The sequence below is a fragment of the Lampetra planeri genome, chromosome 20, assembly GCF_965212315.1.
Source record: "Lampetra planeri chromosome 20, kcLamPlan1.2.h2, whole genome shotgun sequence".
Taxonomy (NCBI): Eukaryota; Metazoa; Chordata; class Hyperoartia; order Petromyzontiformes; family Petromyzontidae; genus Lampetra; species Lampetra planeri.
In genome coordinates, this window is record NC_136126.1 from 520,788 (window position 1) to 591,078 (window position 70,291).

Consider the following 70,291-nt stretch of genomic DNA (forward strand, 5'->3'; position numbering starts at 1 on the left):
AAGCAACTCGTCCTGAGCGACACGCCGTGGGGGGGGGGGGGGGTCTTCATTGCCCCTCCAGCCGTGGAGTGGCAGAGCGCTGACAATGTGATCATTGTCACTGTCATGATCGTCAGCCATGGTCGATCCACTGCTGGATGAAGGCCTCCCTCTCCCGATCCTGCGGGGGAACGATCCGCCCAACAGCTGACGTCATCCTCGCTCCATCTCCTCTCTAACGCGTTCCACTTTTAAATAATGTTCTGTATGATTATGGGATATGGATTAGTTATTGTCGCTCTCTTGTCCTCCGAGTTAAATGTGAATCTCTCGAGAGTCAGATGCGTCAATGATAATAATGTATTTGTAATTATTAGAACTGCTTTTTGTGTTTAGTTTGTTGTCCTTCCCCCGCATCTCATCATACAAACGTACATCCTGGAGAGCCACACTGAGTCGGACTCTTTTTCAATGCACGATGAGTCGTGTTTATTATTCACGTGGGGAGTAAACCGGAGCACCCCGAGATCACCCACGGAAGTCTAAATAAAGATTCATATTGTGAACACCCAAGCCTTTCGCGAGGGGGCAACACCGTGTGTGTGCCCCCCCCCCCCCCCTGTGCAGAGATAATAAACAGATGGCGATTACTCCACTTGCCGTACCGCCTTCTCCTGGCGAGCCAGGGCACGACACCCCATCTGTGCGTGATCCACCAACCCTCGCTGCTGCCTCCACCGCGCTGGGTGATGCAGACCACGTGCAGCAGCGTGGCCACCATCACCGCGACCACCCCCCTAAATCAACCCCCACCCCTCCCCCACCAGCCTCGCCCCTGTGTGGCCACATTTGTGAGTCTGCGAATGTGGAACACAAAGGGAAGGGTCGCGGTGACGCGCGGAGGGGAGGAAGTGAATGGGGCAGGGGGTGGGGGTCTGTCGCTAGGAGTCAATGGCCCATATAGAATGTCGGGGCCAATGAGTTGCGGTGAGCCTGGACTTGGATTGGGGTTGAATAGGACTCGGGGGAGGGGTGGGGGGCTGGGGGGGCTGTGCACTGGCCCCACGGGGACGGAATGCACGCGGAACGGGGGCCAGAGACAAAGGCGGACTTGGATACGCTTCTCTCGCGACATCTTTACTGCCTGGGTGATGTCGGGAGGTGATAAAACGATTGTGAGGTGGGGAGCACGGGGTGGGTGGGGGTGCTAATGAGGCATGAACCCTCGCGGAAAGGGGCTGCGATAGGGGCCCCCAGTGAGCCCTTGGGAGCTCATTCACGCGGAGCAGCCCCGTCACGTCGCCAGGAGACGGAGACGCGTTCCTGCGCCCGGGCTGCTCGCCCCGCCACGGCGGCTCGCGAGCTCCAATGGAGAGCGCGCACGACCCCATCACCACCACCACCATCACCACCATCATCACCATCACCACCATCATCACCATCACCACCATCATCACCACCATCCCCACCACCATCATCACCATCACCACCATCATCACCATCACCACCCCCATCATCACCATCACCACCATCATCACCATCACCACCATCACCACCACCATCACCACCACCATCATCACCATCACCACCATCATCACCATCACCACCCCCATCATCACCATCACCACCATCATCATCATCATCACCACCGCCACCCCCACGGGGAGACAAAGGCGCGGAGCTCACCACCACCACCGCTCCCCGTGGTGGTGGTGAGCTCCGCGCCTTTGTCTCCCCGTCCCAGTGCTGATGTGTGTGCACAGTACACACAGTACCACACACACAGTACACACACAGTATACACATAGTACACACACAGTACATACACAGTGCACACACAGTGCACACACAGCACACACACACAGTACACACACAGCACACACAGTACACACACAGTGCACACACCGTGTACACACAGTACACACACAGTACACACAGTAAACACAGTGCACACACAGTACACACACGTCAGCGTGCCACGTGCTCGTTGAAGGCTGAGCCGATTTAAAGGAAGCTCATAAATGGTTTCTGCTATCGTCGCGCGCCACTGGTGTTTGCAGTGCGCTAACCACTGCGCCACCGCTCCCTGCAATGGATCACACGCATCCATGCATAGCTACATACATGCACACTCACACGTGTATGTAAGAAGACACATACTGTTCATGAATAGCAGCACGGCGCGCGAGTGAAGTGATTTAGCTGCTCATTGCAGAGGACCACGGTTCGACACCGGTAGGCCGCCCTGGTGAACTCCGCCTGTGGTGAACTCTGCCCGTGGCGTAAATCTGAGAACGTCCCACGGTGCCGACTGCTTGGCAGTTGGACGTCATTGGGCGCGTGTTGGCCATTGTGTGCCGCGGACTCGAGAGCGCCTTCAAAAGTCACCGCGTCGCCACCAACGAAGCTTCACGTGCGCGCCAACTTTGCATAATCCTAAAAAAAGACTCGAAAGTGATGAAAGTCCGGCGGCTCCAGTGACGTCACTGGAGTGGATCGTGTGTCTCGGCTTCGAGGGACGCGGTGTGGCTGTGATGATTTCTCCGTGTGGGCGCCACGGTGGCTAGGAGATGTTAACTACCTCGCCTGGCATGCACGAGGCCCTGGGTTTGATCCCGACCTTGGCGCCTGCTGCGACTGCTGTGTATTTGGAGATTGCGGTGTCCCTCTTCCCGCGGTCGCGTGGATTCTTCTCCGGGTCCTCCGGTTTTTGCTCCACATTTAGAATCAACGTCACCACGCGTTGAGTGTTTGGCAGCTGACACACATTTCTACGTGAAAAGCCACTTCGTTGAGCTATCTTCTGTGATAGCCAGGTCGCTTCTGAAAACGAGCCGTATAGCTCAGTTGGCTTCACCTGGTTAAGACAAACAGTTGATAGTTGTTGGAGCTTTCGTGTTCCTGACCCTGGGGGCACAGGGGCGGTGGGGCGAGTGAGAAGTTGAGAGAGGTGAGGGGAGGGGGGTTGTGTGAGCTGTGGGGTGAGAGGGGGTGTGGTGTGTGGGGGGAGGTGTGGGGGGAGGTATGGGGGGTGTGGGGGGAATGGGGGCGTGGGGGCGTCAGTGACAGCGGTCGGAAGCGGCGGCGTCACGCGCGCCCCACCCCACGGGTCAGGGTCACTCGCTCTGGGAGCGGCCACACCGGAAACGCGCACGCGCGTGTGTCCACCTGCGCGCAGGTGGACACACGCGCGCGCGTGGCTTGAGTGAATTGGGGGGCTTCCCCCATGTCCAATTTCCTACCCCCCCCCCCGTACCTGGGCCCACAAGGAGCTACCGATCGGTTTCACGTGAGCCCAAGGGCTGCTCTGTGGTCTGGGATCTGTATGCGTGTATAGCAGGGGTGGGGAACCTTTTTTCTGCCAAGGGCCATTTGGATATTTATAAGATCATTCGCGGGCCATACAAAATTATCAACTAAAAAATTAGCGTGTTATATTTGGTCAAACATTTAATTAACTCACCCCTAATGTGATGGCTGGAACTGCTTCTCTTTGGCGAGGCGTGTGGTGATGTTAGCTGGTATTGATGATGTTGCTACTCGCAGCTGCTTTTCCAGGTTTGCTCCTAGATTTATTGAATTTCGAGTCCCGCAGGCCCAGACCAAATGATTTCGCGGGCCTTATACGGCCCGCGGGCCGGACGTTTCCCACCCCTGGTCTATAGCCTCCCCTTCTACACGCCATGTATGAGAGTCTGTTGGTCTGTGTTTGCTGTGTAAGTCTCTACGTTACGTCTATAAGCCCTCTATGTGGGTCACTATGTTACATATGTGGTTTGAGTCTCTGTCAGTCTTTGGGTCTCTATATTACATCTATAAGCCGTCTACGTGGGTCTCTGTGCGAGTCTGGGTCTGTGTGAGTCTCTGCGTCTCTGTGAACGTCTCTGGGTCTCTGTGCGAGTCTCTGAGTCTCTGTGGGGGGATCTATGGGTCTATGTGCGAGTCTCTGAGGTCTCAATGACATCTCCCGTTTGCCAAAGGCCCCGGTCCAAGTTGACCCCCATTCGCATCCCGGCGTCTGGAGCCCTCTGGTCCGTTGGCACAGATGCAGTTGGGGGTGGGGGCAGAGAACCCCCCAAGAGGGAGAGGGGGGAGGCAGAAGCGAAATTTCCAGCTTTAGAACTCCCCCCTCCCCTTTATTCATACAAATATCTCTGGCAACGTCAATACGGGGTCTCACGGAAGGGGAGTGTGCGTTGGATCACTGAGTCAGATCCTTGAGTCAGTTCAGTCGGATCGTCGAGTCAGGCTCTCTCCGGTGCTGGAGTCCCCGGCACGGTTGAACCCAAGCATGGCAGGGGGGAGAAAGTGGGGGTCTCACGGGGGGGGGGAATCCAAGCGAGTGGGGGAGCAGCGCCTCCACGTGGCCACCACGTGGAAGCTCCCGGGATATTTGTTTCTGTCCACAACTTGTTGAGCAAAGGCCCCAAGAACGTCAAGCGACCAGCAATAGACGTTCCGCACGACAGCGCGACACGTTTCCTGAATTTGGCGAGGTTATAAACGGTACGAACGAAGTTAAGCATATGCACATGTACGTAGTCGACCTGGCGAATCGTAGGTGCGGCTAATCGGAGATGTAAGAGCTTGGGGAGAGAGAGACGGTGGTGAGGATTGGGAGAGGTAAATCCAGAGTTTAGCGGTGCGAGAGAAGTGAGGTGATCTGCAGTGTGGTGAGTGAGTGGGTGGGTGAGTGGGTGAGTGAGTGGGCGCGTGAGTGAGTGGGTGGGTGAGTGGGCGCGTGAGTGAGTGGGTGGGTGAGTGGGCGCCTGAGTGAGTGGGCGCGTGAGTGAGTGGGTGGGTGAGTGGGCGCGTGAGTGAGTGGGCGCGTGAGTGAGTGGGTGGGTGAGTGGGCGCGTGAGTGTGTTGTTGTGACCAGTGGGTGTTCACTTGGTGTGGTGGTTGTACTCAGCCACCTGGTGCTGCTGCTGAACACACGCAGTGTCCGTGTCTGCTGAACACACGCAGTGTCCGTGCCTGCTGAACACACGCAGTGTCCGTGCCTGCTGAACACACGCAGTGTCCGTGCCTGCTGAACACACGCAGTGTCCGTGCCTGCTGAACACACGCAGTGTCCGTGCCTGCTGAACACACACAGTGTCGGTGCCTGCTATCGGCCGAGTGCTCGACACGTGTGGAGGACGGAGAGAGCCATGCGGGTTCAGGGGCTACGCCGGCAACCTCGACAGTGCTGCTAGCGAGCAGCACCTATGAAGGTCGGTACGGCACACGAGGGGGTGGTGGGCCAGCAACATGCCCGGCCGCATTTGTCTCCCTCGTGGCGATATTTACACATCGGATCAGGTACTCATTTTAGACTCAGTCGACCTAGGGGAGGCCCAGGACCGGTTCAGATGATCGTCACTGGTGTTGGCCGTGAGCGGGAATCGAACTCGCACAGCGCCCGAACAACTGCACGACCGCTCCGCCAACCTCACATACACACACACACCCTCACACACACTCACATACACACACACTCACATACACACACACACCCATACACACACTCACCCTCACACACACACTCACATACACAGACACTCACACACACTCACATATACACACACTCACACACATTCACATACACACTCACAAACACACACTCACCCTCACATACACACACACACTCACCCTCACATACACTCACACACACTCACCCTCACATACACACACACCCTCCCCCCACGGCACTGCCCACCACAGCGTTGCCGTCCGGCACCACGAGGAGGTAGGGGGTTGTTTTCGCCGGACACTCACCCTCACATACACACACACTCACACACTCACCCTCACATACACACACTCACCCTCACACACACACTGACCCTCACAAACACACACACACATACTCACCCTCACATACACACACTCTTTTTCACACACACTCACCCGCACATACACATACACACACTCTCCCCCACACACACACTCACCCTCACATACACACACTCACCCGCACAGACACACACTCTCACCCACACATACACATACACACACTCTCCCCCCCACACACACTCACCCTCACACACACACACTCACCCGCACATACACACACTCACCCGCACATACACATACACACACTCTCCCCCACACACACACTCACCCTCACATACACACACTCACCCGCACAGACACACACTCTCACCCGCACATACACATACTCTCCCCCACACACACACTCACCCTCACACACACACACTCACCCGCACATACACACACTCACCCGCACATACACACACTCACCCGCACATACACACACTCACCCGCACACACACACTCACCCGCACATACACATACACACACTCACCTGCACATACACACACTCACCCGCACACACACACACTCTCACCCGCACACACACACTCTCACTCGCACACACACACTCTCACCCGCACATACACATACACATACACACACTCACCCGCACATACACACACTCACCCTCACATACACACACTCACCCGCACATACACACACTCACCCTCACATACACACTCTCACCCGCACATACACACACTCACCTGCACAGACACACACACTCACCCACACATACACATACACACTCTCACCCGCACATACACACACTCACCCGCACAGACACACACACTCACCCGCACATACACATACACACACTCTCCCCCACACACACACTCACCCGCACATACACACACTCACCCGCACAGACACACACTCTCACCCACACATACACATACACACACTCTCCCCCACACACACACTCACCCGCACATACACACACTCACCCGCACAGACACACACTCTCACCCGCACAGACACACACTCTCACCCGCACATACACTCACCCTCACAGACACACACTCTCACCCGCACAAACAACACACTCACCCTCACATACACACACTCACCCGCACAGACACACACTCTCACCCGCACATACACACACTCACCCGCACATACACACACTCTCACCCGCACATACACACACTCACCCGCACATACACACACTCTCACCCGCACATACACACACACTCACCCGCACATACACACACTCTCACCCTCACATACACACTCTCACCCGCATATACACACACACACTCTCACCCGCACATACACACACACACTCTCACCCGCACATACACATACACACACTCTCACCCGCACATACACACACTCTCACCCTCACACACACACACTCACCCGCACATACACATACACACACACTCACCCGCACATACACACACACTCACCCGCACATACACATGCACACACTCTCACCCGCACATACACACACACTCACCCTCACAAACACACACTTTCACCCTCACACACACACTCTCACCCGCACATACACACACACTCACCCGCACATACACATACACACACTCTCACCCGCACACACACACACTCACCCGCACATACACACACTCACCCGCACATACACACATACTCACCCGCACATACACACACACTCACCCGCACATACACATACACACACTCTCTCCCGCACATACACCCACTCACCCGCACATACACACACTCACCCGCACATACACACACTCTCACCCGCAAATACACACACTCTCACCCGCACATACACAGACACACACTCTCACCCGCACATACACACACTCTCACCCGCACATACACAGACACACACTCTCACCCACACATACACAGACACACACTCTCACCCGCACATACACACACTCTCACCCGCACATACACAGACACACACTCTCACCCGCACATACACACACTCTCACCCGCACATACACAGACACACACTCTCACCCGCACATACACAGACACACACTCTCACCCGCACATACACAGACACACACTCTCACCCGCACATACACAGACACACACTCTCACCCGCACATACACACACTCTCACCCGCACATACACAGACACACACTCTCACCCGCACATACACAGACACACACTCTCACCCGCACATACACACACTCTCACCCGCACATACACAGAACCACACTCTCACCCGCACATACACACACTCTCACCCGCACATACACAGACACACACTCTCACCCGCACATACACAGACACACACTCTCACTCACACATACACACACTCTCACCCGCAAATACACACACTCTCACCCGCACATACACAGACACACACTCTCACCCGCACATACACACACTCTCACCCGCACATACACACACTCTCACCCGCACATACACAGACACACACTCTCACCCGCACATACATACACACTCACCCGCACATACACATACACACACTCTCTCCCGCACATACACCCACTCACCCGCACATACACACATACACACACTCACCCGCACATACACACACTCTCACCCGCAAATACACACACTCTCACCCGCACATACACAGACACACACTCTCACCCGCACATACACAGACACACACTCTCACCCGCACATACACACACTCTCACCCGCACATACACAGACACACACTCTCACCCACACATACACAGACACACACTCTCACCCGCACATACACACACTCTCACCCGCACATACACAGACACACACTCTCACCCGCACATACACACACTCTCACCCGCACATACACAGACACACACTCTCACCCGCACATACACAGACACACACTCTCACCCGCACATACACACACTCTCACCCGCACATACACACACTCTCACCCGCACATACACAGACACACACTCTCACCCGCACATACACACACTCTCACCCGCACATACACAGACACACACTCTCACCCGCACATACACACACTCTCACCCGCACATACACAGACACACACTCTCACCCGCACATACACACACTCTCACCCGCACATACACAGACACACACTCTCACCCGCACATACACAGACATACACACTCAACCTCACACACACACACCCGCACATACACAGACATACACACTCACCCTCACACACACACACCCGCACATACGAGCAAACGCGCGCACACAGATTTCACATAATCCGGTTCCCCCCCCCACATCCCCTCCCCCCACCTCGCTTCCTCTTGCCCCGGTACTCGGTGGTGATGGTGCTGATGGGGTTGACGATGATGAAAGTGGTGGTGCTGGTGGCGATGGGAGTGGTGGTGGTAGTATTAGTGCTGCTGATGAAGATGATGATGGTGTTCGACTTCGTCCCCTCGTGCCGGACGGACGTGAACCCACGTAGAACCAACCACCTGCGCTGGAGCATCCGTGCCCCTTCTCGTGACCACGTGGATGATGAACATTGCGGTTGTGGTGGGTCTGTAGGATTTGGTCACCATGGCAACCCTATTATATCTCCCAACCCCCCACGAACAGCCCCTTTGTCCACTGTCCCCAGAGCCCCCACCTCAGGCTCGATCCGTGGGTGACGTGCGCGGTAATGCGCTCGCAATTGAGTCGCGATTAAGCTGATTAGCCTCGGGGTGGGGGGGCAGGAAGGATTAAAGCGCCTTGACAGGTTGCGCTCCCCCCTGCCCCCCACAACTCTCCTCTCCCCCCTCACCTCTCATCCAGCACCCCTCGCCCCGCACCCCTCTCCCGCCACTATTTGTGGCGAGGTTTGTGCCGTGGGGGCGCGCAAACGGCAGAGACACGCGGGGGGCACAAGCGAGACGCAGGGAAGAGGTGAGTGCGGTGAGGTGAGTGGAGCAAGGTGAGGGGTGAGTGAGGAGTTTGGTGAGGAGTGGTTAGCTTATTGGTGCGGATCACAACGATGTGTGAAGTGATATCTGATGTGTGCGTCGTGAGTGAGGGGTGATGTTTAGAGTGAGGTGTGTAGGTGGTGAGGTGAGTGGTGAGGTGTGGGGTGATGTTTCGAGTGAGGTGTGTAGGTGGTGAGGTGATTTGGTAATTGCCGCTCACTCAGAGGAGGAGTTGAAGGCGCTGCTGCTGAAAATAGAGCGTGCCACTAAGAGGTGGGGCCATACCATCAGCCCCACTAAAACGAAGCACCTGCCTGGGTATTTTGTACCATCAGGCACTCCACCCCCACAACTCCCAATCGGTGATGGGGCAGTTGTGGAGAGAGGAGAGTTTCCCATACCTGGGCAGTGTGCTCATGATCGGCTCCGGTTTGACAGCAGAGGTCTCACTCCGAATCAGTCGAGCGGCAATATATTTTCATCGGTTGTGTAACGCTGTGTGGAAGCTACCTGGTCTGTCGCTTCGCACGAAGCTTCAAGTCTTTTCGGCCACGGTCATTCCCTCCCTTCTCTACGCTTGCGAAACGTAGACCCCCCTAATGGAACATCTTCGCCGGTTAGAAACATTTAGGCTGGCCAGCTTACGATCCATCCTGGATTTAACCAGGCTGGATTGTGTGAGGAGCTCACAAACCTTTGAAAAATCTGGGCAAAGTCCCATCGGTGAGCTCCTCCGGCAGACAAGGCTGCGTTGGCTGGGTCATGTAGCCCGCATGCCCAGCCACCGCATGCCCAGCCACAGCTTTTGTTTGGCCGGTTCGAGGGGGCTAAACGGGCGCGGCACGGGCTAGAGAAGAGATGGAGTGATGTGGTACAGGAGGACGTGGATCTGAGTGGACTTGCCGATGACTGGTACCAGCGGTGTCAAAATCGGCCTCTGTGGAGGAGGCTCGTGAAGGACGCTACTGGGCAGTTGGAGGCAGTCGCCCTCCAACAACAACCGAGGGTGGAGGAGCGACGCTCACAGCAACGAGCGGAGCGCCGGGTGGCTAAAGCACAGCAAGTTGGCACAGTAGGGGGCACAGGTGGTGCATCAGCCACTCATCTCAGTCAGTCGACCCGTGGCACCTGGGTCTGCCCCGTGACCTCCTACCAGCGGGCGTTCGCCACTTAGTAGCGAATGGCGGTTGTTGTTGTGTGTGCGTGTGGGGTGAAGTGAGTGGTGAGGTGTGGGGTGATGTCTGGATACTGGATTTCATTTGGACTCTGGGGTGGCGCTGCTGCTGATTTTGTTGGTGTGTGTGGAGAGTGGTGCTGGCCACACCATCCCCTCCGTGCGCCGTGTCGGCCTTCACCGGTGTGCGTCGCGCTCTGCTGGGGCTCTCCGCAGAGGGGGGCGACGATGGCGAGCGACGCGGGCGAGAAGGCGAACTTCTACTGGAGCAGCGGGGAGGAGGACGAGGGGACCCCCGGGGCCGAGGGCCACGGGGTGGGGGACCCCGACGACCAAGGGGATCCTGACGCCCTCCAAGTGCCCGAGGAGGACATCAACCTGGAGGGGTCTGCGGTGCACACAGGTATGGGACGAGAGCCGATAGCACCTGCGTGTGACACCTGTGCTTTAGACCACGACACGTGACCCAGTGAGCGAAGACGTCGATCGTGGAGGTGACGCGGCCCGGCGGTGGAGAGTTTCCCCCTCGCTGCAGTAGTTCGCGGTTCGAACCCGGCAGGCCGCCCTGGTGAATGCCGCGGTGGGAAGTGTCCGCAGTATGCTCCGCGCCGTCTGCTTCACAGCCGACGTCAAATGAGTGAAGCCATTGCGTGGCGGCGTCGCGGTCCAAGTTTGCAAAACATTCGAAAAACGACCCCGCAAATGACCGCTCGGTTGGGATCACGCACGCGCAGCAACACCGGCCCCTTCTGCTACGGGCGCACTCGTTGCTCGCCGGCAGCTGGAGCCTCCGTGCGTCACACAGGGACGACCGCAGCTGCCACTTGGGGTGCCCTTTCACATGTGTTGAGATGCGACGAGGCAAGTCGCAGTGGTTGGCGCAATGTCCTACGAAGCTGGCCACCAGAGTTCGATTCACGCACATCAGCGACGAATATCTGAACCTGTCCTGGGCCTCCCTTGGGTCAACTCGGCCTTGAAAACGAGTACCTGGTTCGTTGTGTGTGAGACGGCCGGGCGTGGTACTGGCCACCCACCCCTTCGTGTGCCGTGTTGACCTTCATAGGTGCTGCTCGCTAACAATACTTGCCTCAAAAATCCGTTGTGGCTATCGGGGGGATATTTGTCATTGCCTTTATAACGGAGGACCCCCGCTCACCCCCGCAGGGCCCAAGGGGGTGATCACGGACTGGCGGCGCTACAAGGTGCTGGAGAGCGTGGAGAAGGAGGACGACCCCGCCGACGAGAAACGCAAACTCATGAAGCAGATGTCGGTGTCGTGCCGCCCTCTCACGGCCGAGGAGCGGAGACGCGCGGACATCCAGGAGCAGCTGCGACGCAAGGTGACGCCGCCACGAGAGGGGCCGGGGGGCTGGGGGCCCCTTTCTGGGGCGGGGTCGCTTTTTGAGGTTCGCTTTGATCGAAATGCCACTTGTTGGGGTCGCCACTTTTTGTCAGCTGTATCGATCAGGAGACGAACCGGATAAAGCAAACGGAGTAAAAGCTGAACGTGACGCAAAGAAGCAGTGAGAGAGATAGGGGGAGAGAATGGGAGAGATATAATCAGTGAGAGAGATAGGGGGAGAGCATGGGAGAGATATAATCAGTGAGAGAGATAGGGGGAGAGCATGGGAGAGATATAATCAGTGAGAGAGATAGGGGGAGAGCATGGGAGAGATATAATCAGTGAGAGAGATAGGGGGAGAGCATGGGAGAGAGAGAGAGAGGAAGTGGCGGTGGGAGAAGACGCGAGCCGTTCTGGAGCAGGAGCAAGAGCCGCGCGGCACGGTGCGGGTCCGACTTCCCACCGTCATGGACACACCGCACCAACACCACCCGCGCTCCGCGTTGGGGTGGTGGAGGTGGCCTCCACGTGGACGTGGTGGTGGCCGCTACCAAGGAGAGCCTCGCCGAGTCTCAAAACTCGTCCTCAGGGGGGTCCTGCCAAGTATTTGCAGTCGGGGAGCGCTGCTGCTGCTGCTGCTGCTATGGTCCTGATTGAGCGACTTGCAGGGACTGATCTCCAACTGCACCCCCACCCCTCTCCGCGCAGCTGAGCATCCGCGAGTCGGTGCTGGTGGCCGAGCAGGAGGACGAGGCCTTCCTGCGGCGCTACCGCCAGAAGCGCATGGAGGAGATGCGGCGTCGCCTGAGCTTCGGGCCCCGGTTCGGCTCCTGCCAGGGGCTGGAGAGCGGCGAGGAGTTCCTGGCGGCCATCGAGTGCGAGGCGCGCACCAACACGCTGGTGCTCGTGCACGTGTACGAGGACGAGGTGAGCGGCTGCGTGGCTCTCAACTCGTGCCTCGAGTGCCTGGCCATGATGTACCCGCTCGCCAAGTTCTGCCGCATCCGCGCCACGGACACGGGCGCCTCCGAGCGGTTCCCGGCCGAGGTGCTCCCCGCGATCCTCGTGTACCGCGCCGGGGAGCTCATCGCGAATTTCGTTCGCCTCTCGACCCTCCTGGGCACCCAGTGCCTGGCGCAGGAGGCCGAGGCGTTCCTCAACGCCTACAGCCTCCTGCCCGAGAAGGAGACGGCGGGGGCCGGGGACGACGAGGACGAGGAGGAGAGGGAGGGGATGAGCCGAGGGCACGTCCAGGGGGAGGAGGGGGAAGAGGGGGGGGAGGAGGAGGACCAGGGCCTGATGGGAGAAGAGCCGGACGATGAATGAGAGAGATGTGCGATGAAGTGATGGAGAGGCAGGAGGAGGGAGGAGATGAGGCGGGGCCAGGAGGAGGAGGAGATGGGACCAGAGTCAGACGATGATGAAGCGGTGAGGCGTAACGAGGTTATGGAGGGGGAGGGAGGAGGAGAACGGAAAAAGAGGGGAGCGTGGAGCGCCTGAGGTCCCGTAAGGTCCCAGCTCAGGGCAAAACAAAGAAGGGGGCACCTGAGGAGAGGGGGGTGTGAGGAGGGAGGAGCAGATTGAGGGAGGGCCGGGCGAGTGAAGGATGGAGACATTGAGATGGAAGGATGGAGAGGGGTTTAGGGATGCGAGCGTCGGGGTTGGAATGGATGGAGGGGGAGAGATGGGGAGTGCAGGGAGAGAGGAGTGGATGGAGGGAGGCGGAGGATTGGGTGGAGGCGTGGAGGGTCAGCTGGATGGAGGGAGCGTTTGGCGAGGGTGGGGGCTGTATTTTCCCGCACACACAGTGACACACACACACAGGTAGCACACACACACGCAGGTAGCACACACACACAGCACACACACAGCACACACACAGTGACACACACACACACAGGTAGCACACACACACGCAGGTAGCACACACACACACACACAGCACACACAGCACACACACAGTGACACACACACACAGGTAGCACACACACACACAGCACACACATACAGCACACACACACAGCACACACACACACAGGTAGCACACACACATACAGCACACACATACAGCACAAACACACAGCACACACACAGGTAGCACACACACACAGCACACACATACAGCACACACACAGCACATACACACACACAGGTAGCACACACACAGGTAGCACACACACACACACAGCACACACACACACACAGAACACACACACACACACAGCACACACACACAGCACACACACACAGCACACACACATACAGCACAGACACACAGCACACACACATACAGCACACACACGCAGGTATTTAACGTCGCCGCCACAGGTATAGCGGGCGCCACTCTGCAACGAGATCGGGATTTGTACCCCACGAACCCCTCCCTCTGCTGCTGCTGCTCCCTCTTCACTGCTGCTGCTGCTCCCTCTTCACTGCTGCTGCTCCCTCTTCACTGTTGCTGCTGCTCCCTCTTCACTGCTGCTGCTGCTCCCTCTTCACTGCTGCTGCTGCTCCCTCTTCACTGCTGCTGCTCCCTCTTCACTGCTGCTGCTCCCTCTTCACTGCTGCTGCTGCTCCCTCTTCACTGCTGCTGCTCCATCTTCACTGCTGCTGCTCCCTCTTCACTGCTGCTGCTCCCTCTTCACTGCTGCTGCTCCCTCTTCACTGCTGCTGCTGCTCCCTCTTCACTGCTGCTGCTCTCTCTTCACTGCTGCTGCTGCTCCCTCTTCACTGCTGCTGCTCCCTCTTCACTGCTGCTGCTCCCTCTTCACTGCTGCTGCTCCCTCTTCACTGCTGCTGCTCCCTCTTCACTGCTGCTGCTCCCTCTTCACTGCTGCTGCTCCCTCTTCACTGCTGCTGCTCCCTCTTCACTGTTGCTGCTGCTCTCTCTTCACTGCTGCTGCTGCTCCCTCTTCACTGCTGCTGCTGCTCCCTCTTCACTGCTGCTGCTCCCTCTTCACTGCTGCTGCTGCTCCCTCTTCACTGTTGCTGCTGCTCCCTCTTCACTGCTGCTGCTCCCTCTTCACTGCTGCTGCTGCTCCCTCTTCACTGCTGCTGCTGCTCCCTCTTCACTGCTGCTGCTCCCTCTTCACTGCTGCTGCTGCTCCCTCTTCACTGTTGCTGCTGCTCTCTCTTCACTGCTGCTGCTCCCTCTTCACTGCTGCTGCTCCCTCTTCACTGCTGCTGCTGCTCCCTCTTCACTGCTACTGCTCCCTCTTCACTGCTGCTGCTCCCTCTTCACTGCTGCTGCTGCTCCCTCTTCACTGCTGCTGCTCCCTCTTCACTGCTGCTGCTCCCTCTTCACTGCTGCTGCTCCCTCTTCACTGCTGCTGCTCTCTCTTCACTGCTGCTGCTCTCTCTTCACTGCTGCTGCTCCCTCTTCACTGCTGCTGCTCCCTCTTCACTGCTGCTGCTCTCTCTTCACTGCTGCTGCTCCCTCTTCATTGCTGCTGCTCCCTCTTCACTTCTGCTGCTCCCTCTTCACTGCTGCTGCTCCCTCTTCACTGCTGCTGCTCTCTCTTCACTGCTGCTGCTCCCTCTTCACTGCTGCTGCTCCCTCTTCACTGCTGCTGCTCCCTCTTCACTGCTGCTGCTCCCTCTTCACTGCTGCTGCTCTCTCTTCACTGCTGCTGCTCCCTCTTCACTGCTGCTGCTCCCTCTTCACTGTTGCTGCTCCCTCTTCACTGCTGCTGCTCTCTCTTCACTGCTGCTGCTCCCTCTTCACTGCTGCTGCTCCCTCTTCACTGCTGCTGCTCCCTCTTCACTGCTGCTGCTCCCTCTTCACTGCTGCTGCTCTCTCTTCACTGCTGCTGCTCCCTCTTCACTGCTGCTGCTGCTCCCTCTTCACTGCTGCTGCTCCCTCTTCACTGCTGCTGCTCTCTCTTCACTGCTGCTGCTCCCTCTTCACTGCTGCTGCTGCTCCCTCTTCACTGCTGCTGCTCTCTCTTCACTGCTGCTGCTCCCTCTTCACTGCTGCTGCTGCTCCCTCTTCACTGCTGCTGCTCCCTCTTCACTGCTGCTGCTCTCTCTTCACTGCTGCTGCTCCCTCTTCACTGCTGCTGCTGCTCCCTCTTCACTGCTGCTGCTCTCTCTTCACTGCTGCTGCTCCCTCTTCACTGCTGCTGCTCTCTCTTCACTGCTGCTGCTCCCTCTTCACTGCTGCTGCTCTCTCTTCACTGCTGCTGCTCCCTCTTCACTGCTGCTGCTCCCTCTTCACTGCTGCTGCTCCCTCTTCACTGCTGCTGCTCTCTCTTCACTGCTGCTGCTCCCTCTTCACTGCTGCTGCTCTCTCTTCACTGCTGCTGCTCCCTCTTCACTGCTGCTGCTGCTCCCTCTTCACTGCTGCTGCTCCCTCTTCACTGCTGCTGCTGCTCCCTCTTCACTGCTGCTGCTCCCTCTTCACTGCTGCTGCTGCTCCCTCTTCACTGCTGCTGCTCCCTCTTCACTGTTGCTGCTCCCTCTTCACTGCTGCTGCTCTCTCTTCACTGCTGCTGCTCTCTCTTCACTGCTGCTGCTGCTCCCTCTTCACTGCTGCTGCTCCCTCTTCACTGCTGCTGCTCCCTCTTCACTGCTGCTGCTCTCTCTTCACTGCTGCTGCTGCTCTCTCTTCACTGCTGCTGCTCCCTCTTCACTGCTGCTGCTCCCTCTTCACTGCTGCTGCTCTCTCTTCACTGTTGCTGCGTGCGATGCGTCAGGATGTTGTTGTAATTTTACTCTTCATTGACGCAGTGAACCACAATTGTTAAACCTCATTAATATTGACTTCACTCAGAGGCGAGACGCGTCCATCCTCTGGGCTACAGCTCGCCCTGCACGTGCGCTACGTGTGTTGGACTTCTTCTTCTTTCGCAACGTACGTAGCCAACCGTGCTGATGGCCTACAGCTCCCCCAGGGCCCACAGTGGGGGGCCCAAGGTGCCCCCCCCCCACGCCGTTGGTTTTCCCTCGCCCCGGAGAGCCTCGCTGAGTCTCTGGGGGGTTTGGCCTCGTGTCGGGGGAGACCCCCCCCCCTCCTCCTCGCGTACACACGAGGCGGGGTAACTCAAAGCTCTGCACAGATGGATTCATTAATTGGGTGAGTTCACGATGGCCGCTATTCGTGATGCGCGGGGTGGGGTCACCTGATGAGATCGACCCGGGGATTTGGGCTCCGTCTTAGGGGGTGGGGGTCGAGCGCTACCGCCTCCCGTCACGGGAATGAAGCAGCAGCAGGTGGGAGCCTGGCGGTGCGGCGAGTGGATGGATTTGATGGATGAGCAGGGAAGCAGGGGGGAGGCACTGCTGGTGTCCCGTAATGAATAACGTGGGGTGGGGGGGGGCAATCGCGCCCGAGCCCTCCAAGAGCCTCGTGGCGGGCCTGTCACTCTGACCTGTGATCCACCAACGCCGGCGTCCACACGCACTGGGCTCGTGTCGCCTCTGGGAAATCTTAAGACTCCGAGGGGGGACCACAGCACCCCTCCCCATGCCACCCCCCCCACCCCCTCCAGCCGTGCTCACCAGTGAGCGCTGCTCAATTCGCGGTAATTGGCTTGGACCCCGCACCCCGCCTCCACGTGGCCCCGAGGGATTGGGACGCGCGGTGTGGGGAGGGCCCTGGGGGCCGCGTGAGGACTGCCCTCGCTGCCCTTCAACTGGCCAGAGGGCGTCATCTGGCTTCCTGGGGGAGGGGTCTTTCCCATAAACGTCGAGGTTTCAAAACAGGGCTCACATGAACATGAATCATACTATGACAAACAAGCTATGCCTCGAGCATCCTGGCTGGCTGCTGGCTGGGCTCCTCTCGACGCCGACAATAACACGTGTAACGTGGTGTGTAGATACAATGTATACAGTTCGAAATGCAAATAAATGATATACGTCGAATTCTAGTTTTCCATTCTTTCTATGAGAGGCTCCCAGTTACCAAGACCACCCACTCACTCACGAAGACAGACCCCCAGCGTAGCTTAAACAGGCTCTTGGGGCAAGTGTTGCTAGCACGCACTGCTGAAGGCCGACACGGCACACGATGGGGTCGGCGGCCAACACCAAGCCCGGCCGTCTTTGTCTCCCCAGTGGCGATGTTTACTCCACACTGCACCAGGTACTCATCTGAGGCCGAGTCGACACAGGGTCGGTTCAGATCATCGTCACTGGTGGTGGTGGCCAAGCGGGAATCGAACTTTGGTCTCTGGGGTTCGTGCCTCTACACTACTGCTGCCCATCAAGACCACTCACCCGCCGACACCATCAGGATCTCACAAGCAGGGGGGGGGGGGACGATGCTTGTTGCGGTCATCCCAATTGTGGCCGTGCCAGTGGCACCGTCTTCTGCTGCGCCTGGCAGTGGAGGCCCAGAGGCCTTGGCTGCTGTGCTAGGGGAGGGGGGGGGGCTGCCTCACCTGCAGGCATCCCGGACTCGTCTCTTGCACCGGCTCGTGAGCGGAGAGAGCTCCCAAGATGCATTCTGGGGGCATTGCCGAGGCCACATTCAGGTGATCGAGCTGCTTTGGCGAGAGGTGCACCGACTCGTGTGGTTAACTTTGATGTGCTTCTCTCACCGCAATGGAGATCGTGTCAGGCTAGGTGCACAGAGACCACGAAGTGTTGAAGGCTCGATGGCAAGTCGAGGGACAGGCCCAGGTGATGGCCACGATGCACACACCCAACGTGCTACACTCACGGACGCACGAAGATGTTGGGTGTAGCCTCCAGGCTTTTGGGGCAAGTGCTGCGAGCGCCTATTGTGGCTGTCACGAGTGGGTAGTGGCCAGCACCACGCCTGGCCACCTTTGCCTCAGTGCCGTTAACACAGCAGGTACTAATTTATCGCCGAGTCTATCTGGGGGGAAGCCCAGCAGAGGCTCAAATAATGACCGTTGGAATAGAACTCCTATCGCCCGGTTCGTAGTGCACTACAGATGAACATGCACACATACGTCAACAATAACCGCCATTCGTCACCACGGTGCTTCTACCAGGCTAGGTGCACATGACCACGGAACCAGCACACACGCGTGTACACACACATGCGCGTACACACAGACAGCCACAACATTGGGAGCTGAAGGGTTTTGTTTATTTCCGCGAGTGAACGTGGTGGTGGTGGTGGCCAGGGACGGCTTATGCCGCCTTGGTGCCACGTGGCCGGCGCGCCTGCTTCTTCACCTCCTTCACCGGCTTTTGGCTCTTGAGGATGGCGCTAGCGCGGCGAAGGGCGGCCTGGACACGCGAGGGCATACGCACGCACATCATCTTTCATCGTGGGCCACAACAGTGCTGTCAATCTACAATAGCCAGGAGGTGGCTCCCAAGCTTCACTCCTCAGTGAGCAGTGGTTACCAGGCCATCGGCAGTTGTGGCACGTGTACAGGTACACACACCACTACCGCCACACAATCTATGTGCACAGCTGCGACACCGTCCCCTCTCTCACCCGCACCCGTTCACACAAACAATTCAGCTTCGCTCAATCCACGAATGGATGAGCCTCAAGCCATCGCCATCTCTCACGGCCTCGCGATGCAACAATCCATCTGGAACCTGTGCACGAGCCGAGTTCATCGCTCCATCTCCAAGATGGACGTGCTCTCGGGCAGGTTCCCTCCTTCGGCTGCCATTTCGACGTGAGCCTCTATCACCGGCCGTCATCCCTCCCGGGCACGAATCGGGCCCAAGCCCTCTCGTGTACCTCTACATCTTTAACCCGTGCCTTATCCAATCCACGCTTTTCTCGGTCGCAATACTTCCACGTGTGCACACCGCCACTCACCATGCGCAGGTCGGGGCGGTACTTGTTCTTGCGGATGACGTGGCGGATGCTGCTGAGCGTGGCGCGTGCGTCCTTGTTGATCACCGTGCGCACGTAGCTGTTGCCGGGCTTGCGCTGATCTGCAAGGGGCGACGGCGGCGCGGTTAACACCATTGCCGTTAAAAGATGATTTGCTCCTGTACAGGGTGCGCCAAAAATTACGAACCGTACGCATGTACGGTGACCACCCTGATTCACCGATTTTTAGGTGAGGCCACGTGATGATCCGACACGGTCATACAAATTAAGATACCACCTGCACCAGCGTTTAACACATCAATTGCTTTTTTAGCTCCCCGGTAAGTTGAACGATCTTTACATTCAAAATATCAATTAGATATGCGACGTTCCATGAGGACGAGTCAGCAAGTGAGAAAGTATTATTCTGCCTGCTGCATAGACCCATGCGTCAAGGGAACCAGCACTGCAGGTCACCACCTCACTTCTCTCTCGGCTTCTTCCCTCGCAATGGTCCACTCTGGAATTTCCTCCTTCCATCATCAGCGCATTCCCCAAGCTTTATCAATCATAACCTTGCTCAATTAAATGTGATCATTTTCCTTATGCAATTTTGACGGTGCCGTTGGTTGACAGTGCTGTTTGTTGCTGGCCGCATGGTGTTTTGCGCCTGCGCTCAGCAACTCTGCAAGTGTCTAACAGCGGATTCTGGACGAGCACACCAAATGCGTGTCCCCACGCTCGCACGGCTAGACACGTCCATATCTATCCCGGCAGGACCCGGCTCGTATTTTAAATAATCTACAGATGCATGCACGTTCTTCACATCGCTACAAATCATGACTCTTTGCCGTAGCCCAATACAGCGCTCTTCGTGCATCTCACGACGCTTTCAAATTTAAAACAAGACTCTAAGAACATTGGCCAATCAATCCAAATCAAAACAAATACCGTGTCACGTTTGGTAAAACAGATTTGGTCGTTGGGCATTTGGTCACGGAGGGCATTGGGAACGGCGGTGGCAAGCGATTGCCCGCGATGCTGCCGCCAACGCGGTAGGGGCGCCGGACGCCATTGTCGCGTCTCCAGGATTAGGTCGCGGCTGAAGGTTCGGGGCCTCCAGCGGTGTCCTCTACGCCCGCTGTGCGCCGCTGCCATATCGCCCGTCGAGGTTGCCGCGGGCTAAGCCCGGCACGCTAAGACCGCGGAGCTGCGTTTTAAGAGGCTTTGAGGATTTATTCTTCTCCAGAAGCTCTGCGTAAAAGTCACGCTCGCGAGCATCAACGCACGAGCCTGGCTTTTCTTGTGATTTTCAAGCGAACCCAGGGCGATTATTTTAAATTTCGCTGCGGTTGTTTACAGCCACCAGAAATAGCGGGCCCCATGTCTCTCTTAATTAAATCTGACGTGGTAGCCCTCGCACAAGACAGACCACCGGTAAATGTGTTATTGAGACACCCACCACTCAGATAGGGTAGTCAATGCTAGGCATGTAACCAGGCCTTAATTTCTCAATGAATAGTTTCCGGTTTATTGTTGATGGACTGGAGTAGGTGATACGTGCCTAGCAGGCAAGATGAGGTATACTGGATGCGGTTTGAGTGGCGTGTAAATAATGGCCAGACCCGGCTGAAATTAAGCCCTATGCGTAGCCATTTAGTCCTCACAATTGCGCGTCACAACGCTCATAAATAATTAATATTGCGCTCACTGTGCCATCGCACCAAGACTGTCCTGATCAATCCAACCATTAGTCTAACATCATTTTTTGGCACAAATCTAAAATCCGACAGCACCTCTTAACCCGTACCCAATCGCACGCCCGCCCCTCCCCCCACGTACTCGTGCGCCTCTTGGTGACGAGCACGACGCCCTTGCCGCTGGGGTTCGCCTCCACCCCCACCGTCTTCTTGTGGATGAGTCCATTGTAGCGGAACGAGTTGCGAGCCTTCAGGTTGTTGGGCTCCTGGGCACAAAAGCCGTGGTGGAGATGCAAGATGTATAAGGTTTAACGACGCAACACGGGAAAACAGCGCTCAACACAAAGGTACACACGGACTAAATTGCCTACACCACGCTGATCGTAGGTGTGTTAAATGTATCACGTGCACTACCCATTGACCGGTCTGAGACCATCAACTCAATATGCATTTGACAACTTGGGAGTTTAATCCACTGGCGGTGCTATCACCTCTGACGTACCCGGCAGCAAAATGATTGAGAAGCGTTCGCCGCTTCTGCGTACAAATCGGCCGAGTTTCTGCACACGCAGTTTCATCTACAGGCAAATCCCCCAACCAAGGGGAGGCTGCTCCCTTAACAGCCTGGCTCGCCAGCGGTATCCTTGGGGTTGTGACAGTGCCGGAGGAGAGGTGTGGAGGTGCCACTCACGGTGCTAAAGGTCTGCTTGTTTCGCTTGATGAGGAAGCTCGAGTTGTTGCGGATGATCATCCACTGCAGGTGTGCAGACATGGTGGCGCCGATCTGCACACGACCACGCGCAGGGCCGTGAGCACGCGCAGGCGCGACTCGCCGGCACCGCAGCCGAGCCGCACAGAACGCGGCGTCCCCCCCCCCCCCCAACTCTAGCCAACGAGCGAGTCTCCCTCAACGCGTCAGACCTCGGAAGCTCAGCATGCTCGAGCCTGGCTCGTGCCTTGATGGGGGACTACCTGGGAATGCCACGCGTTGTAAGCTTCGGCTGCAAGTTGGCCAGTGGCACTGGCACACAACTGCGCTTTTGTATCTTACTGCCCAGACAATATCAACGTGTTCTATTCGCCATATTTAATTATAAACGGTCCGAATATAAAATTGTACATTGAAATTGTTTATTAAACTTAAAGGGTGAATTAAAATCATAACGATTTGTCAGAGAATAAATTCACATTTTGTCCAACTGTCTGAATTAAATATTCAATGAACGTGGCCTAAATGTTACATATCTTGTTTTGGATGATTTCGTTTTGATCCTGTCACGATTGTGATTCGTCTCCGTTAATAAAAGTGCTCCCACGTGTTTTTTCGTAAACCAAGGGTGCCTGTCCGTATGAATAGACGAGCACACCGACTGGGGCATGGACACTGGCACACACCACGGCTCCACGGTCCAGGCCGGCAACACGTGTCCCCACACAGCAGCAAACTACAGCAACAAAGGCGCGCACACACACACACGTACCACTCCAGCACCTCTACACTGGCCCCGACAACACACCAACGGGAACTCATTGCCCCAACACAAACGATTCACGACACACTGCTGTACAGTGGACACTGATATGTCTTTACACGTTCTAATCACTCACAGAAACACAAACGCAAGCCAACATTAGGGACGTAAACTCATAAATGCCCTCACAAAGACCCCGTTTTATGTATAAATCCTTTATGAATGCCGCCAAGACGATAATGCTCACACCAACGCTCCCTAAACACACTCAATGCCCTCCTCCAATTCCCGCTTCAAACTGCCCCCTCCATATACAATCACCAATGCCCCATGTTCCCTATATATTCTGCCCACATTACGAACGCAACCCAATATCCACAGTAATGCCCCCTAGACACCAATGCCCTCCCATACACTTACCGATGACCCCCCCCCCCCCAACAAAACACAATTGTATTTTACACCTACGTGACTTTGCCGAAAGAACCAAAGAGTATGGATTCCTGCAGTCACGAAACGCACAACACCCCCTACTACACCACATCACTGCCCCCCATGCCCCCCACACGCACAGCACGGACACAGCAAGGCCTCCAAACCCCCCATACACAAACTCATGCCCCTCCCGCCCCCTACACACCGCAATGCCCCCTACATCATGCCCATGCCCCCTACACACCACAATGCCCCCTACACCATGCCCCCTACACCATGCCCATGCCCCCGCAACGCCCCCCACACTCTCGCGAATTCCCCATCCACCGCCACCGCCACGAGGTGCCGCCATCTCGGCCGGGCGGCCCGGGGCCTGCAGGCCTCGGGTCGCCCTGCCGCACCGCGAGCTCCCCCATCGCCAGGGACTGCCGAGGGGACCGCCACACAACCAAGGGGGGCCAAGAGGGACCAGGCGTAGCAGGGGTACAGCGGAGCGAGGGGGTTAAGGGGATAAATTTCGGGGTCCCGGGAACAGCCGCGACACGAACCTCACACCGCCTCGTCCTGGAGAGAGAAAGAAGCGCCGCGGAGGGATGCGCCTTAGCACCAGGGCAGGGATGCCAGCAAATACCGGATAACCAAGGAAAAGAGTGGTAAAGAGGTGAAAAGAGACGAGGAGAAGCGAAGGGAGGATACCTTGTGATCGTTTGAGATGCTTAGGAAAATGATTTGGTGGAAATGAAGGGGAACTATTTTATGTCGAAAAGATACGTGGATGTGGAGGAGGGGAGATGATTGCGCGTGACGTCATCAGCGCGCGCCGGCACGTGGGTGGGGACGGGAATGAATTTTAAATGTGGGCTCGTGGTGGGGGTAGGGAGAGAGGGGATAGAGGGGATAGGGAGAGAGGGGATAGAGAGAGAGTTGGGGGGTAGGGAGAGAGGGGATAGAGTGGATAGGGAGAGAGGGGATAGAGGTAGATAGGGAGAGAGTTGGGGGATAGGGAGAGAGGGGATAGAGGGGATAAAGGATAGAGGGGGATGGGGAGAGGGGATAGGGAGAGAGTTGGGGGATAGGGAGAGAGGGGATAGGGGATAGAGGGGATGGGGAGAGGGGATAGAGAGAGTTGGGATGGGGATAGAGGGGACAGGAAGAGAGTTAGGGGCTCGAGGGGATAGGGAAAGGGTTATCGAATCGAGGGGATAGGGAGAGAGGATATGGGAAGAGTTATGGGATAGGGGAAGAGCTTAGTGCAACGATTAGGGTTACAATTAGGGCTACATTCGAGGTAGGATTACAGGCCAAGGTTAGTCCCGGAGATGTTGGTGCAACCGTGGATCCAGGGACAGCACTGCTCGCCCATCGGTGCACAGTTGACGATTTAAACGCCCGTTAGTGGCCGTGTAGGGGGCCCGTGCCCCCCACAAATGGGCGGCATTGATCTAAGTTGTCATGGACGTTTTGATTTCCTTCTGTCTTTCACGCCAACCCCCACCAACCCCCAGTCAACCACCAAACATAAACATCCCTCTCGAACGATCACGAATATTCATTACCCCGCCTGTCCACCCAGGCAAGCCTGAGTCTCAAGACTTGATCAGGATGTCTCTGCCAAATGTTCCCAGTCTGGAGCTATGCCGCTGCAGTGTCATCTCATTTGAGTTATATGGAGATATTCTTCCAGCAAAGGGATGATTGACCAACACGAGTTCCATTGTGGGGTTGTTTAGTTATGGGAGGAAACCGGAGAATCCGGAGGAAACCTGCCGAACAAGGAGGGGATATTCAAACTCCACGTGGAGTTACGCCCCAGTCGAGAATCTAACCCACGAGTTCCTTGCTGTGTTACCACTGTGACCCGCATGGCGTTCATACGACAGGAGCCAGCTTCATATCGACACAATTACTGTTCACATTTACAGCAGAGCAATGTTATTGTGCTAATTGCAAGAGCTGGTCCATGGACCAGAGCAGCTATGAGGGTGCGTCTTTTAATCCGTTCGCTGCGTGTGACTTGATTTGTGCAACTTTGTGGTGGTGGTGATGGTGATCGTGGTGATGATGGTGACCGGTGGTGGTGGTGGCCTCCCACCCCCTCGTGTGCCGTGGAGGTCTCCATCGGGTGCTCGCTAACAGCACTTGCCCCAACAGTTTAAGGCTACACGGGGTGTCGTTGTTTTTGGCGATGTTTAGAATATTTGGCATCTGCCAATTCGTCTTTGTTCTGGACACTTGTTACAATCGACACTGGACGCCGTTACCAAACAAGATGTTCCGTCTCAAGGGACTATTTATCGGGGTGAAATTATTCAACAAAATAGACTCAAATCATTTCCCTCCCCCAGACAATTCTGGGCCACAGCGCCGCCTGGCGGCAGCGAGGGGCTACGGCCGGGACCCCGTGCGACGTGGCAGGCCGAGAGGGGAGGAGAGGGAGGCGGGCAGCAGCAGCAGCACCCCGGGGTCTCTGGTCGGTCCGCTTCTCTCGGACCCAGCTGAGTCTGCCATGGCCCACGAGGGCGCGGTCCGGGTGGCCGAGGACGCGGCAGACCAGGTGAGGGACCCCTGTGGGAGACGCCGGGGCACGGTGCGGGGCACGGGCCGAGCGAGACTTGTGGGGTTGGTGGGGGGAGGTGGGCCGGGATGGTGCCTGGCTGTGTCTCCTCTTGGATAACTCTCTCTCTCTCACGGTGTCTCCATGTGTCTCGCTGTCTCTCACGGTGTCTCCATGTGTCTCCCTGTATCTCGCTGTGTCTCACTGTGTCTCCTCTTGGCTAACTCTCTCTCCCTGTGTCTCCATGTGTCTCTCCGTGCCTCGCTGTGTCTCCCTGTGTCTCCTCTGGGCTATCTCTCTCCCTGTGTCTCTCTGTGTCTTCCTGTGTCTTCTCTGGGCAAACTCTCTCTCTCGCTGTATCGCTATGTGTCTCCCTGTCTCCCTGTCTCTCCCGGTGTTTCCCTGTCTCCCTGTTTCTCCGTGTCTCCCTGTGTCTCTGTCTGTCTCCCTGTGTCTCCCTGTGTCTCTGTCTCCCAGTGTCTCCCTGTGTCTCTGTCTGTCTCCCTGTGTCTTCCAGTGTCTCCCTGTGTCTCTCTGTGTCTCCCAGTGTCTCCCTGTGTCTCCCTGCGTCTCTGTGTCTCCCTGTGTCTCCCTGTGTCTCCCTGTGTCTCGCTGTCTCTCCCTGTGTCTCCCTGTGTCACCCTGTGTCTCTCAGTGTCCCCCTGTGTCTCCCTGTGTCTCACTGTCTCCCTGTGTCTCCCTGTGTCTCTGTCTGTCTCCCTGTGTCTGTCTGTCTCCCTGTGCCTCCCAGTGTATCCCTGTGTCTCCCTGTGTCACCATGTGTCTCTCAGTGTCTCTCTGTGTCTCCTTGTCTCCCTGTGTCCCCCTGTGTCTCCCAGTGTCTCTGTGTCTCCCTGTGTCTCCTGTGTCTTGCTGTCTCTCCCTGTGTCTCCCTGTGTCTCTCTGTGTCTCCCTGTGTCTCCCAGTGTCTCCCTGTATCTCGCTGTCTCTCCCTGTGTCTCCCTGTGTCTCTCTGTCTCCCAGTGTCTCCCTGTGTCTCCCTGTCTCCCTGTGTCTCCCTGTGTATCCCAGTATCTATGTGTCTCCCTGTGTCTCCCAGTGTCTCCCTGTGTCTCCCAGTCTCTCCCTGTGTCTCCCTGTGTCTCCCTGTCTCCCTGTGTCTCCCTGTCTCTCCGTGTTTCCCTGTGTCTCCCTGTGTCTCCCCCTGTCTCTCTGTGTGTCTCCTGTCCCACTGTACCGTGTCCTCTCAGCCACTGCACCCCGCCTGCATCTCCCTCGGCCCCTGCTCGGAGACCTTTTAGGGGGGTTGCAGTAGAACGGCGAGGGGATATCCGGACCCCCGTTGGCGTGACCCCCGTTGGCGTGACCCCCTCGTCAGGTCATCTAGTCTACACGTGCATGTCCAGCCCTGTTAATCCACTGCTGGATGAGGGGCGTGCAAGGGAGTTATTTGTCTATCTATGCTGAACGCTGCGTGTGGGAACTCGGTGTAGGGTGTATGTAAGTTGAACTTCTTTCGCACCGTACGTAGCCAACCGTACCAATTGGTGGTGTGGTGCATCGACTCGCAGTAAAACAACGCGTCTCGTCACACTGCCCTCTGCCTCCCACAACGAAGCCGATAGCACCCGCCAGTCGTGGCCAGGCTCAACGCCTGCTTGGCTTCTGAGACCGGCGCGTCCCGGGTTCGGCCCTGCGGGGTGGTCATTGACCTCCCCTGTGGGGTGCCCTGGTGAATGGCTCCGATCGGGGTCACGGCGGGGGGGGGGGCACTTGTGGGATGCGAGTTTGTGATCATAGGACCCAAGGAACCAGACGATATTACCAAAGATGATGCTGGGATGATGATCGTGATGATCGTGATGCTACTACGATGATAATAATGTAGATGGTCATATTCGTGATTCTAGGATGATAATGATGATGGTGATGATGCTTGGGTAATAATGATGATACTAATGATAATGACGATGATGCTGCTGATGATAATGATGAAATGTGGTCATGATGGTTATCATGTTGATGATTATGCTCATGTAATTTATGATAATGATGAGGATAATGACGATATTGATTATGATGATGTTGAGATGATGATGCTGATAATGATGATGACACGATGAATGCAATGATAATAATGGTGATCGTGAATAGAGTGTAAACATCGTGGTGATCACGTTGGAATGATGAGGGTAATGATGGTGGTGGTGAGAATGTTGCGATGACCATGATAGTGGTGATGATGACCGTTCATGTCCGAGGCCCCTGCCACTAATGAGCCTGTGCACAGGGGGGTGTCGTGGTGCCTCTGGCTGGCGAGAAATCGGCGCCATCAGCAGCAGCCGGCGTCTAGCGCCGCTGGGGCGATTCATGAGGTCACCGAGGACGACGAGAGCGACTTTGTAGAGCAGCGTTCAGTGATTGCAACTCGTCGACAATCCATTAACTTATACAACACCCCTTGCGTCTCTTAACACACCTGTGTCTGTAGAACACCTGTGTCTCTCTAACTCATCTGTGTCTCTAACTGTGTGTATCTGTCTCTAACACATCTCTCTGTCTCTCTCTAACTCAGCAATTCGTCTTCACGTCTCTCTGTAAGACATCTACGTCCGTGTGTCTCTAACACATCTGTGCGCCTCTGTGTCTCTCTGCAACACATCCGTATCTCTGTCTCTTTGTAACACATACGCCTATCTCTGCATCTCTCTCATTGTCGTTCAATTGGCTGAAATCGTGGTTGATTGCTGGAGACATCATGGATTGTGAACTAATGAGACGTAACAACCACGCGTGCTCCGAACCGAACGGGGCGTCACTCGGGTTGCTCAGAGGCCATCCTCCTCGAGGCGACAACTGTTTGCGTGCTCGCGACGATTGTCGCGATAACAACGCCACGTCACCTCGCCATTGGGAAGGCAGCAAAGCGAAAACGCGGACTCGGCCTGTTCCTCTCTGTACGGGATGGAGCGTTCACCCCCCTAGCGCGCGCGGGGTTGGCCGATAATACCGTCGTATATAGAGGATCGCAGAGCTTGGATAATTGTTGGCACCGGCTCCTCACCGCCTGGGCTGCCTTCCCGCTCGTGCTGTGGTGGCTCCTCCTGGCGCCTCCGAGTCGTTCTCTCATCACAGCCCAGCCACGGTGACGTCACCACTGCCTCAATCACCCTGGCAAGAGTTTGGCTAAGCGCCCATTTAACGGTTAATAGCGGATGCGTTACAAATTGACGTTGTGATTTTGTGAAATATATAAATATATTTACATCTTTTTTGGGGGGGGGGGTGGGGGGGAAACCCCCGCACTTCCTCCACACGTGCGTGCGGTCTACAGCGGGGGGGAGGGGGGGTGACGTCATCACGCACGAGCGCGGTCCGGCGTGGTGGCGTGTGGGTGACGTCACAGTGTGCCGAGTCCTCGTCACGGCGAGGGTGAATGCACGAGTGGAGTTTCAGGGCAACCGCGACCACGGTGGCAGGCGATAGAAGAGCGGCATGGGGGCGACTCTCGTGTCTGTGTGTGTGGGGTGGTTGGGGCTCTGTGTTGTTCGGGGCAGGTTTACGGGAATCGCGTGATGGTGTGTGAGGAGGCACAGCGTTAAACACGACAATCGGCGTCGGTGTGGACAATATAAATAACTAAATAACTAAACAGACTCGACTTCCCTTATCTGTCACTCTACATTCAGTACAAACGACTAGTACAGGATCCTTTTTACCGCCTTTTGGGAGTGCCCAATTTCAGCAGCATTGATTGGTTAAATACAAGCAACCTCTGGACCGGTTTTCCACATTCAAGTGTCTCAGCAGCAGGTTTCTTGCAACCAATGCTGCAGACGAACTGCTGGATGTGTAATGGCAGGGGCCCTGTCTCTGTTAGGCTTGGGTCCTGGTCGCTGCCTATTCCACAGACCTAAACCCGGACATCTTTCTCAGCCTGCAACCTTTGATACGGATCCTAGTCCGAGTTGGACATCAATCTCGAATCAACTTTGGGCCAACGTTGGGTGTGGTTGGAACCATCGGGCCAGCATCCTCCAGCTCTCGCCCAATGCACGGGGCTGTCGAGTTCTGTTCGGATCAATATTCTGTCCGGATCAATGTTCTGTTCGGATCAATCTTCCCTTCCGATTGCTCCGATCCGATCGGACCAATCGGCGTCTGCGGCTGAGCACGCGGAGCCGGCTGCGACCGGAGCACGTGGCTGGGCAGGGCGGACGGGCCACGTCCACACCGCGGGGGACGTCGTCACGGCTCAAACCAACTGGGCCCGAGTCGGGAGGGGGGGGAGGTTCACAGACGTGCGGAATCCCAGGGAGTTCTAAACTTACAATAGCACGTGGAGGCCCAGTGTGAGAGGCGCGTCTGTGTACGTGTTTGTGCGAGTGGCAGTGTAGACCTCCTGTCAGCGAGCCTTCGACATTTCACGTGGCCTCAAAGTGCACCAGGCCTGGCACGGGCGCCGTGGTGACGTCACCGCCACTTAGTGGCGAAAGGCGCGGGTATTGGTAGACAAAGGTAGGTCGACTCAGCCTCAAATGAGTACCTGGTGCGTTGTATAAACATCGGAACTGGGGAGAAAAAGGTGGTCAGGCGTGGTGTTACCCACTCACCCCGTCGTGTGCGGTATCGGCCTTCATAGGTGCGGGATAACAGCACTTGCCCTGTTGGTGTGTGCAGGCTACACAGGGGATCTTTGTCCTTGACGTGTGCGAGTGGCAGGCATAGCGCTTGAGAGTGTTTACTTTGGAGGCAGATGCCTGGGAGTTCACATCCTGCCACGTGCTTTCCCACAGAGCCAGACTGTCAAAGCCTTGCACCCCGGAGAAGGGTCGATCTCCTCTCTCAGAGGGACCTGTGCTTCTCCCAGCCGGGTTCTGCCTTTGCGGTGGGCGTGCAGGGGCGGCTGCCCACAGCGGGAACGGTGCAAAAATAATTGATTAAGAATGAGACGCAGAGACACAGAGACACAGAGACTGATTCAGTGAGAAACGAATTCCACCCCAACGAGGTTCCTTCTTGAGTAGACACCTTGGCCAGGCACCCTAGCCTGTATCAACGCCATCGATTATTCACGAGGCGGCGCGGGCAGGGAGTCATGGCGATGATTGTCTTGCGTTGGCGGTGATCAATCCACTTCTGGATTCAGGCCTCCTCGAGCAATGTTCATCCCTCGCGATGCTGCGACGTAACAATCCACCTTGCCCCGCGCTGCAGCTGATCACGACCGCGGTGGGGTCCTCGGTCTACGGTGGTGGAACCTCCACGAGGGGGCTCGGCGGGAGGGGAAGCGGTTCGCCTTTGGAAGGTCGCGAGTTCTAACTCCCGGTTGTCCTTTTGACTCGGCCCATCATCCCTCTGTCCACGGTCGATAACATTAAAATAAGTACCGCTTTGTGTGGAAGTCAACAGCGGTTGATGCGTTGACTCGCCCAGCCCTGCCATGGGAACGTTGAATTTCTACCAATGGCTCAGTCGGAGCTGTAAACGGGAGATGAGCATTGCCATGACAGTGATTTGAGCTGAAAATCACCCTGCCCCCCCGCAAAACATGGAACATTGGGCCAAGCTTGCGCACCTCTGATTAGCACAGTGGGCTACATACGGTGTGAAAGAAGTTTAACGTACATACAACCTCGAGCCAACGTCGACACAACAGCTGAACGTTGGGCCAACGTCGAGCAAACGTCGGGCCACCATCGGCCCAACGGTTCCAACCACGACGCCAACGTTACCACGTTCACGGGAACCCGCACGTCGTCTCCCCCCCCCCCCGCCCCCCGTAGTTCCTGCGCGTGACCAAGCACTACCTGCCGCACGCGGCGCGCCTCTGCCTGGTGAGCACCTTCCTGGAGGACGGCGTGCGCATGTGGTTCCAGTGGTCGGAGCAGCGCGACTACATCGAGGGCAGCTGGGGCGGCGGCGCTGCGCTCGCCACAATCTTCGTGCTTGTCAACCTGCTCGGCCAGATTGGTACGGGACCCCCCCCCCCCCACGTCCGGCATGCCCCCCCCCCCAACTGAGGTTTCACCGGGGGGCTGGGGGGGAGATAGAGGGGCTCAGGTTGTCCGGTGCTTGTCGGACGGCAATGGGCGCCGTTCAGGATAACAACCGGGGTGAGGGCTGTCAACCGGTCAACACAATTGGTTACCAGTTCTGAGAGTCAGGAACCGGATGCCAGTTCAAGTGGGGTGTGAGTAGCGGACGCGGCGATTGGTGCACGCGGACGTACAAACCGCACGGTGCAGACCTAAGTCACGGTGTGGTTCACGTGCCCCCCGTTCTCAGTTGACAGGTGAAGGTGCCACTTGCTGAGGGAGGGGCCTTCACTTGGTGCAGCTCCAGAGGGTATTTGGCCTCCTCTTCCACCATTTACCCTGCTGGGTGTGCAGAGGCAGTGGAGGGGGGCGGGGGATGGGGGGAGGTGGCAGCTCTGTGTTTTTCTCGATCACTTGGATAATTGGAGATCCCAGCTCTAGTCTGGGTCGTTGCTATGGTTATGGCTCTTATGTGGATCGTTGCTATGGTTATGGCTCTCATGTGGATCGTTGCTATGGTTAGGCTGAGGGTTAATGTTGGCGTCACTTTTAGAGGTCGGCTTAAGGGCTAGCGTTTAGGGATTAGGGGTGAGGGGTGAGGGGTTAGGGGTGAGGGGTTTGTCTCCGGCCTCACCATGTCCCTGCCGTGTCCCTGCAGGTGGCTGCCTCCTCATCCTGTGCCGCAAGTTTGTTCCCCACGCCTGCTGCGGCCTCTTCGTCATCATCGCTCTGCAGGTGAGCTCATCATCGTCGCCATCGTCGCTATCGTCGCCATCATCGTCATCGTCATCGTCGTCATCATCATCGTCACCAGAGCTTATTCTGTCCGTGATCAGCGCGGCGCATGAGCAGTGGACTGGACTCGTCGCAGGAGTGCACAAGAACAAACGTTGGGACGTACTCTCGAATGCCACGTGGAAGAGAGGGAGGGAGAGTGCCGCTCTCTGGCAGCCACTTTCTCATGGTCCACGTGTGTGCCCCCTCCCCCCCTCCATCACCTCCATCTCCTCGCAGACCGTGGCCTACAGCATCCTGTGGGACATCAAGTTCCTCATGAGGTGAGGGCGTGTGTGGGGGGCACGCGAACACCTGGGGCCAGGAAACACGCCGGCCAGCGTCGTCGCCAGCCACGTTCGGTCCACTGCTGGATGAAGGCCTGCTCCCCGGCACCGCGCGTCTCGCACGATGCTGAGAAGCGGCGACCCAGGAGGCGCCGACTCGGCCCTGAGCTGATGTCAACCGCTCCGTCTCCGCGAGGGCCATGCCCCAGGGGGGCGCATTCCGATTTTTCAATCGTCGGATCGACGCATCGTCGCTCGCCGAGATACCAGAAGCGCCCCCTCACACCGCCCCTCCCTTTCCCGCCGCCCCCCCCCCCCCCCACAGGAACCTGGCTCTGGGCGGGGGGCTGCTGCTACTGCTGGCCGAGTCGCGCTCCGAGGGGCGGTCGATGTTTGCGGGGGTCCCCAGCGCCGGCGGGACATCCCCCCGCCACCTCCTGCAGCTGGGCGGGAGGCTGCTGCTGGTGCTCATGTTCATGACGCTGCTGCACCTGGAGGCCAGCGCGCTCTCCGTGAGTAGGGGCCGGGGGTGGGGACTCGCGGGGTGCAGGGGGACTCTAGCGGAGGTGGGGGTTATGGAGGGATGGATCTATTTCATTAAACTATTTTTATTTTCCAGCTAAGGCTCACCGAGCTATATAGCTCTTTTTCATTTGAAAATGTATACCAGCCAAATTCTATGGGAGGCTTATGGAGAGAGGGGAATTTGGGGGGCTGATAGAGAGAGGGGATGATATGGGTGGGGTGGGGCCCTGGGGGGTGGGGCCCTAATGAAGTCACAGGGGGCTGGTTGGGGGGCTCAAGGGCAGAGGGGATCCCTAAGGTGGAGGTGGGGGTGACGGGGGCTTAATAGGTGCTCCTCGCTAACAGCACTTGCCCCGACCGTCCGAGGCTACATGGGGGATCTTTGCCTGCCGCCGTGCGTGTGGCCGCCAGGTGGTGCAGGACGTGGTGGGCACGGCCCTCATGCTGCTGGTGGCCGTGGGCTACAAGACGAAGCTGGCGGCGCTCACGCTGGTGCTGTGGCTCTCGGCGCTCAACGTCTACCTGAACGCGTTCTGGGCCGTGGCGGCCCACAAGCCCCTGCACGACTTCCTCAAGTACGACTTCTTCCAGACGCTGTCCGTCACCGGAGGCCTGCTGCTCGTCGTGGCGCTCGGCCCCGGGGGCGTCTCCGTCGACGAGAAGAAGAAGTGGTGACCGCCTCCGCCGTGCTGCACCGCCCGACCCCCGGCACGCCGACCTGCACCGGCCGCACCGACCGCTGCCCCTCCCCACCCCTCCCGACCACCCCCCGTGTGTGTGTCCGTGTGTCCGTGTGTCCGTGTGTCTGTGTGCGTGAGCGTTCATCTCGGGCCACGTGGCGACATGACCGCTCAATTCAACCTTGCGTGCAAAAATCAATCAATCAATTGTTCGTTCGTTAGCCACGTGAATCGCACGCGGGTCGACCGCCTGCGTTACGTTTCTGGTAATGGGGAGGGGGGTGGGACGGAAAAAACCGAATGAGCAAAACCCCCAAAAGAGAGAAACAATACAAACGGGATATCAAAACGGGCCGTGTCGTGACGCTTCAGCAAATAGAATTGGGGGGGGGGGGAAGGGGGGTTTGTAGTGAACCGTGAGAGGCTGAGCAGCTACCAGTCACCAGTCACGTGTCCATGCAGTCACTGTCACGGAGCGCACGCGGTGAAGGTAGCGCCTTCGCCCACCCCCCCCCCCCCCCCCCATTTGCGGAGTCCGTACCCCCTGCGGAGTCTGTACCGCCCGTGAGGTGCGTACTCCGCGCACCCCCCACGCGCCCCCCACGCGCCCCCCACGCGCCCCCCACGCGCCCCCCACGGAGTCCGTCATCCGCATGCCGCTCCGCTGCTGCTGCCCGGGGATCGTGGCTGGCTGGGGGTGAGGCGGAGGTGGCGAGGGTCAGAGTTCACGGTGCAGTGACCCTGCGGTCCCACGCTCCCCGTCCCGGGCCCCGTCCACTTCCCTTCCCTCGCCTCCTGCCGCTCCTCTCGTGGGCACCTCGCTCTGAGCCCCCCACTCCGTCTGGGTCCCCCTCCCCCCCATGCTCTGAGAGCGACGGTTCCGTGTGATCCACCCTCAGGGGCAGACGGCCTCCCAGCAACCAAAACGGTGCCCTACTTGGGCCCCCGGGGTGCCCAGTCCGTCCGTTTTGTGGCCTCAGCATTCACGATTTGGTGCGCGGGTGGGGGCCCTGGACCCCTGGTCTTCTGGGGGGGCGAGGTTGAGGGCGCGCGCCGGGATGGGACGGCAGGAGGAGGGAGAGAGACGACGTCAGGCGGTGGTGAACGCTGCTTGCTCGGTGTGTGGTGTGGTGGGTTACAGTGTGGGTAGAGAGTGACGTGTTTGTGTCCTGTCCAGTGTAGTATGTACATCGCATTGTTGTGTGTGTGTGTGGTGTGTGTGATGTGTATCTGTGTGTGTGTGGTGTGTGTGATGTGTATCTGTGGGTGTGTGTGGTGTGTGATGTGTATCTGTGTGTGTGTGTGGTGTGTGTGATGTGTATCTGTGTGTGTGTGTGGTGTGTGATGTGTATCTGTGTGTGTGTGTGGTGTGTGATGTGTATCTGTGTGTGTGTGTGGTGTGTGATGTGTATCTGTGTGTGTGTGGTGTGTGTGATGTGTATCTGTGTGTGTGTGTGGTGTGTGATGTGTATCTGTGGGTGTGTTGTGGTGTGTATCTGTGTGTAATCGAGTGTGTGTGACGGAGTGTGTGAGTATTTGCACCCGTGTGTGTATGTGTAGTGTGTGTGGTATGGGTCCGGCTTTATTTGTATTAGTGGTATGTGTATAAGAGTATGCGGCATGTGTATGTATGAGGGTGCCTGTATGTGTGGTATGTGTGTGGTATGTGTGTAATTGGAAGTGCGTGGTGTGCGTGTGTTAGTGAGTGCGTGCGGCCTGTGTCTGCGCGTTACGGGGAGCTGTGGCACAATCGTTTGCACGCCCGGTGACCCAAGTTTGATTCCCGCTCATGGCCAACACCGGTGACGAATATCTGAACCGGTCCTAGGCACCCCCTAGGTGGACTCAGCCTGAAGTGAGTACCTGGTACGGTGTGTAAAATCAGCACTGGGGAGAGAAAGGCGGCCGGGCGTGGTGCTGGCTACACCACCCCCTTTTGTGCCGTGCCGCCCTTAATAGGTGCTCGCTAACATAACTTGCCCCAACAGCCTGTTAAAGGCTACACGGGGGATCTTTGTCTGTTACCACAACCGCTCACCGCCGCACGAGCGAGGGATGGAATTGAGGGATCGGTAAGGGGGGAGGGGGGGTCATCGCAAACATTCCGAGTGGGGTCCGAGGATTTCTCGCTGGGCGGTTTCATTTTTATCAGCATCATCAGCATCGTTTACGACTGTCGCCGTTGTCGTTTTAAAGTGTATCGGTCAATAAACCCTCACGTTCACATCTCAACTCGGTGCGTGGGTGGATGCGTGAGTGCGTGGGTAAATGTGTGAGTGTATGGATGAGTGCATGAGTGGGTGAGCGGGTGGGTGGGTGAGTGCATGAGTGAGTGAGCGGGTGGGTGAGTGGATGAGTGGGAGAGCGAGTGGGTGGGTGGATGAGCGGATGAGTGGGTGGGTGAGCGGATGAGTGCATGAGTGGGTGAGCGGGTGGATGAGTGCATGAGTGGGTGAGTGGGTGAGCGGGTGGGTGAGTGCATGAGTGGGTGAGTGGGTGAGCGGGTGGGTGAGTGCATGAGTGAGTGAGCGGGTGGGTGGGTGAGCGGGCGGGGTGCTGCTATCTCCGCCACCTGCTGTTTATCCTTTCGCCGCCGTCACCGCTCGTGGCTGCGTGACCGACAGCTGCTGCCGGGGCCCGAGACACGCGGAGGGGATTTACTGGGGTCCTGGGCGCGTGCCGGCAGGGACCTCCCTACCTCCTACGGTCCGCGTCCCCAAAACAGCCTTTGAGGAAGTTGAGAATTCTGGCGGTCCAAATGATCTCGTCTCAAGATGAACACGGATCGCAGGGTTAGTAATGAGCGTGTCAGATTAATAATGGCTGTGTCGGAGGCATTAAACCAGCGTCGCTGAGATGCTCGGCCCAAGCCCCCGGAGCTGCTGGGGAAGCAGAGGGAGGATTCGGGGGGAGCAGTGGGGAGAAGGGCTTTGTGGGGCAGCGTGGTCAGGAGAGGGCAGCAGAGAGGGGGGAGGAGGAGCAGGCAGAGTGGGACGCTGGAGGGAGGTCAGGCGAGGACGGGAGAGAGGGTGGACGGAATGAGGAGAGAAAGAATGGGGACACGGGGAAGAGAGCCGTCGTGTGGCGAGATAGCGAAGAGGGGAGACCAGGATGGGGGATAGGAGGTGCGAGCGCATCATGGAGAGAAAGTGGAGAGAGGGGTGGGGGGAGTAAGCGATTTGATGGGACAGGGCCTCAGAAAGGCCCGGGTCAAAACACCAGATGAGGTCACCACTGAGGTCCCCTCTGTAGCCCGGACGGGGAGAGCATGGGGGGAGAAGAGGGATGAGAGGGGGGAGGAGAGGGATGAGAGGGTGAGGGAGAGAGTGCAGGAAGGGAAGCTACACGAGGTGAGGTGAGAGATGTGGAGAGCGCGAAGAGGATGGGGGACAGCAGGCAGAAGAGGAGACGGAACATGGGAGACAGTGAGAGCTGCAGACAAACGAGGGAGTGAACAAGAGAAGACGCACGAGAGCAGGAGGTGAGAATGGAGAGATGCGGGCGGAGGGTGACGGGGGAGCCCGGGGAATGCGGGAGAGCGGAGGAGAGGTGATATGAGGTCAAGAATAGAGGAGGCGGTGGAGGAGATGCCATGAGATGAGAAGAGATGGCTCTCGCACGAGCGAGGCACACCGCATTCTCCGCATTATAAGACGCTCCTGAAAGTAAGACGCTCCCCAAACTCGTGCACAGTGTCAGTAAAGTCATGCGCGCCTAGGAGCTCGCACACACACGAGACAAATACGAAGATCCCCGGACATTAAGCGCTGTCAGCGAGTAGCACCTATGAAGGCTGGCACGGCACACAAGGAGGTGGGTGCTTAACACCACGCCCGGCCGCCTTTGTCTCCCCAGTCCTGATGTTTTACACACCGCACCAGGTACTCATTTGAGACTGAATCGACCGGGATATTCGTCACTGGTGTTGGTGCTGTCCGTGAGTGGGGATCGAACCGAGGCGCTTGTTGTTGTGAGTCGCGAGTGTGATCACCACTGCGCCACCGCCCTGCCGCCCCAAGACGACGACGAGGAGGATGAGCGAGGAGCAGGAGGAGGAGCTGAGAGAGAGAACACGAGAGGAGAGTTCCCGAGTCCAGGACTCGTGGGGAAGGCGCGGGCTATATTTAGCCAGCCAGCCCGAGCAGCAGCTGCTCCAGCCGCACCTGCCGGGCTGTCGGGGCCCCCCAGAGCCTCCCCCGCCTCCCCTCGTCACAAGCCCGTGCCGAGCCCCTCTCAACAATGCCCCGCTGTGTCTCCTGGCCTCAACACAGCCGCCGCCTCCACAGCTGTCTCTCGTGTGGGGGGGGGGGAGGCGGGTGCAGGGGGGCATTTAAACTTTACGCTGCCCGCTGCCGGGACATTTAACCGGAGTCTCTGAGAGCGTCAGCACCGGTCGAGGGGGTGCTATCGCAGCGGACAGGGACCTTCGCTGGGTTCCCGCCAACGAGAGGACGCAGCGGAGCTCTGGAAGTTGGAGTCGTAGCGGGGAGCGATACCCTACTGAGCGCTGGTGGCACGGTTCGAATCCAGATAGGGTCTACAAAATATTCCCCCCCCCCCAACTTCCATCACCTCGTCGCGGATTAGAGGAGTCGCGGATTAGAGGAGTCGTTCCGCGCGCTGTCGCCGTCGCAGGAGCCGACTGGGCAGTGCCGCGCTCGCCCCCACTGCTCTGGGGGTCTCTCTGAGGCCACCTGGAGACATTTTGGGGGTGCGAGGACCTCGCTCACCTCCCGCAGTGGCTGCGCTCCCCGCCTCTGACCCCGACTCCATGAGCTCGGGGTCAGAGGCCTAAGGAGGGGGCGAGGGGGTGGGGGCATGGAGGAGGCCGTGGCTCGGCTGGCCGTGCCCAGCGCCAGCTGCCTGCTGCTGCTGGGCCCCGCGGCTCTCGCCGTGCGTCGCCGCTTCTACTGCGAGGGCCTCGTCTTCGCCTTCTCCTCCTTCTTTCTCGCGGTCAGTGGGGGGCCGGAAAGATTGAGGGACCCCCGAGGGATTGGGAGAGGTGTCGGGGGATATTAAGAATAAAACAATAATAATCGGGGCTTCATTTTCCACTCGGTATATTCCGGAACCCTGCTGCTAGGGTGGCTTGGGAGTTATGATTATCGGCGAAAGGCACTACAACTAGAGTATAAGGTTCGCGTATTTGTCATAATAATCCTACATGTGTCGGTGGTATCAGTACAATCTCATCAAGAGGTTTACAACCAGACATTATTAGGCTGAGGTAGCGACGCCCAAGTGGTTCCCGGGAGCGCGTTCGTGACTCGAGTTGAGCGCCGATGCGAGGCGCCGGCGACCTCACCCCAGGCGGGGGTGGAGTCGGCCAGGAGGGCCCGCTGGTATCGCCGCCTGGTTGCTGCTCGCCAGGTTCGTTATGTGCAGAAGATCTGACAAATCTGCCCGGCACACGATGGCGTCTGTCTCATTTTCGAATAGCGTCTCGGGAACTTTGACGTTCGCCATGAAGAAAACGGCGTGCAGTCGCGTGTTTTATGGTTAACCCACCCGCAGTATTTACCAAGGCCGCCGCTGGCATTGAACCTCTGCAACAAGCGGCGAACGCGCTACCGCTGGGCCGCGTCGTGCTGCCAAAGTGATTCCCGTGGTGGCGTTTGCCGCCTGGTGGCCGCGTGTCTCGTGTGTTGGTGGTTGCCGCGTGGTGGTTGACGCGTGGTGGTTGACGCGTGGTGGTTGACGCGTGGTGGTTGACGCGTGGTGGTTGACGCGTGGTGGTTGACGCGTGGTGGTTGACGCGTGGTGGTCGTGGTGGTGCAGGGCTGGCACGCGTGCGACGGGCCCGACTCCCTCGCGTGGTGCGCGCTGCGCCCCGAGCTGCTGCTGTACTTCAGCGTCTACAGCGAGGCGCTCTCCCTGTGGCTCTCCATTCTGGGTACGGGGGCCACGGGGTGGGGGGCACGGGGGGAGGGGGGGAGGGGGGCACGGGGGGAGGGGGGCACGGGGGGAGGGGGGGAGGGGGGCACGGGGGGGGGCTGGGGAGAACCGCATACCTTTTGGAACAAGCGGCCAACGCGATACCCCTGGTCAATGCCGGATTATCCGAGTAGCAAAAGTAGCTACTACGTGTAGCAGCTACACGTGTAGCAGCTACACGTGTAGCAGCTACACGTGTAGCTGCTACACGTGTAGCAGCTACACGTGTAGCAGCTACACGTGTAGCAGCTACACGTGTAGTAGCTACGGGCCCCGCACTTTCAAGGGCCCCGCGCTAAATGCTTTCAAGCTATCAATTCCGGTTCAGTGATTGTGCTCTTGCTCTATCACTATAGTACTCTACTGCCTTCAACTTTTATGAACGACTGGATGTTTAAGGTTAGCGATTTGTCGTATTATCTGGCGGTATAGAAAATAAAAAAAAATACAATTACTTTACTGTGCAAGTTAAAAATTTGTGTTTTAATATTTGTGTTTTTTATTTAAGGCCCCTTTATAACAACATGCGACAGGCCCCGCACTAGCTTCATCTGGCACTGCCCCTAGTGCGTATCCTGCAAATACTACTCGGCATCACCACCTCATCCCCCCCCCCACCCCTAGCCGTGGGGGAGCTGGGGGAGCCGCGACGCTCGACGGCCGCGATGCTGGGGGCCCTCACCACGGCGATCCGCGTGGCGCAGGACCCCTACGGATACGGGGTCTACTCGGGGCCCATCGGAGGGGCCGTGCTCATCGTGGCCACCAAGTTTGTGAGCATTATCATCACCAGCAGCAGCAACAGCACCAGCAGCAACCTCGCACCTTCGATTAGCATGCTTGGCTACCTACGGTGCGAAACACGTTCAGCATACAAAGACATACAGCAGAGCGTCATAACGCAATCATAATGACGAAGATGAGGTCACGTGTAACGCTGCACCACCACCGCACGGGAGTCACTCGCTCTTGCAGAGAGAGGGGACGACTCATGGTGGTTGAGATGATCGTGGTGGTTGAGATGATCGTGGTGGTTGAGATGATCGTGGTGGTTGAGATGGTGGTGGAGGTTGAGATGATGGTGGTGGTGGAAATAATGGTGGTGGTGGAGATGATGGTGGTGGTGGTGATGATGGTGGTGGTTGAGATGATGGTGGTGATGGAGATGATGGTGGTGATGGTGGTGGTGGAGATGGTGGTGGCGGTTGAGATGATGGTGGTTGAGATGATGGTGGTGGAGATGATGGTGGCGGTTGAGATGATGGTGGTGATGGAGATGATGGTGGTGATGGTGGTGGTTGAGATGGTGGTGGAGGTTGAGATGATGGTGGTGGTGGAAATAATGGTGGTGGTGGAGATGATGGTGGTGGTGGTGATGATGGTGGTGGTTGAGATGATGGTGGTGATGGAGATGATGGTGGTGATGGTGGTGGTGGAGATGGTGGTGGCAGTTGAGATGGTGGTGGTTGAGATGATGGTGGTGGAGATGATGGTGGCGGTTGAGATGATGGTGGTGGTTGAGATGATGGTGGTGGAGATAATGGTGGTGGTTGAGATGATGATGGTGGTGGTGATGATGGTGGTGGTTGAGATGATGGTGGTGGAGATGATGGTGGTGGTTGAGATGATGGTGGCGGTTGAGATGATGGTGGTGGAGATGATGGTGGTGGTTGAGATTATGGTGGTGGAGATGATGGTGGCGGTTGAGATTGTGGTGGTGGTGGTTGAGATGCTGGTGGTGGTTGAGATGATGGTGGTGGTGGAGATGATGGTGGTGGTGATGATGGTGGTGATGATGGTGGTGGTTGAGATGATGGTGGAGGTTGAGATGATGGTGGTTGTTGAGATGATGATGGTGGTTGAGATGATGGTGGTGGAGATGATGGTGGTCGTTGAGATGATGGTGGTGGAGATGATGGTGGCGGTTGAGATTATGGTGGTGGTTGAGATGCTGGTGGTGGTTGAGATTGATGGTGGTGGTGATGATGGTGGTGGTTGAGATGATGGTGGAGGTTGAGATGATGGTGGTGGTTGAGATGATGGTGGTGGTTGAGATGATGATGGTGGTAGAGATTATGGTGGTGGTTGAGATGATGATGGTGGTGGTGGAGATGATGGTGGTGGTGATGATGGTGGTGGTGGAGATGATGGTGGTGGTTGAGATGATGATGGTGGTGGTTGAGATGATGGTGGTTGAGATGATGGTGGTGGTTGAGATGATGGTGGTTGAGATGGTGGTGGTGGTGGAGATGATGGTCGTGGAGATGATGGTGGAGGAGATGATGGTGGTGGTGGAGATGATGGTGGTGGTTGAGATGATGATGGTGGTGGAGATGATGGTGGTGGTTGAGATGATGGTGGAGGTTGAGATTATGGTGGTGGTTGAGATGATGGTGGTTGAGATGATGGTTGTGGTTGAAATGATGGTGGTGGAGATGATGGTGGTGGTGGAGATGATGGTGGAGGTTGAGATGATGGTGGAGGTTGAGATGATGGTGGTTGAGATGATGGTGGAGGTTGAGATGATGGTGGTGGAGATGATGGTGGTGGTTGAGATGATGGTGGTGGAGATGATGGTGGAGGTTGAGATAATGGTGGTGGTTGAGATGATGGTGGTTGGGATGATGGTGGTGGTTGAAATGTTGGTGGTGGAGATGATGGTGGTGGTGGTTGAGATGGTGGTTGAGATGATGGTGGTGGTTGAAATGATGGTGGAGGTTGAGATGATGGTGGTTGAGATGATGGTGGTGGAGATGATGGTGGTATGATGGTGGTGGAGATGATGGTGGTGGTGGAGATGATGGTGGTAGTTGAGATGATGGTGGTTGAGATGATGGTGGTGGTTGAAATGATGGTGGAGGTTGAGATTATGGTGGTTGAGATGATGGTGGTGGAGATGATGGTGGTGGAGATGATGGTGGTGGTTGAAATGATGGTGGTGGAGATGATGGTGGTGGTTGAGAGGGGGTCCTGCGATCCCCGTAACACCCCCACTTGCACCCCCACCCCCCCGGCACCACCCCGCCCTCCCTGTCTCAGCTCCGCAAGATGCGGCAGGTGAAAGGGCTGTACCCGGAGAGGCGTAGCTACCTCCACCACATCGGGCCGGGCTGCTGCGCGGCAGGGCTCGCCTTCACGCTCAGGTTCTTCGTGCAGGTGCGGGTACAGGCGGAGAACGTGGTGGGAGACGTGGTGGGAGACGTGGTGGGGGACATGGTGGGGTGCAGGTGGGGGACGTGGTGGGGGACATGGTGGGGGTACAGGTGGTGGGCAAGGATGAGTGGGGGTGGTGGATGTGGTGGTGGCGGCGGTGGACAACGGTGAGTGGTGGACGTGGTGGTGGTGGGGATGAAGGTGATAGACAAGGATGAGTGGGGGTGGAGGTGGTGGACAAGGGTGAGTGGTGGACGTGGTGGTGGGGATGAAGGTGATAGACAAGGGTGAGTGGGGGTGGTGAACTTGGTGGTTGTAGGGGTGGATGTGGCGGTAGTGATGGTGTAGGACAAGGGTGGTAAGACTCAGAGATTTACTTTCACCAGGCAAGGACCTGAGCTTGCATGGAACTTTTGACATGTTCCACTAGATCACGGTGACCATACTAATAATATGGAGAGATGATGATGGTGGTGATGGTACTGATTGTGATGATAGTGGAGGTTGTTATGGGTCGTGGTGGAAGTGGTGGCGAGTCTATAGCACTGGCAGTGGTGGTGGAAGTTGGTACGAGAGTTGGTGGTGTATATATGTTGAACTTCTTTCGCACCGTACGTAGCCAAACTTGTTAATCGGAGGTGTGGAGGAAGGTGGTGGCACGAGTGATGGCACGGGTGGTTACAGATGATTACAGAATCGTATCTAACCCTGTCCCCTCTCGTGACCTCGTCACCCACTGATCCCATGCCCCCCCCCCCCTCCATGCCCCCCTGCAGGACATAGAGTACACGTACGTGCACAGCGCCTACCACGTTCTCCTGGCGCTCGCCTTCTCTTTCCTGCTGCCCTCTTCCAACCCGTATGGCCTGCCCCTTCACAACTGCTGCTGCCCGGTGGCCTGTGGGTCAGGCCCGGCCGCCTTGCCGCCATTGCCCGCGTTGCCCCGCGGCCTGGTTGCTCGCCTCCGCTCACTGGACCCTGACCCTGACCCCGGCCCCGACCCGGACCGGGACCCGAACCCTTCCCCGTGCCGACACGCGGGGTTCCCTGCTGCCGCGAGGAGTGGACTCCCAGAAGCGCCGCGGCGGGTGCTGCCCCCTTTCCCGGCGACGCTGCCCCGGGGCTTGCGCCCCGTCTCGCTGCCCCGGGGCTTGCGCCCCGTCTCGCTGCCCCAGGGGGAGGGCAGTGGCGAGGAGACGTAGCCCGGACCTGGGATCGAACCTACGCTCCCCGGGAGTCAGGTGTCGTGAGGTCTTGGAACACGTGGTCACCTGCTGCCCGCGCGCCCCCCCCTGCGCCCAGGCACTGCGGCGAGTGACACGACTCCCCGTTTCTGTGTTCATCGCAAAGTCTCTGTTGTGTTTTTATTGTAAGATCGGTCGTGATTGTAAATGTACAGTGATTAGAATTCAGTCGGACGAGTCTGGAACGCTGCTCCAGGAATGATTTTGGCCACGTCGCATCCATCTCCCCTTATTTTGTCCTAAACCTGCTTATAGGGTTACGATAAACTCAGCTCTGATCATGGAGTATCGGGCACAATGATACAAGATTATTGTGCCTTGGTATTCCGTGTACTCTAGATCCCAATGGAGCAATAGAGCATTGGGATATACGGATGAAATGCGCCTTACAAATGTAAAGTATCATTATTATGACTCTAGTGGTAGTGCCTAACGCCAGTAATCCATATTCCAAGCCAGCTCTGACGTTATGGCCGTGCGGCTACTCGCGAGCTGCCGAGTCCGTCGTGCTTTCAGGTCGCGCCGCTACGCGTTGTTGTTCGGAACGATGTCCGATGTTCCGCTCCACGTGCTGGGGGCTTCTTAAGGAGCTGAACTCAGGGGATCACATTCTCCCTCGATGACAGAGCACTACCGGCATCAGGTCAAGAGATGAAGCGTTCGTGAAGAACTCGTGAGAATGGCGCTAGAAGCTGGTGGGGAACGGGAGGTGGCCCGCCACTGGGATGATCACGAGCACCGGGACACGCGGAGACAGGAAGCTGCTGTGTCGAGAAAGGTCTCACGCACACTGGAAACCTGGAACTCAGAACTTAAGACCTGGAACTTGTAATTGAAACTTGGGACCTCGAACCTGTGACCTCCGACTGAGCCTTTGAAGTATGGGCTCTGGAACCCGGGCCCTGGAAGAGGCACGAGAAGACCTGGGACCGAGAGGCGAGTTGTGGTCGGCAGAGGGCGCCATGGCGTCGCGTGTGAGGTCCACGACCGGTCTCTGTGGTGGCGGCATTGACGGCGGTGCTGAGCTGGTTTTGGTGGTGGGTGCCCCCAGTGGTGGTGGTGGTATTGTTGATCGGCGGTTGTTTTATTCATTGATGAGGATTGATAATGACGATAATGATCTGGACACGTGGTGGTCCATCGGTAGTCATTCCGGATTTCTCTGGAATCCTCACAGAGCATCCAATCAGAAGGGGACACGAATCAGCATTGAATATTCATGCTGCTCCAGCCATGCAGCAAGAATCTCGAGGTGCCACCTCAATGTCTTGATCAAGGACATCTTCAGACATCCTGAGCCTTGGAACCTGTAACAGAGAGAGAGACATTGGCGCCTGGCATTAAGGGGGTATGATTGGAACTTACTCTTGAGACCTGTTACCTCAGACTGAGACTTTAAAGCTGGGATTGTGAGCCGGGGTTATAGAACTGGCGCGAGGAGATCTGGGAGTGAGAGTTCGGAAGTACCTCGGCAGACCTGGGAGCTGGAACCCAAATATTGGGCCTTGGAACCTGCGACTGAGACATGGAGCCCCTGATGAGGATCTGCGAGTCGGACTGGAACCTTTAGACTGCTAATTCTGCATCTGGAACCTTGACACTTGTAAATGGGACTCGGCACCTGGTAACCTCGAACCTGGGAGCTGGGACCGAGATGGCGAGCGGCGGCTGCTGGAGCTGATGCGACGAGGCCCCCCGGGAGGGAGCGCCCCGGCTCGGACGCCAGAGGGCGCGGGGCTGGGGGCGCCTGAGGTTGATGACAGCGGCGGTGTTGGCGATCTTCAGAGTCCGTGGCAGTAGTTGGTGGCACTGGTTGATGGTTGAGTTTTCGTTCCCTTATTAAATCGAGTGTCGTTAATAAAACAAGCACATGCCGAGGCTTCAGTCATTGCATGGAGTCTTCTCTCATTGCATGGAGTCTTCTCTGCCTGGCTCTGCGTGACCCCGATTCATATTCTCACGTATGTTGAACTTCTTTCGCACCGTACATAACCAACCGTGCTAATCCGAGGTGCGGGGGAAAGACGACAAACCTGAACCCTCACGCTGACCCTTGACCTCAACTCGGATCGCCACCTGTCCGGGTCTGAGCAGGACTAGTCCGGTAACCAGCATCGCGATTGTGATTCAGTGGCATCAGGAGTTGGTTTGTCGTGAGCTCTTGCTGTATTGGTCTGCTGTATTGATGTATTGACGTACTGCTGCTCCTGCTGTACTGCTGTACTGTTGCAGGAGGCTGAGGCACAGCTGTGATGAGAGACCGCGCGCTGCCTGGGGAACGTGCACGCGTGAGGGTTTGGTCTCTCCAGTGGACAAGGTGGGCGAGCCGAACCTCCTCAACCTGACCCGAACCTTTACCCTCGCCCTATCCCTGACCCTGATAATAACCCTACCCTGATACATGATCATAACCTTGATCCTAAAACTAAAGTCGACCCTATTCCCAACCCCCTACCCTGATCCTAACCATAAACTTCACCTGATTTATGCTCCTACCCAACCCCAACCCTATCTCCGACTGACCCCTAATCCATTTGCTGCTGCTGCTGCTGCCGAGACAACACGAGGAAGTGGGAGGAGGAGGAGGAGAGAAGGGAGCCATGGAGGCGAGTCCCGTGACCCCAGGCCAGCTGGCTCGGCCCTCGGCGGACACGGAACTTCGCTGTTGCCGGTGTAATGCCGCCGCGCGCGTGCGTGAGGATGTTGACATAAAAAATGAGTATCTGGTACGGTGCAGAAAACATCAGCATCGGGGAGATAAATGCGGCCGGGCGTGCTGCTGGCCACCCACCCCCTCCGTGTGCCGTGTCGAACTTCGTAGGTGATCGCTAACAGCACTTGCCCCAACAGTCTGTTAAGACTACACGGTGGCTCTTTGTCTTTGTGCGAGTCACGCTGTGTGAATGCTGCCTGGCCTGTCACTCCACATGCCCCCTTCATTCTCTGTGCTTGCAAACGTGGAGCCCTTTAAATGAACATGCGCTGCGGTTTGAAGCATTCAAGCTGGCCTGCCTACGATTCATCGTGGATTTAACCAGTCTGCATTATGAACTCGCAGATTCATAAATGATCTGGACACAGTTCCTTCAGCGAGCTCCACCGGCTGGCAGCCACCGCATGCCCAAACAGCATCTATTTGACCGGATAGAGGGCTCGAGAAGAGATGGGTTGATATAGAACAGGAGGACCTGGAGCTGAGTGGACTTGTCAGCGGTGTCGAGATCGGCCTCTGTGGAGGAGGCTCGTGAAGGACGCTGCTGAACAGTTGAGGGCAGTCGCCCTCCAACAACAACGGAGGGCAGAGAAACGATGCTCACAACTACGAGCGGAGCGCCGGGCGACTAAAACGCAGAAAGTTTGCACGGCGAGGAGCACAGGTGATGTCTCTGCCGGTCATCTCAGTCAATCTATAGCACCTGGGTCTGTCCCGGTATCTTCTGCACCTAGCCTGGCACAGCAGTCGACATATGGCCCTTGGACCTCTCCCGTGACTTTCCAGCAGCGAGCCTTGGATACTTCACGTGGCCTCAACGTGCACCGAGCTTGGCTCAAGCGTCACTTAGTGGTAAATGGGAGCCGTTGTTGACGTGTTCAGCAATATTCAGGCAAGTAGAGATTGTAACGCTGCATAATTGAACGGAGGTTAATGCTAACTTGGTAAACAGGGAGAGCCTTGCCCCGGTGGGTTCCGATAAGAACGCCGTAGTGTAGTGGGAATCATCAGCCACCTACTCACGCAAAGCGAGTGGACGGGTCGCGAGATGAAGGGGCGATGGGCGATGGTGCCAGGAATGGAACGAGATCAGAGAGATGCGACGATGATGAAATCGGCTGGGTGGATCCCAACTTCGCAGGATCCGTGAGAGATGGTGACGGCTTGTAGAGGCCTTCATTCAGCAGTGGATTGATCATGGCTGATGGCACTGTTGATGGCAGCGGCGGCGAGGCTGCGACGGGCAACCTTCCTGCTCGCCCCGGTGGTCCGCGAGAGACATTGACATCACTTTGGTAACCATCTACGACAATACTATGTCATGTTGGTGATACTCTATATTGAAATGGGTCGCATCGTTACCATCAGTCATCCTTTTGACATACTAAAGGATGTTGTCGGCTGTTGACACACTGAAGGAAGCCTCGTGTTTTATCGGCATCGTCTTGTGGATACAGCGCGATGAGAGATGGTTTTATTGCAATACCGCTAGCAAAATGGACTTCGCCAGTGCTGCAGTACAAGCAATGGCCCTACATCAACAACAAAAACCCCCCTCTTCAAAACGAAAGTTTGTTATTTTTAGGAGGATGCGACCTGGCCCAGAGAGCGGACAGCACCGCGAGATGTTCGTGTCGTCTTGCTGCTCCTCTTGCTTCTCAGGAGCGCAGTCTTCTCGCTCGAGACCCCCTATTGACAGGCGGCAGCTGCATGGCGGAATATTTCAGAAGCTGTACTAGAATCGTCGTACTGCTTGTTGCGTGCTTTTATCACAATCACTGTCGTGATGGAGTGTGGAACGCTTGCTTCTTACATCAGCTCGTGACATGTCAATTCCCATCGTCACGTGCATCGTCATACTATTATGGGTGCCGAGAAAGATGTTTATCATCACCATATCAACGTGGATGTATTGGATAGCTTTTCATCATCATAACAATACCACTCTGGTGGGTAGAGGAGCCGTGGTGGTGGCGGCTCTGGACGTGGCCTGTAATCCAGCACTGGAGGCGAGGGTTGATGGATCACCGCACAAAAATGGAGACTCCATCTGTTCCATCTGTACGGGATAGCATTTCCCCCTGGCAGGCGTGGCTTCTCTGGGTGCTCTGGTTTCCTTCCACGTGTAAACACTCATTATGTGGCCGGTAGGACCTTGAGTTTAGTTGAATAAATGTTTGGGCCAGCTGGCCAGGATTGGGTAAAACGTTGCCCACATTTCACCCAGGCAACTGGAGTGGACAGACGAAGTGTTACTGATCTACATGTGTCTAGACAGTGCACAGACGAAGTGTCACTGACCTACATGAGTCTAGACAGTGCACAGACAAAGTGTCACTGACCTACACGTGTCTAGACAGTGCACAGACGAAGTGTCACTGACCTACATGAGTCTAGACAGTGCACAGACGAAGTGTCACTGACCTACATGAGTCTAGACAGTGCACAGACAAAGTGTCACTGACCTACACGTGTCTAGACAGTGCACAGACGAAGTGTCACTGACCTACATGAGTCTAGACAGTGCACAGACGAAGTGTCACTGACCTACATGAGTCTAGACAGTGCACAGACGAAGCGTCACTGACCTATAAGTGTCTAGACAGTGCACAGACGAAGTGTCACTGACCTACAAGTGTCTAGACAGTGCACAGACGAAGTGTCACTGACCTACAAGTGTCTAGACAGTGCACAGACAAAGTGTCACTGACCTACACGTGTCTAGACAGTGCACAGACGAAGTGTCACTGACCTACATGAGTCTAGACAGTGCACAGACGAAGTGTCACTGACCTACATGAGTCTAGACAGTGCACAGACGAAGCGTCACTGACCTATAAGTGTCTAGACAGAGCACAGACGAAGTGTCACTGACCTACAAGTGTCTAGACAGAGCAAAGACGACGTGTCACTGACCTACAAGTGTCTAGACAGAGCACAGACGAAGTGTCACTGACCTACATGAGTCTAGACAGTGCACAGACGAAGCGTCACTGACCTACAAGTGTCTAGACAGTGCACAGACGAAGTGTCACTGACCTACAAGTGTCTAGACAGTGCACAGACGAAGTGTCACTGACCTACAAGTGTCTAGACAGTGCACAGACGAAGTGTCACTGACCTACAAGTGTCTAGACAGAGCACAGACGAAGTGTCACTGACCTACAAGTGTCTAGACAGTGCACAGACGAAGTGTCACTGACCTACACGTATCTAGACAGAGGACCGCAGAGATTTGGCAATTGTTGGAGCCGGCTCACCGAGTGTCTGCTGCTGCCTTCCCGCTCGTCTGTGGTTCCTACTGTTCACTGTATGTATAATTACCATCGTGTTACAGTTAATTTATTTAAAGATGTTTGTCCTTTCCACTTTTAACTTGGAAAGCAAATGCCACGATGCCCCCCTGTGAAACGCGGCTGTGGTGGCAAAGGCACCACCAGATCTAAATTTGCATTTTAAAGAAGTTTCCGTTTCACAAAGTCTGACCGCTGATGAGACCCGTAAAGTCAAATTCGGCGCATAATTTGCTTGCTGAAGCAATTGCTAACCTATAACCGAATTCTGCAAACGCCAGGGATTATAATGGACTTAATTTGACGTTCATGTCGAGAGACTGTCACGCATACATACCAGGGACGTGCGGTCAGGGGAGGCAGGGGAGGTAGAGCCTTACCTGTCATATTCTAATGAAAATAGCTGTGACGAAAAGTAAAAAAAAAGAATCAAATAAATATTAAGATTTTTCCACTGATCTGTGTTATAGATGTAATTTCTGTACGATTCCAATCATTTTATAGTCAAAATCGCCAAATTTGCGGAGCTCCGCTGCAAATACAGGAAGAGACGAGAGGTGAGGCAGCGACGAGCTCAGCCTCCCCTCTGATTGCGCAACCCCTCATTAACTGGATGGAGCACGGGCAATAAGCGCGTGCCTGTTACTATCTCAGTGTGTCACCAATGTAATGTTTTGTAGACCCCTTTACGTCATGTCCTCGCCTTCCATACTCCAGGTAACTTATTTCACGTATGTGTATAAAGATATTTAGGCTCGCTGGTCTCGTCATGAAACTGCAATGAAAAAGCACCAGGGGAGGCAGCTATCACATCTGCCTCACTGAGGGGGACGTGTCTAACACGCCCCCCTCAGTGAGGCCACGCCTCCTCAGTGTGTGAATCTGGCTGACACGAGCCAGTGCCCCCCCAGCCATTGACCTCACCGCACGTCACTGATACCTGTCAACCCCTTATCAGTGCCGACCTGATTACAGACCAATTCACACCGTATAGGTCACCCCGTGCCCTTATAAATATCAACGTTCATCCTACAAAGTCCCATCACAAGGGAGAAACAAGGAAATAGACAATTTTTGTTGCCCGTATTGAAACGGCTGTGCGCCGTGTGGACGTGAAATATCAATGTCCCTGTACAAGAAGAATACGTGGCAAACCGCGTGGGGTGACAGCTATGCACGTCACGAGTCAACGCCGATCACGCGGCGTTCTGACACCACCGAACTCGAGTCGGTGCCGAGCAGGGCTCCAAGGTGGGGATGGAGCGACTCCTCCCAACAACAAACACCTCGCAAGCCCCAAGGAGTTGTTGTTTTTGTTGTTACAACCGGTCCGACTGTGCCCTTGAGACCAGGAATGTCAACGCCGATCGCAACACATCTACAGTACAGTAACACCACGGGTTTACGGAAAGATGCCTTCCCGAAAAGTGCGACGACGACTATCGGAAATGATGTAAACATCGAAGCGAGATTCAGGGGTGGGAGGTGTAGGCGAAGGCTGAGAGAGGCGACGAACGCGTGGGGTTGATGCGACGCACATCCGGCAGTGTGGTGTTGATACAGTGACGACGTATCTGCGAAACGACGTGAAAGGAGGAGACGTGACGCGATGGGTACACCTTGACTCGAGGCGCTCTCTACATCAGGGTCGATCTAAAGGAAGTCTTCACACTGCCCATAGGCCCTGCTACACCAGCGCACGTGTCTGCAGCACGGTATTAGAGAATGAACAGTTACAGCTGTTTACACACCGCTGGTATATGTGTATGCAGATGAGCTGTATGCGAAACTTATTTCGTACCGTACGTAGCCAACCGTGGGGGGGGGGGGGAAGTACAACAAACTCAACGCACACAGCGGTTCTAGAGACATGAACATAGTGACACCGACCATTTCTAATGTAACACGACTGACACGAGTTGGCTCTAACCACGCACACGTGGGCCTCGCGAGGAGGCGTGTTGGGGGGTGAGGGCGATGGCTGTCGTGCTCGGGGGATGTCGCTGCTGTTATGATGACGAGGCTGCAGATAATGATGCCGCTTCTGATTGTTATGATGATGGTGTTTGTGCTGCTGAGAACGTGATATTATACTGCTGCTACCGATGGTGGTTGCTGTTTGTTTGATGACGTTCGTGCCGCTGTTGGTGTGATGTGGCTGGGACTGCTGCTGCTTGTTAATGATGACGATGTTTTGCGTTGCTACTGGTACGCTCTTGTCGATGTTGCTAATGACATTTGTGGTGATGGTAATTTTATGAACATCATTATTGGCACTTCTGCTCAATCCGCAGCTGTTGATCCTAATGGCTTTTACTGCTTCTTCTGGTGACGACGATGCCCCTTGCTGGTGCTAATCACGATGATGGCGACGATCACGTCCGCCGCGAATGAAACCATGAAACCCGCATTCCGATCTCTGCTACAATTGCATTTGCCGCCACCGGCCAGAACCCGGGCTGGAGGTGGGCCCCGTGAGGACGATGGGGCCCCTCGGCCAGGAGCCGTGGGGGGGGGGGGGCTTCCTCCCCCCGTGGGGGGGGGGGGGCTCCTCCCCCCGTGGCGGGACTCTTATTGTGAAGTGGCGGTCCGCGCGGCAGCGGCCATTACGCGCCGCCGCGCCGCGGCCATAACGAGCGGTGGGCAGCGTGGTGGGCCCGGTGTCTGGAGTCCAGCCGAGGGGCTCATCCCAGGGCAGGAGTTGCCTTCGCTCCCACACCAACTTGCCGCCACCTTGCAGTGAGCTCCAGGGACTGGCGCCACCAGACAGTGGCCACGTCGGGCTGCTGCAGTTGAATAAACAAGAGAGAGAGACTCATTGTTGACTGCGCCCTCTACTTGTGGTGGAGCTGGGCTGAAGCAATGTTGAAGCGTAGAACCCTCGTGTTGATCCACGGCAGTCTCAATCAACCACAGCAACAAAGACGAATACAAATATAAACATTTGCAACCATTCTAGTCCAGCAACGTCCCACATACATCACCGATGGGCCGGTGTTAATAGTGGCACCGGGTAATGTTGTTTACCCAATGAAAGCCTCCGCGGTTGCCAAGACACGTTCGGCAGGAGAGTCCTGCTCTCACTGGGATGTCTGGCCAAGCGAAGAAACAGCAATGAGTGTCTGGCCCCACGTGAGAGGGAACCCACAAACCCGGACAACAAAAATACCCCACGCATACAACGAGCAAGGGGTGCAACGCGCAGAGCTCTGCACAGATGGATTCAATAATACACTTATGTGCTGCCATGACCCTGGCCACACAGCCCAATCTCTAAATAGGTCTGGGTGTTCCCAGACATAAGTGTTCCATGCAAGCACGAAGCAGCCTCCAGCCTGCTTCAGTACGTGCAGTAGTGGTACAGTACACAACGATAACGTCGTCGATGGGCGCAGGCAGCCATCTGCAGCGTGTCCGCCTGGCAGGGGCGGCGTCTTCTCGTTGTGACACCTGTCGACTTGTGCCATCATCCACACATCAATCCAGCTCCGAACACATCCATCAAGGGGACGGAAGACACCACGGTGGCTGAGGCTGCGACGACATCCAGGGCAAACAGCCTTACTGACTGTATATCGGCAGCACTCCGCGTGATCACGGAGATCCCCGTGAGGGGTTCACCAAGGGGGTTCACCAAGGGGGTTCATGATGAGCGTGGAGGGGATTCATCCCTTTCCGTAGCAGCAGCAGCACCGCTGCAGCAGTAGCAGCAGCAGCCGGCAGCGGCGTGCTCGGCATGCAGCAGGGGCTGGGGTCGCAACGCGGCCACGTGGCAGGGCTGATTCAGCAGCTTGGGCAATTGCTGCTGCTGCTTCTTTGTGGATGGATTTGGTAAAGGATGGTCACGGTCTGGTAAGAGATGTCTCCGTTTCTTTTGCAGGGAGGATGGTGACGGTGGTGACGATGACGGCGATGCCGGCTGTGATTGTCGGCCTGGTCGGATCTGTACGTCCCACAGGCAAGGTTTTACAGCAGATGGAGGAGGAGAGAGCGATGGTGATGTTTTATTGTTGACGGGAAGCCGGAATTCTCGAGAGAGAGAGAGAGATATCACTCGGGATGAGACTCCAGAGGAGTGAGGGATGGTACCCGGACACTGAGGCCCACGGCCCAACTCGTGGTCCGCAAGGCCCCTGGGAAGTGTCCCACGCCATCGTCGCAGGATACTCCGATGTTAGAGTTTGTTTTAATGTTAAGCGATGTGATTGGTGCACGGTGGTCCGCTCACATTTGTGTGAGGATTGACGGTGAGGATTATCACTGGTCCCGGGGGGGGGGGAGCCAGAATAATGGGAGCTCTGTAGTGTGGAGTCTGTGTGGGAGATGGAGCGAGGTAACGAGGTGGGAGTGTGGCATCGGACATCCGTGAGAGCTGGAGGAGGCTTGGGGAGGGAGGACCTCGGGCAGCAGTGAATTGATTGATCTTCACCTGGAGTTGCAAACGGATCACCCGACACATTACTCAATTACACACGGCAGCATTGCCCCCTGCTACGAGAACTTGGCAGGATTAAAGCGTCTTGAGACTCGGAGATGCTTTCCTGTGTGAACATGGGTGGTAGAAACACATGGACTGCGGATTCTACTCAAACGCGGTCACCTGTAGAGCCACAACACGACAATGTCCGGATAACTCGTCTTAGACCGCTTCACCGATGTCAACGAAGGAGGGCAATCATTCGAAGGCGTGTGAGATGATGTAGTTCATGAGGACGACGTTGAAATGACGTGACTATTTTATCTTGGATCGGACATTGATGGTCATCGTGCCCGGCGCTGCTTATTCGCTCTGCTATTTACAATGGACCGGCGCTTATAAATCATACAACCGATAGAGATGTCCCGATGGAGAGCGGTTCAATCTGAAGAATCAAGCGCCCAGTCACGAAACCTTCAAATCATGATTTAATCTGAAGATGTTACCAACTACACATCATCATCCATTATGTATTATTATTATATTGCTCTAAGGGGGATTTGGATCGTCGCCTTGAAGCCGCCAACCCTTAACCCCTATGACCCAGACCCACTGCTAGCCCATGTCAGGTCTCAATAATCGTTACCTGTCAGGTCTCAATAATCGTTACCTGTCAGCTCTCAGTGATCGTTACCTGTCGGCTCTCTATGATCGTTACCTGTCAGCTCTCAGTGATCGTTACCTGTCAGCTCTCTATGATCGTTACGTGTCAGCTCTCAGTGATCGTTACCTGTCAGGTCTCAATGATCGTTACCTGTCAGGTCTCTATGATGGTTACCTGTCAGGTCTCTATGATCGTTACCTGTCAGGTCTCTATGATGGTTACCTGTCAGCTTTCAATAATCGTTACCTGTCAGCTCTCAATGATCGTTACCTGTCAGGTCTCAATAATCGTTACCTGTCAGGTCTCTATGATCGTTACCTGTCAGCTTTCAATAATCGTTACCTGTCAGGTCTCAGTGATCGTTACCTGTCAGCTCTTAATAATCGTTACCTGTCAGCTCTCAATGATCGTTACCTGTCAGCTCTCAATAATCGTTACCGGTCAGCTCTCAATGATCGTTACCTGTCAGGTCTCAATAATCGTTACCTGTCAGGTCTCTATGATCGTTACCTGTCAGCTCTCTATGATCGTTACCGGTCAGCTCTCAGTGATCGTTACCTCTCAGGTCTCTATGATCGTTACCTGTCAGGTCTCTATGATCGTTACCTGTCAACTCTCTATGATCGTTACCTGTCAGCTCTCAGTGATCGTTACCTGTCAGCTCTCTATGATCGTTACCTGTCAGGCTCGCGGCTTCTCACGACGTTGAGGGCCCCACGGCCGTGCCGTGTAGATTCTCACATTGTCGTGAACAACAACACACTGCACACTCTCTGTTGCAATGTCTTACCGGCAGCTGCCGCCGATGGCTCAGGTCACTTAGTCAGGGTGACATCCAAAAGTTGCGTCTGGTCTCACGGCCTTAGAAATAATATTTATAACACGTGGAGCCAAGCTGGGGGCTGCTCGAATTCATCACCCACACAGATAGAGAGAGGCCTTTAGACGTTTCTTGAAAGTCAGAGTGCATTTGATGTTGCGGCTGTGCAAAGGGATGAGAGTTCCACACCGAGGGGGCACGAGCAGATACCCGACGTGAGGCTGTAACAGTCGGAGACACCGAGAGGGAAAGCGGTGGTGGGGCCTCAAGAAGAAGGAGGAGGAGGAGTGGGGCAACTTGGTTTTAGTGCTGCAAGTGCGTCCGCATGCCAACTCGTCATCGTCTACCTACACCAGGGGCTGTGAAGAAGAGCCATTGCCTGAAACTTTACCGACTGTATAGTTTTATTTTAAGGCAGTGTTATTGACGAATGTATTCAGTTTTTTGTTGTACGTATATTGTATTCTATGGTGAACGGTGAGGGGAAGTCTTTGCGAGATGTTTATACCAGGAGATGTTTGTTTAGAGAACTTAACACGATATATTTAGCTGTCTCTGCCAGCCCCTGTGAAGCTCGTTACCTCGGAAAGGAGTCGAACTAATGAACCACCATGGTCTCGTATCTCACAATCACCATCGCCAGCTTGAGAAGTATGTGCACGATTGCAGGGAATAGGGTGAGCTGAGTGGCATGAAACAGATTGGGATGAGAAAGGCAAGTATGCGCTTGGGCTGCGATGTGGCCAAGAGATGGCGGTAGAGCAATGGATTATTTAATCTGTCCGTGCGGAGTTTTGAGTGTTCCTCTTGTACGTGGTTTCTTACTACGTGGCATGAATTATATTGGCCAGATATCACAGTGCACTTACCTCCTGGACACGTCTTGAGACGCAGTGAGGCTCTAATCATGGGTGACACGTACAACACCCTTGTCAATCTACTGCTGGATGATGGCCTCTGCACGCACTGTGGATCGTGGGGTTCATAGGACTTCACACTGGTCAGTGGGGATTGGTGAAGTCGGGGAGCATAGAAGTACTGTGCAGTATATTACCCAAAGTTTGTTGCACTGCCCTCCGCAGCCAAATTCTTGGCAAATGGGATGATTGTCATGACGACGATGAGGAGGAGGAGATCGACAGGGACCATGGTGGCCCCGTGTAATGGGCCCTGCTGGAGGAAGGTGTGCCAGCCCTGTGACCCCGAGGGCGGCCCTTGTCGGTGTGTGAGGGGGGTTCTTGTGCGAGGAGACCTCTAGTATCAAGCACTGCTGTGGCCTCCGCTGGAGAGAGGGGCTCCTTGAGAGGAACCCCTTGTGTAAGTAGCCCGTAGGGGTACCCCCTGTCAAGAATGCCGTGTGAGGGCCCCGTTGTTTAGAACCCCGTTAGGGCGAGAGGCTCTGTGTGTGAGGCACCCTTGTCTGAGACCCATGGAGGAGACGCCCTTTTCTGTCATGGACCCCCCTTTTTCTGTCATGGACCCCCCTTTTTCTGTCATGGACCCCCCCTGTAAGGGTCCCATTTGAGTGAGCGAACTCGCGTGTGAAAGGGCCCTCCCTTTCCTGAGAAATCTTCGGTTTTTTTTCTTGGGGACCTCGTGCGAAGTATCCCTAGTCTGATACCATGTGCGAGATTGTTTGTGTGTGTTGAGATCAGCGTTGGACTGAGCCACTCCGTGTGAAGAGCGCCGGTGCGAGAGGGGGGCCCCTTGCTACCTCTTGGCTGCTTAGACCCCCCCCCCCTTTTTCCTGAGTGGGGGTGGGGCCCGTGTACGAGATACTAATTTTCCAACCATCTAACCGTCTCAATTTGGGTGGCTCTACATTGTTTCTGATGCCCCCCCTGGTGTGTGTGGGGGGGGGCTCATAAGTGAGTGGAGGCTTGAGGGGGGTCCCCGTTCGGACGGTCCCGCTCGCGCCGTGACGTCACGACGCGCGTGCGCGCTGCTGCCGCCCGTCGGCCATGGCCGCCCCGCCGAGCGAGGTGAGTGGAGGCGGCGCGCCGCGTCCTCGCCCGCGCTCCCGCGCCCAGCCGCGGGACCCCCCCAGCAGGGACCCCGCGCCGAGGGGACCCCTCGCGAGGCCACGACCGAGCGCCGGACCCCCGCAGAGGACCCCCTCTCCTCTGGTGCAGGAGGAATGCGAGGGCAGCCCCCGCTCCGCCCTCCCGCTGCCTCTGCTCCAGGAGCGGACGGGGGGGACGGGGGCCCCGGACCCTGCGTGGCGGCGCGGGACGCGCGCGCGCGGGCGGCACGCGGCGCGCAATGCGGGTTGCGGGGCCCCGGCCTGGCGTGGTGGCCAGCACGTTCGGGCGCTGAGATGGATGGAGGAGCAGATGAAGATGTGGTAGCGGTTGTGCGTGGAGGAGGTGGCAGTGGAGGCGGTGGTGATGGTGATGGAGGTGGTTTTGGAGGAGGTGTTGGAGCAGTACGTGGTGTTTGTTGAGTTTGGAGGTTGTGATGGAGAAGATGGATGGTGGAGTTAAAATATCGTGGCGGGTCTTTCTTGCTCCTGCTTCTCCGCAGCCACGCGTGGCGATCCTCTACGCTGGCAGTGCTGCTCAGTGGGACGAGAGGGGAGTGGAGATGAGAGATAGAGGCTTGTGAGGTCTTGAGTGCCTGCTTTGTGGAAGTTTGATCCAGGCGCAGCATTCGGCTTTGTCCTCCTCAGAGCCCCAGGAGGTTGTACTTTGCCGTTCTCAGCCTCTTGGGTGAAGATATTCGAACTTTGGACTCATGCATGGCTAGGGCATGTGCCAGCGTGGATAGCAGATCTGTGTTTCTTTCATTTTCGTTGCCTTTGGTAAAAAAAATACGCGGTGGTTTTGTGATGATCTGGAAGTCCTTAGCGGAATTGATCTAACCACAGACGGCTCAATAAATAAAATGTTCAGTAATAATCCATTGTGTGTTCATGCAGCTGGGTGTCTCCTGAAGACATAACCCTACGGCCAAGCCCTCATGTTTGTGTCAAGCGCTTCACCTCCCGCTTCATTCAAACACTGCTGTTTGTTGCTGACCGCTTGGCGTTTCGGGCCGTGTGGGCTTGTGTTCAGCAACAGTAATGCAAGAAAGAGAGCGTTCAGCAGAGCACGTGATGTTTGACTGATGAGGGGAGTTACTGTGTTCCTGTGTTGCATGGGAAGGTGAGTTTATTTTCATTGTAGAAGTGACTCCATGTCAAAACATGCTGGAGCATAGTGAAGGCCACACCAGATTAAACTTAGCACCTTCGAAATCATCTCTGCTATGAAAGGGTCATTACCGAAAGCGCCGCCTATAATTTAACTATAGGGCAGTGTTATGAGAAAATGTGAGTTGTCATTTGTGCACGTGCACTAATGTCAATGCAGTATCATAAACATGTGATTGAAATCAGCTTTGGTGAAAAAGTGAAGGTAGCTCTGGTAATTAGGATACCACTTGCTAATGATTATACCACTACTATTGAAGACATCTTCTGGTAAAGACAGCTCTGATATTTGAGGCAGAATTCTCTGGCGAAGGTTGAATTCTGGTGGTGATGGAAGTTCCTATTAAAACAACGATATGAGGCTTCTCCATCTTAGCTCGTTTGTAGTGATGACATGTGAGATTGTGAAGACGGTACATTTTATTGAAGGAATTACAGTATTTAGTTGCAAGTTTCGTTTAGTAGTACCTGTTTTGTAGCAAAGACAGCTCAGATTATATAAATAATGTTAAAACATAAAGGCATGTGTCAATCCACTGCTTGATAAAGGTTTCCCCATGCTATGTCCGTCATGTTGGATGTTTGACCATACTTCACCTTGCTGGCGAGTACTGGTTTTGAAGGGGGGACCCCAGGACTTGCTTAGTTATGGCTCGCCATTGATGTTAGCTGGGCTGAGAATCGAACTTGGGTGGCCAGGTTCGTAGAGCAGCGTGCTAACAGGTAATTAAATACACAAAAATGCTACATTTTAAACCTTCGTCAATCCACTGCTGGATGAAGGTGATATCGCACTGTCGATCATGATTGTTTTCTATCTTTCACCATGCTGCTGATTACAGGTTTCGTTTTAACTGACCAGTGACTTTAGTGGAATCAAACTGAAATCGTCACATTGACAGCAAATTGTGTGCTCGCCACTGCGCCACCATTCAATTTGAATAGATCATTGCAGTGAAGCTGTCATTTTAAACTTTATTATCTGTTGACAATAAGACATCGTATTTAAGGAATAGTTTAGTTGTGAAAACAATTTAGTAGTGAAGGCATTGTCTGCATTTTACGACCAATCGTTGCAGTTAAACTCTTTGGGTAACATCTCATGCCAATTAGATCTGGGAACCGAGCAGTATTTGTTTAACAAGCCTGGCTGCTGATGAGATCCAGAATGTCGAAACTGGACCAGAGTTTGCTTGCATTAACAATTTCTGCTGGATATTTGTCTGAAAAACCAATCGGCTGATGGACTAAAGAGTGTGTGTGTAGACAGAATATAGTTCTGTTATTGTCGCAATGAAGGGTTTGTTTTATGGTTATTTGAGGTGGGAAAGCTAGCAGCTGACGGTAGTGAAGGCATGTCACGCGAGTTGGCCCATCATAGAGTTGGACGGAGTCGCAGGTCCTCCGGTGGGCCCTGCCGTGACTCGGTAAACAAATAATCTCGGGTCGTCTCCTTGTCAGGCAGGACCATGGAAACCACGTGGCGGCAGGACAGGTCTGCAGACCACTCTGTCCATCCGAGGCTGCCTGCTCTGGCAGGAGGAGCCCTGTTTTTCTAACCGGAAAGCAGAGTCCCTTGAAAATGTCAGGAATGCCTGAGGAGGAGATGTGGCAATTGAGGGCTCGTGCGAAACGGTGATACTGTTCGGTCGGTCGTCTACTTCCTTGTTTTCTCTTGTAAGAGCTGTACATGGTGTTGTTAAAGTACACTTTCGTGTACGTGGGTTGTTTGTCTAATGTCACTCTTTCTTCCTGCTGATAACGACGTATTCTCTATGCTGTGACGAGCCCCGCTTCGTGGCCGTGCATGGACGGGTGACTAACATGGTTTGGATGTGCTGCACAAATACACGCAGAGCGCTTTTTAGTAATACTGTACATATACACACACTTCAAATCGTATCCCGTAGTGAGTACAAGGAACAAAGCAGGAGAGGGAGACACCTAATAAGATGGACTGATGTAACAAAGACAGGTGATGTCATTGAACAAAATGTGTGCAAGTACGAAGCGACATAACTGGTAAAAGAACAAAGGTGGAGAGATTTGATTCGGCTCCATTGTTACTCCGGAGCTGACACACGAGGGAGGAGAACGCAGGCCCGACATTGCGTCGGTAATCCCACATGCCGTCGTGTGCTTGGATTGAGTGTCCAGTTTAATTTCGATAACATGCGTGCTGGCAACATCGGGACAGGTCAGTGTGATGTAACTGATGTTACAATGCTAAAGTCATTGGTCAACAAAACGTCCGGCTGTTGATGTGCACGCCCTGCAAAGACCTCTAGCAGGCGAGTCACAATCGTGGCTATTCATAGGTTGGCGTGGAGTGTGCCATCCCTGCCTTTTGTTGTGCTGATAAAAGGGCTTTTTTGGTGGAATCCTTGCAAAAAAACGACAAGAAAAGCCGAACGTTTTGCCTATAATTCCGAATGGCAGTCTCGAAAAAATGTGCAGGTCTTTGCCCGAACGATGTGGTGGTTGGTTTTCCCCGAGTCGGGTGGGGTGGGGTGGGACTCGTATTTTGAAATCGGCCCTTGGCCTAAACGAAAGAGCGGTAGCAGCGGCGTGTCAGCTGATCCGGTGGAATGAGCGGCGGAGGAGGCGGCGGTGGCAGCGGCGGCCATCTTGGGCTTGTGCAATCCTCACGTGTTCGTGATGAGAGGGGGCTGCAGGTAGCGGTGGCGCGCGCGCGTGCCACGGTGCACGCGCGGGCCACAGGCGTCCTCGTGGCACGTGCCCTGCGTGCAATTGGTTTCCTGTCCTTGGCTGTCTGCTGGGAAGTGTCGAGTACAGTAATGGCCTGGAGGTGTGATGAGCACTCTTCAAAGGTTGTATGTGGAGGCTCAGGCAGCAACCTCTAGCTCCTTTTAATGTGAAGCAACCTTCATACAGCCCCAGCATGCCAGCCAAAGGCAGGCCCACTGTTTTTGAGAGAGTGCTATCGTGGGTATTTGAAAAGTACTGTACTCTCTTGGCTTCCTTTTTGGCTAACTGCAGAACTTCTGCCATGCTGGCAGTCTCTTTGCAATCAATGGATCTTGCAAAACCTGCTGGGAAAAGGTGGGGTTAGTGTCTATAGCTTCCAGTTGTGGGTTGTACGTCTGTGCTGGTTGCATCGATGAGGTAAACCTCTTGGTCTGCAATTGATGATGGTTCCATGAGTTATTTCACAACGCAGATGAATAGCTGCCAAAAATACCATTTGCTTGCAATGCTCAGGTTGATTTGTTCTCCGAGTGGAAAAGCAGCAAGTTGGCTTTTAGACTTTTCGAAGACCTACAAGTAGTAAAGCGTTTTAATTGATGGCGAGTATTTGGAATAACATCTGTTTGTCGTTCATCTTGCTAATCGCTTTACACTTAATTGCTATGTCTAAAGGCGTGCGACGTCGTTTCCGATTTAAAACCGTTTCAGATGGTGCTGGCGTTCGACGGTTGTTGCCTCTGACCCTTGCCAATCGCGCTTTGTGAAATGTACACGTCAGTTTCGAAAGTGCACCGTATTGCAGCGGCTGGCTGGTGAGACGATTTGCTTTTAGCAGTGAGGTCATTACTTTTGTCATTTTTGGAACGACGCATCAAAACGGAAAATTCCTCCGATGTTTTTTGGCCCTTGTCTTGTCTCGTGGTCTGCTGGGAAGGCTTTAGATATGGACATTGACCTGTAGTAGTTCCCACAGTCTATTTCATCTGTTGACAGATGACCATCGACACACACGCATGCGTTCCTACTCACACTGCAATTATTTCCCATAATATAAGTACAGTAAGTAACAATAATGTAAATTCAAGCCATTTTGTTTTTCATATTTGGTGCAAGCGTTATTTCAACCCTTTGTTAATCCACTGATGGTTGAAGGCCTGTTTTGTCCATACCTCACCATACTGGTCGTCGCAGGTTGTTGAAGGTTAGGCCCAGGTTCAGACAATTCACCACTCATGTTGTGGCTGGGAATGGAAGTATGGTCGTTGAGTTCACAGCTCTAACCACTGCACCACCGTCGCTCCATTAAAATGTGGCTTTAGGCATTTGAATGCTTGGCTTCGTGAGAACGTTTTTGGTCTGATTTTATATTTTCGTTGTTGCTGTACAGGTTGATAAGGAGGTGGAATCCCAGGTAACTGTGGCTGGACGCGACTGCAACAAGGTTGCGGGTGATATGCAAGGTATGCAGCATGTGGAGTTGCTGCCAGGCTCGCAAATGTGCTTATTCGGCAATTGTCTTTTTAATAGTGCTGCTTGTAGTGTCCCAGAAACCTTCACATATGTTCTACAGATTGTCAACAAAGTCCCAATACACTTTACACGATCTGCCTAATGCTGTGTATTCCATTATTTTCACTGCAGAGCTGAATCTTATGCCTAATCCTTCCATGTTTGTCTGGTCTTCTTTTACACACCACAGCCAGGGCAAAAAAGTATAAAGTTAGAGATGGTGCTAATCTCCCATTAGACAGCCATGGGCCAGTGGTGAAAATTCCCCATTCTTAGAGCAGGGATGATTCTATCTGTAGGACAACCACAGCTGACTGCCCTACATAGTGATACCTATTTGATTCACTCTGGAGGGATGGTGAGCTGAATAAACCCCAAACCAGGATTTGAACTCCAACATTACGATTGGGGGCTTCGCGATCGACCGCTGAGCCACATGTGTCTGTCTTGGTTTATTTAGGTACTCGGCAACCTAGAAAGACAATGAAATGTAATGTCAGAAGATTCAGAATCATAAATGTTTTTTCCCCGAGTAAAGCCCATTGACCTAAGAAGATCTGTTTCAATGATGACTCGGTCGGCAGAGATTAAAGCATTCCACGATGATGTAGACTTGTACTTGACTGTGTATTGATACTTTGTGAACACTGTAGAGTGAGAGGGCCGGGTAACATCCAGGGTTAGAATGCAGGATTCACCCGCCCAGGGATTAATGAGGTTCCCAAGTGCAGCGAGTTGTTGATCCCGGCCTCATCACTAATGCATGCTTTTGTTAAGTTAGCGTTTTCAAATTTTCTTCTGCTTAATACACCTGTCTTCCACTTGACAAACCAGCACTGACCAGTGTGGTGAAGTATGGTCAAGCAACCTGCACGACCAACACTTGGCTGGGAGGCCTTCATCCAGTGGAGGACTGACAAAGGGCTTAAACTTATAATTATGAATGCAGCTCATGACAATGAAACATTTTGCATTAATATACATGATGAATGCACGTTTCAGAGTATAGCAAAGGTCTGTGCCGAGTGTGGATAAATAGGCAAGTGAAGTGATTTCAGACAGTTTTGCTACTTAAGCCTCTCGGGCTGTTCTTCAACATGGAGGTGCACTTTGCTAGAATCGTTTTAAATGGATGCTCTTCCATTTCGCAATATGATTGCAGTACCACATGTAGGGCAGCAGTGGGCAGTGCAGCAGCATCCATTGTTTGACAATACTTTTATGGTCCCATTTCTGTGTCCCCCACCTTGACCAACCTGCATGGTGAACTAATCCCCCCGTCCTGCACGGCAAGGCTAGGCACTCAATCAATCGTGGATTGATATTATATCGTTACCCTGTATTTCCACTGCTACAAATGCGTGTCATACCACAACGTTCTGTCTTCACCACGTTGGCCTGTCTTTATTACTTTGATCTGCTTTAACTTGCAAATTATTCCTTCATGACAAACGATCGTGTCTAGCTACCGACATGGCTTATTTTTTAGAGTCGTTTTAATAGGAGCACACATGTAATGATGGTGGCACATTTGGAATGTAATCAGATAAATATTCTTGAGTGAACTTTGCAACAGGGAAATCTTGCAGCAACTCTTCCAGGTTGAGTTTTTATATATTTATGTTGGGCTGTCACCCCTTACCATACCTTTTGACAACAGGAGGTGACTCCGGACTTCGCGACAGGCAATTGACCGAGTTGGAGACCACCATCAAAGGATATGATCATCTGCCCAAAGTGAGGGCCAGCAACGCTGACGGGCTTAACGACGCCAGCGAAGCGAGGCCTTGCAACCCTCCTGTAGAGAGGCCCGAGAAGGCGACTGAGCTTCCGTCACCAGTCAAGGTGGAAGCCGTCCCCTCGCAGGGGTCGCCTGCCGGTGACGTGACGCCAAAGGGGGCCTCTGTGTCGGTCGAGTCGCCCGCTCGGGTCAATTCCCCTCTGCGCCTTCCTATCAGTATCATCCCCGGCCACGCGGCCAAATCCCTCAGCGGTGTTTCCAACCGTGCCAAGATGTCTCTGTTCATCATGAAGCCTACAGGTGAGTGGCAGGAGGTGCGGTCTGTGCAGGTGGTGCTTCAGGAAATAGGATGCAGCATCAGAGGTTTGGGTTGAGCTGCAGCTGAGTTAGGACATTTCCTGATTGACCGACAAGCGAGGAATTTCAGTATTCCTTAAGTTTCGATGAAATAAACACAGGTAGAAGTCTGTCATTCTCCGGTATTGAGAGAGGTGAATGAATGCATGTGATATCAAGCTCATGAAAAAAAGAGACGTATCACTCGAAATTCAAGCCAGGATGAATAATTACTCCAAGATTCCGCACCTTAGAGAATGAACTGATTTAAAGTCAGTCATACTGATGCCATAAACTTGATGAAGAAAGTTGAGAGAACCCAGCAGCATGATCACGGTCTTGTCAGAGTTATGCTTCAAGAAATGTATGTTCATTGTCTTCTTGACCTCATAAACAATGTGACAGCACTTAAATAGCAGCATTGGTGCCAGGCTGGTCTGCCAATACGTTTTGAGTATCATCCCCATAAAAATGATCATTTAAACCAGGGGTCCTCAAACTTTTTAAACAGGGGGTCAGTTCACTGTCCCTCAGACCGTTGGAGGGCCGGACTATAGTTAAAAAAAAACTATGAACAAATTCCTATGCACACTGCATATATCTTATTTTGAAGTGAAGAAACAAAACGGGAACAAATACAATATTTAAAATGAAAAACAAGTTAAGTTAAATCAACAAACTTGCGAGTATTTCAATGGGAACTATGGGCCTGCTTTTGGCTAATGAGATGGTCAATGTCCGGTTCCATATTTGTCACTGCTAGTCGTAACAAGTGATGCAAGTGTGCATCCGTTAGCCTAGATCTGGTTGGAGATTTCAAATGTTTCATTCTGGAAAAAGTCTGTTCACAGACATAAGTGCTGCCAAAGATGGTTGCCATTTTGAGTGCATGGTTCCTGAGATGAGGATATGTCTCAGAGGGGAGAGATGCATAGAAATTATGAAGGCTGCTTGACTTGAATGCGTCTTTTCGGAGAGTCACAATTCTGCAGTTCAGCCAGTTCCATTTGGTAAATTGTATCCACATTTTCAATGTCAATAGAAAATGGGTTACGGAAAAGCTGTATGTCCTGTTCATGGAGATGAAGCTCTTTAAATCTAAATTGGAACTCCTTTTGCAATTTTTACAGTGAATGCACACATTTTTTGTTTGGGAATTGCAACCAATGGTTTTTCTGCTAACAGATTTTGAGTTGTGGGGAGATGGCAGAAGTTTTACTCCTTAACTTGTTTGATGAGGAGGCCTAATTTTACTTCAAATGCTTTGACATGTGATTGCATATCACAGATGAGCTTCCCCTTTCCTTGAAGTTGCACATTGAAACTGTTGAGTAGCTCTGTTACATCTGTCAGAAAGGCAAGGTGCCATTTCCATTCTGCATCATTGAGCTCTGGTACTTCTTTGTTTTTTGAAAGCAGAAAAGCTGTAATCTGTGGAAGTAAGTCATAGAAACGTTTCAAAACTCTCCCTCGACTCAGCCAACGGACTTCTGTGTGGTACAGAACATCTTCATAGTCAACATTTAGTTCAGACAGAAATTCCTGAAATTGTCTGTGGTTTAGTGCATGAGCTCTAATGAAGTTAACACAAGATTCCACAATTTTCATAACAGAGTCCCACTTCAGTGATTTACTACACAGCGCTTGTTGGTGGATGAGGCAGTGTATGGCTATTGGATGAGAATGGTTATGTTTGTCCATCTCTTGGTTAATGCGAGCAATTACTCCTTTCTTAGACCCCACCATGCTAGGAGCACCATCAGATGTCACACTGGCTAGTTTAGCCCAGTTCAGCTCCAAACCATTCACAGTTTGTCAAACTTTTTCATAGATATCCTCTCCTGTAGTTGTTCCTTTGATGCTTTGCAGTGCAGCAAGCTCTTCTGTGACTTCAAAATAGTCATTCGTCCTACGAATAAAAATTAGAAGTTGTGCAGAATCACGAACATCATTGCTTTCGTCGAGTGCCAAAGAAAAATAGGAAAGTTTTTTTGTGGAGTTTTGCAAATGCTGATGCAAATTGTCTCCCATTTCTTCAATCCTCCGTGTAATTGTAGGTCCTGAAAGACTCACTGTACTAAATAAATCGGCCTTCTCTGGACAAATCTCTTTGGCAACAGAAAGAAGGCATTCTTTAACAAATTCTCCCTCCACGAATGGTCTGCCAGTGCACGCTATTAGCTTGGCAACTTGAAAACTTGCTCGCAGTGATGAAATATTTAGCTGCTTCTGCTTCACAAAAGTATTTTGCTGAGTTGTTAATGTATTTTTCAGTTTTAATATTTTATCTTTTCTCACTTCTCCGACCAAACAATCATATTTATCTTCATGTTGAGTTTCATAGTGTCGACGTAAATTGTATTCTTTGAACACAGACACTATATTCTGGCATATCAGACACACAGCTCTTTCCTTGTACTGCATGAAAAAGTAATCATAATTCCACTGTTTTTTGAATATCCTACACCGAGTCAATTTTTCTCTTTCTTGACATCATTGTTTCCTAGGGAGTCAAAATTGCTATTAGTAAAATACCAATGTATATACAGCGCTACAAAAACAATATACCGGCAATAACTTTGCCCACACAGAGACATACAGACTGCACTGCCCATCAATGCAGTCTGATTGGGGGAACTCCGCTTTTACCCCAGGCTCACACTGGTGCGGGTGCCATTAAAAAGTTAATTACACCTGCAGTTTTGTTCACAGATCGCAGTACATCCCCAGCACACAGGAATATCACTGGGAGTGGAGCCGAGGGGCAAGTGAGGGAGCTGAGGGAGGGAGAGCCAGTCAAGCGCAGCCAGGGGAGGGCTGGCAGCCTTAGGCCTGGGGGGCAAGTCCAGTCAATTGGCCCATTGAACCATTCACCAGCGCAGCTCAATCAGTGCCCACCGCCGCAGCTCAATCAGTGCCCACCGCCGCAGCTCAATCAGTGCTCACCAGCGCAGCCAAATCAGTGCTCGCCACCGCAGCCCAATTCCCAATGAGTGCTCACCAGCGCAGCCCAATTAGTGCTCACTAGCGCAGCCCAATTAGTGCTCACAAGCGCAGCCCAATTAGTGACCATGGGCCGGATAAATGTCCTCGGCGGGCCGCATGTGGCCCGCGGGCCGTAGTTTGAGGACCCCTGATTTAAACCATAGTGACAAAATATGCTTCCAAGAGGCAGCACGTAGGATGGTGAACAGCAAAGGCCCTATAATAGATTTCTAGAGGACACCGGTGGCCAGCGGGTGGATGGACAGCCACGCATCGAGATGCACCGCCTACGATGTGTCCGCTATAAACCAAGCCAGGAGAGAGCTGCACTAGTGATGACAACCAGGGTCTCACGGCGGTTTATCAGAATGGGATGATCAATTGTATCGAACACTGCACAATAATCCAGCAGCACCAGGACCGAGAGTGAGCCGGGGTCAGCAGCCATGAGATCATTTACGAACACGTTCTGTTTCGGTTCTGTGCAGTGGCTTGGACGCAGATTGAAATGGCTTGAAAAGATCATAGTTTGTAAGATGATCCTGAATCTGCTGAACTACCAGAAACTCCAGGATTTGAGAGAGAAACAGGAGGTGTGAAATCGGCCTATAATTAGGCATGACTTCAGAGTCAAGATTTGGATTCTTTAACAATGGTCTCACCGATTACAGTTAAGTGATGTTGCCATTATGCCAGTGCCAAGAAAGTTGTTATCTACTTTGGAAATAACCAAAGGACTAAGAATATGGGAGATCGAGTTAACCAGAGAAGACGGTATTGGTTGATGAACACGATGGGTTTATGTTTAGAAACAAGATCAATGAGCTGAGACAGAAATTGAGATGTGAACAGATGCAATGCACAACCTAGGCTCAGCAATGACAGAACAATCAATATTCCTAATGGCATCGATCTCGGACTGAAATTATCCCAAGAAACACATTACATTGGGCTGTAGGACCAATGAGGTTAGATGGTTTCAGCATCTGCTCAAGGGTTTAAAAGGGAGTACCAGGGATGCAAACACCATTCCTGATGAAATTGGAATAACATGTTGATCTGGCCTAGTTTAATGCATCCCTATAGGTGGCTTGATGATGCTGCCAGATCTGGAGATGTTCCTCAGGGTGAGTATCCCTCTATATTATTTTTAGCTTACGTCCGAGTGACTTCAGACAACCAAGATGGTCATCTTACCAAGGCGATCATATCCTTAATGTTCGAAGGCTGAAAAGATAAAGATGTTGAAGAAAGAACAGTGTCAGCAAGTTTGGCAACC

At 54.6% G+C, this 70,291-nt stretch overlaps 5 protein-coding genes and 1 long non-coding RNA gene across 9 annotated transcripts in view; 5 read left to right on the forward strand and 1 right to left on the reverse strand.

Annotated features, from left to right (window-relative positions):
- Positions 1–10,846: 10,846 nt before the first annotated feature.
- Positions 10,847–13,721, forward strand: LOC144724219 (phosducin-like). Its single transcript, XM_078603160.1, is given in 4 exon segments — positions 10,847–11,186; positions 11,951–12,126; positions 12,837–13,400; positions 13,403–13,721. Coding segments are annotated over 4 exon segments (1,128 nt in total). The 3' UTR covers positions 13,451–13,721.
- Positions 13,722–19,166: 5,445 nt separating this feature from the next.
- LOC144724220 (large ribosomal subunit protein eL28-like) lies at positions 19,167–24,324 on the reverse strand. 4 transcript variants are annotated; one of them, XM_078603161.1, is made up of 6 exons: positions 24,034–24,288; positions 22,895–23,023; positions 22,270–22,362; positions 21,721–21,844; positions 19,882–20,000; positions 19,167–19,331 (listed from the first exon to the last, which is right to left on the reverse strand). In XM_078603161.1, the coding sequence occupies exons 2-6, from the start codon at positions 22,955–22,957 to the stop codon at positions 19,233–19,235; spliced, it is 498 nt and encodes a 165-aa protein (XP_078459287.1). In that variant the 5' UTR covers positions 22,958–23,023; positions 24,034–24,288; the 3' UTR covers positions 19,167–19,232. The 4 variants fall into 4 exon arrangements, with proteins under 4 accessions (XP_078459287.1, XP_078459289.1, XP_078459290.1 ...); XM_078603163.1 differs by having other exon boundaries at positions 22,974–23,023; positions 24,034–24,062; XM_078603164.1 differs by lacking the exon at positions 22,895–23,023 and having other exon boundaries at positions 24,182–24,324.
- Positions 24,325–25,430: 1,106 nt separating this feature from the next.
- Positions 25,431–34,605, forward strand: LOC144724221 (surfeit locus protein 4-like). The gene is made up of 7 exons (XM_078603165.1): positions 25,431–25,467; positions 25,831–26,039; positions 31,787–31,973; positions 32,697–32,773; positions 33,053–33,096; positions 33,425–33,611; positions 34,036–34,605. The coding sequence occupies exons 1-7, from the start codon at positions 25,446–25,448 to the stop codon at positions 34,297–34,299; spliced, it is 990 nt and encodes a 329-aa protein (XP_078459291.1). The 5' UTR covers positions 25,431–25,445; the 3' UTR covers positions 34,300–34,605.
- A 4,517-nt stretch (positions 34,606–39,122) lies between these two features.
- LOC144724189 (protein myomaker-like) lies at positions 39,123–44,593 on the forward strand. The gene is made up of 5 exons (XM_078603104.1): positions 39,123–39,257; positions 40,083–40,197; positions 40,863–41,011; positions 43,278–43,394; positions 44,168–44,593. The coding sequence occupies exons 1-5, from the start codon at positions 39,123–39,125 to the stop codon at positions 44,591–44,593; spliced, it is 942 nt and encodes a 313-aa protein (XP_078459230.1).
- Positions 44,594–52,088: 7,495 nt separating this feature from the next.
- Positions 52,089–54,611, forward strand: LOC144724222 (uncharacterized). Its single transcript, XR_013586449.1, has 2 exons — positions 52,089–52,356; positions 54,522–54,611. It is a non-coding gene; the product is annotated as an uncharacterized LOC144724222 (long non-coding RNA).
- Positions 54,612–57,689: 3,078 nt separating this feature from the next.
- Positions 57,690–70,291, forward strand: part of LOC144724190 (uncharacterized) — a 38,185-nt gene continuing 25,583 nt past the window's right edge. Inside the window, exons 1-4 of the mRNA XM_078603105.1 lie at positions 57,690–57,759; positions 58,573–58,967; positions 63,829–63,901; positions 65,611–65,991. Coding sequence (XP_078459231.1) covers positions 57,690–57,759; positions 58,573–58,967; positions 63,829–63,901; positions 65,611–65,991 — 919 coding nt within the window. The remainder of the gene's footprint in view (positions 57,760–58,572; positions 58,968–63,828; positions 63,902–65,610; positions 65,992–70,291) is intronic.

What these genes read in the sequence shown, in the direction of transcription:
- LOC144724220 (XM_078603161.1), bottom strand. Translation starts at nt 22,957, where the DNA reads ATGCCCCAGTCGGTGTGCTCGTCTATTCATACGGACAGGCACCCTTGG. An exon ending in CTTGGTTTACGAAAAAACAC is followed by an intron (nt 22,363 to 22,894) that starts GTGGGAGCACTT and finishes GGTCGTGTGCAG; the next exon opens with ATCGGCGCCACCATGTCTGC. An exon ending in ACCGCCCCGACCTGCGCATG is followed by an intron (nt 19,332 to 19,881) that starts GTGAGTGGCGGT and finishes TCGCGTGTCCAG; the next exon opens with GCCGCCCTTCGCCGCGCTAG.
- LOC144724221 (XM_078603165.1), top strand. Translation starts at nt 25,446, where the DNA reads ATGGACCAGAGCAGCTATGAGG. An exon ending in GGACCAGAGCAGCTATGAGG is followed by an intron (nt 25,468 to 25,830) that starts GTGCGTCTTTTA and finishes TCCCTCCCCCAG; the next exon opens with ACAATTCTGGGCCACAGCGC. An exon ending in GACATCAAGTTCCTCATGAG is followed by an intron (nt 33,097 to 33,424) that starts GTGAGGGCGTGT and finishes CCCCCCCCACAG; the next exon opens with GAACCTGGCTCTGGGCGGGG.
- LOC144724189 (XM_078603104.1), top strand. Translation starts at nt 39,123, where the DNA reads ATGGAGGAGGCCGTGGCTCGGCTGGCCGTGCCCAGCGCCAGCTGCCTG. An exon ending in TCATCGTGGCCACCAAGTTT is followed by an intron (nt 41,012 to 43,277) that starts GTGAGCATTATC and finishes TCCCTGTCTCAG; the next exon opens with CTCCGCAAGATGCGGCAGGT. An exon ending in CGCTCAGGTTCTTCGTGCAG is followed by an intron (nt 43,395 to 44,167) that starts GTGCGGGTACAG and finishes GCCCCCCTGCAG; the next exon opens with GACATAGAGTACACGTACGT.